This window comes from Epinephelus lanceolatus, chromosome 18, assembly GCF_041903045.1.
Source record: "Epinephelus lanceolatus isolate andai-2023 chromosome 18, ASM4190304v1, whole genome shotgun sequence".
NCBI lineage: Eukaryota > Metazoa > Chordata > Actinopteri > Perciformes > Serranidae > Epinephelus > Epinephelus lanceolatus.
In genome coordinates this window covers 20,296,483-20,356,440 of record NC_135751.1, presented here as the reverse complement: position 1 = coordinate 20,356,440, position 59,958 = coordinate 20,296,483, and the positions used below count along the sequence as shown (strand labels likewise).

Genomic DNA, 59,958 nt, shown 5'->3' with positions numbered 1-59,958 from the left:
CTGAAGCTGCTGGTTGACAATATTTTGCACAATGTCCAGTACCCTTAAATATAACCACAGTAATTATATCTTGTTATTTCGGAGAACTTTATTCTGGTCAGGGTGAAAAGCCTCTGAGGCAGTATTTTACTCAAGTAATCTACTTACTGTTTAAATTGTCCTGGAACCTGGCACCCCTTAGCCTTCACAAGTGCATCATTATTAGGTCATCTAGTGGGCCGCATTGGACCCTTTGTTGGACCGGTTCTGGCCCACAGGCCGTATGTTTGACACCCCTGATACATACAGTCTATGAGCTGACATCACAATAGAACAGAATTTAAACTATTGTTCCCATTTAAGAAATGTGGTTCACAAAAACACTGGACCAAAATCCAAAATTTTGTCTTATATGTAAAGTATAGACCATCATTATTCATTTAATTCCCATAAATTCATTGATTTATTATTCATCTTGTTAGTGACGCAGGTTGTGGTAAGAACATTTGATTTAAAGGTCCAGTGTGTAGGATTTAGGGGGATATACTAAATGGAATATAATATAGTATATATATATTTTTTTAGTGTATAATCACATGAAAATAAGAATTGTTGTGTTTTCGTAACGTTAGAATGAGCCATTTATATCTACATAGGAAGCAGGTCCTTCTATGGAGATCTCCATGTTGCACCGCCATGTCTCTACAATAGCCTAGAACAGACAAACTAAACCAGCTCTAGATAGGGCTATTTTCATTCTTATGTGTTTGCATTTTCACGATTTTACATAGTTTTAGTATTTTTGCATCAGCCACAGTATTTAGCAGCCTGTCCATGACGAGCAGTGTTGGAACAGCACTGATTTTTTTAGGGTGATACTACTTTATTCAGTGTATTTACTGGTTTTAAACACCTGGTCCATTTATTTGGAGAGAAGGAGACCTCTGTGGGATATCTGGCTCCCAGTAAAAAACTCCTGAACAATGAACACTAAAGGAATCCTTACGGGGAGAAGTTGCTGCTGGTTGCAATCTGCAATCCTGGCTGCTTTATGTCCCTAAATCCCACTAAATCTTGCACACTGTTCCTTTAAGGGCAAAGTTCATTGAGTCCCATTAACTTATTACAAACACAGTTTCATTGGAGAAAATGACTTGTTGAAATCTTGATACTTTTTTATTAAGAAAGACATAAACACAAATAAAAAGATAATTATTTTTCATTAGCAAATCTACATTTAAATGTAGCCTAGTTACTGACTTTGTGCAGTTTAATGACATTACTACATTAGAATATAAGCTGCAGCTTTGAAAATATCTCCAGTTGGTCAGATGTGCTAGTGTTGCTAATATTTAGAGAATGTCAGTGAGCATGCAGCCTTATGAAAATCATGTAACGCAAACCAGCTTGGCCACTTGAACAGCCAGTGATACCTTCAGAGGACCCAATCAGTGAAGTCACTGCAGTCACAGGTGGCAGGCCCTGTTTTACAAGGCGCAGTTCTCGCCTCCACCCTCAGCACAGAAAGTCATGCGCCGAGGGAATTCACACTACATTTCCACAGGAATGGACTGTCTTGTCTAAATCATTTCTCAGCTTTCTTGCGGCGGTGGTGGATTTTCCTTAAATGGCATTTTATAAGCAAGACAGCCAGGAGGACGCACGAGAGTGCCCGGTGTGCTATGAGTGTCTGTCGGGCATAGAGAGAACCCTGAGCTGTGGACATGTATTCTGCCACGACTGTCTGGTCAAAACGCTGGTCAGCATCAACAGCGATGGGAACAGTATCAGAGACACTATTGTTTGCCCCATCTGTCGACATCTTACATTCATCAAGAAGCAAAAGGAATCGCTGGTATCCCTCGCGGCGGACAAGGATTCAGGTGAAGGGCAGACCCTGGAGGTGCCTCTGCCTCCGCCGCCGAGACAGCTCCAGAGCGCACGGCGCGCCTCCACGGACAGTTCGCCGAGAGAAGTTAATTGGGTTGCTCGCTGCTTTAGGGGGATGTCTGAACGAATCCGTCGACAGAGGCTGATCAGCCCCAGCAATAACGCATCTCAGATCTTTATCATAAGCGCTCAGGGGCGACCCATGGCTGAAGACGATGCGCTCAGTGTTGTGATGACTGTGGTTCAACCTCAGCGCAGGCGAAGGCGCAGAATTTGCACGACTGCACGATGCCTGCTCGTTTTGCTGTCAGCATTTACCATACTGGCACTGGTGGCTGCAACTTTACCCTGGATTTTATTGGCATAGACTTGTGTGTGATGTGGATTTCTGGATATGAAGTGCCAAGATGAACTGACATTTATAGGAAACATTTTCTCACCCATAGAATGAAGTGTGTGAAGCAGTGTAGTTGTTTTAATATCTAAATAATCTGATGCATTCCACTAAATAATCAAAATGAAAATGTAATACAGTTACTCAGTATGTTACATTGAAATTTATTTTGCAGCATGGTTTTAAAATGGGATGGAGCATTGTCATTTCCTTCCCTAAACTTAGGGGGAGTTTACAGGCATACCCATGTCCTTTGTGTGCATTACCAAGCAACAGTCAGAGTAAAGTTTAAAGACTTGACAGCGAAGTCTTTTGTTTTGCATTCCCGTCTGTGACCTGTTCTACCTGTTTCATGAGAAGCAAACATGCAGGAAATGTAGCAATTCCAAAGCACACCTAAAAGTTTGTAAAATCCCAACAAGCGTGGACATCTTGAAATTGTATTTTCAACAAATAAGGGGGAATGGAAGCAAAAAAAAAGCAATAAAAACCATTTAACCCTACTTAATCCCACTGTTGTTAACCCAGCTCAAGTCATTGTTGTGTTACCCTGTTGTTGGATACACTGTTTCCAAGCAGCATCAAAAATGTAAACTGCAGAGGTACATCTGTCTCACCTTCAGGATCATTTTGTGTCTGCATATGTGCTAAAAATAACAAAGACGGGGTTACACTTTGAGACGTGAGCTCGGTTTAGTGTGATGATAAAGACCCTTTTGACACAGTCAGGGTGTCACATTAACAGACTTTCTCTCCTTCTTACATCACAAGGAAAGATGTCAGACATTTTGAAATAAAAAACCTAACAATTTCCATCTTAAATATGAATTTTACATGTGCTGGTTAAGTGGGAAAATGTTTAATATGCAGACTGGAGAAAGTTTAGTGTTTAATTAGATCCCTCAGTAACATTCTTCACAGCATGTGACTGCCTCCTCTTGTAACGTGTATAAAGACGGTGTAAACAGAGACACCTGTAAAACTTTCAGTGAGAAATAATTGATGCGCCCGTGAGTCTGAAGGAGATAGACTTGCAGTTGGGGATGAGCTGTGCCTGGCTGATTGCTGTAAGGAGATACACTGCTGGACTTGCTGGAGTGTGGCGTTGGATTACCACTCTCTCTCTTGAAAGAATCCAGATTGAGATGGAGCAAAGAAACACAGCCTCACTGTGGCAGCCATGAAAACCTGAAAAATAAGATAATATGGGAACTGATTCATAGAGAGAAGACTAATGCTAATTGCTCTTGAACAAAGAATCCACAGCAAATAAAAAGACTTGTTGTTAGAATGAACATTATCAGTATCATCATCATCCAGACAAATGTGTACACTCCTACTTTCCTCCTGTGGTAATCCCTCAGCCATCCTGCTGGGCCAGTCCTACAGGTTACACACTTGGAGAGGCCTCTGTTTTTCAGCCATACCTGGTTTCTCAGAGAGTGGGAGGAGGACAATAATGATTAATTTCTTTGATGAATCAGACTTTCTTAATGATATTCCTGTTGGTGGTTTGTACGTCAGTAAATGGACCCAAATTAAAGAAATACATCACGCCCCTGAATAACTATTTGTGTATCAGTTACTGACCTTGTGTCATTGTGTTCTCTCGCATGCCTCTGGTGAAGTAAGAATCCAAAAATGGAGAAAATTTGCGATGAATCACAGTGATATGCGACTGTGTTTAACAACAGTCAGATCATATCAAACCAGCCAGACACCATTGACAAAAACAGCAATTTTACCTCATTGAATGCAGGAGCAGCTGGTCTAACTCTGCCTCTATCAGTAGTTTGTTTGTGTAATTGTGGGATTTTGGTGAATCTGAACTACACTTTTGAAACACCAAATTCACACAATTAATCAAACTAATTGACTGATCGAAGCTGTGGTAAACCAGCACCTCCTGTGCTATGCAAGGTAATATTACTGTTTTTGTGAGTGAAGTCTGGCTTTGAGGAGAGCATCTAGTGTAAAGCTACAGTTGGTGACCTTTTTTGAAATCAACTTCGTGTCATATTTGCTCAAACTGTCACTTTATTCTAAAGAAGTACAAGAGACGGACAGTCTGTGAAAAAAACCATGCCCTCCTCTAGGCTACTGCATGCCTCCAATGCCTCTAACCAGTCAGAGCCGCTGCCAATCAGGTCAATTGCTCGGTGAACTGCGGTCAAACTGTCATATATCTCTCCCTCATATCCCTCTGCCTACCCTTTTACCTTGTAGCATTTCTTATGGCTTTACTGCGTGTAAACAGAAACAACCAATCAGAGCTGAGGAGTCTCTGACACCTCTGTGAATCACTGCTTGTGAAACGCTGTCAAACTAGGCAGCGCTGGTTAGATATGAATCAAGATTCAGTCACTGCTTTGCTTATTTCTCACTTCAACTGCTTTCAGAAACATATTTTAGTGTACTGTTTAGCTGCAAAATGAGAAAGTTGGTCCAGCTTGTGGGTGGTGCTAGTACTCCATCTAACTGTATCCAAACTTTCTCATTGCACAGCTAAACAGTACTTGATTCATATTTGTTCAGTGCTGACTAGTTTGACTGACAGCTTTGTCTGAGAGTCTTGGCTCTGAGGAAATGTTACAGGGCAGTAGAGTAGGAAGAGGAGTATGATTCTTTCACAGATTGTCTGTTTCATTTAGTGCTGTGTGAATCTAGTGAAAGTTCCCTGTCAGAAGAGCCCAGTCTCTTAATGTTTGGATTCGTCATTCTTCCTGGAGGCATGTGAGAAAAAGTTTTCTTCACAAATTTTAAAGTAAAATTGTGTGAGTAATTGATTTGCAAATGATCATTTTGTGGGTGAAGTATTGCTTTGGTGTAAAAATCATCAATTTCAAGGCAAAGAAATAGGTGAAAATGTACAAATTTTCCCAACTGTCACAGCCCTAAGGGTGAGAAAATTGCTCAAAGAACCAGGTGCTACATTTGCAGGATTTGCAGGATTAACCATTAGATGGTGGTGGAAGAAGTACTCAGATCATTTCCTGAAGAAAAAGTACTCCTTTACAAGTAATAAGTCAGCAATATGTACTTAGCATCAAAGTGAGAGTACTTGTTTGGCCAGAAAATTTCTCTGCAAAAGCACTGATTGCAGTGCTTGAGTAAATTCCACACCACCACTTGATAAATGTAGTGGATTAAAAGTACAATATTCATAGTGAAGAGGAGAAGAACGGGCAGAAGACAGAAATAACCTAAGTATAATAAGTAAAAACACTAAAATAAAACCCACGTGAACCAGGTGAGATTATTAAAAATGTAGAGTTTAATATATATATTTATTTCTGACATTCTGATAAGGATTGCAGGTAGGCTTCACAGTACACACTGTGTTCCACTTGATATGCTAAGCAGAGGAGGGAGGGGTGGGCATGGTGGGCTTGACAAGCGGCAGGTTTTTTTTTTGTTTGTACACTAGTAGTGAAAGCAGAAGGAGGCAGTACATCCACAGGCAACATCCACTCCTCTACCGTATTGCTCAAAACCCCATGAAGGACCATTGTTTGTGATCCACATTCTCTAGAGTCCATCTCTACATTTTACCCCTCTTACAATCCCTAAAAAGACAGTGATTGACACAAAACGTGGATTATCAAAAGACTATCTAAGCGCATGCATGACACTTTTTCAGATTTACCTTTTTTTTTTTCATTTAAAATCCCCCCCACAAAATGTAAACAAATTGAGCTTTGCTTTAGACCGACATACTTGGTGGCGAGGTGACTTAGGAAATGTAGGTCTATCGTAGTTAAAACGCTTGATAAAACTATGTAACAGTGTACCATTTGGTGCAAAAGGTGTTTCCTTTGAATGAATATCCCCTTGAAAATCACTGTGAAGTTACTGGCGTAAAATCAGATATGTGATGAAGTTATGACTTGTGTTTCGGGGGAGGGTACAGATGTTTTTCTTTTCTTTTCAGCAGCATAGTAATCACACCTAGAATGAATATGAATGCATGCTTTTAGGGGGCTGTAAGTTCCACTTATGATGCACGAAAGCATTACAGTAATACTGCCCTGTACTGGTAATAATACATGCCAACAGGCCCTAATTAACCTTCATCCAAACACAAGTGCTTATTTGCCTGTTAGTTATTACAAAATCAGGTAGCCTACCGTTTGGAATCTGAGTGAGTCACATTCAATCTGCACACAGAGAGAGAGAAACCCCTGCCTCCTTGTATAAACGTATGGATCCAGCACAGAAAATAAAACCTCTAGTACACATTAATTATGCCTATAGTTCCAAAAATAACAACCAGTGTGAGGGCACTTGCAATTGTTGTCATATAATCACCACAACTATCAATATAATTATCAACATCACCAAAATCTTCATAAACAGAGTCCATTGAGAACACACACTGAGGCATACCATAGATCACTTTTGGAGAAAGGTTAATCTAGAATTCATTTTGTCAGTAAGTAAACTCACACATAAAACAAACTTAAAAAGAAAGTAATTGCTTAGCAATAAAATTAATGGCTTGTTTTCTGTGGGTTTGGGGAGGGTGACTTTGACCACTGTTTTTGGACTGAGGTGGATCAGTAAACACTGTAATTGCACTTTAATCGACAAAATTATAGTCCTAAGACATTTTATATGGAATTAAAAAAATGGGACACTGCAGCATCTGTTATCTGATGAACTGGAAACACCTCTGATTAATTGTCTGCGGTAAGAATAACAACAAAGGGCACGGTCATTTTCGACTTCAGAGGTGATACAGCAGGTGTGCCAAATTTGACTGCTTTTCTAATTGAATGAGCACATATTTTTTGTTGGCCCAATAATATAGGCTTAGGACTACATTTATCCTCATTATGAATTCATTAAATGGTCCAGGCGGGCTACAAGTAATCTAATCATTTACACAGGAATCTATTAAATAACTGATTTAAAAGGAGAAGAAGAGAAGATAGGGCATCGGTGTGCAACTCATTAGTGCTCGGGCACGTTTGAAGTCAAAGCTCAGGAGACAGAATTAGAAAAACCACAATTGATTTCAAGCAGAAATCTGCGTTTCTGCTGCAGCATCATCGTTAACCTGGTGTTACAGTGAAACATTAAGAATCTACAGTAAACCTGTTCATTGTGTGCAGGGACAAAAATAACGGCAATTTTTTTTTTTAATCATTACATTTTCTACACATGGTAAATATCAGCACATATATTATTATTATATATATTCAAGATATGCATTTTACATATACTTTTCCTCTCAGATTTTATATACATCAATTTATGTACAGTCTTTGTATTTACACTAGGGGTCAAAGGTCACTGAACCTGAAGCACTTGAAACAAGGTTAAGAGAGAGAATCATACGAACCTAAAGGCAGTGTAGTCATCCATCCATTATCATCAAACCGTTAACAGCACACGGGCGGTCTAAATTTACTCTCCAAGGACAACAACAACAACAACAGAAACACTCACACGAAATAAAACACTGCCACTCTGAGGCCCTTGATCCAAAGCAATTCGTTCATATTGGCTTGTCATGCAAACATGTTGTGGTGCTTTCGTCGAGAGAACAAAACAAAATAATTTACAGTAACATTCTTCTCCTACTGTGCTGGTATAAAGTGAGCTTTCCTTTATGAAGGTAAATGCCAGATAAAGAACTACAGTTGTAATATGTGTTAGAAGAGGGGGAAGTAAAGACTGGGTGTGACGATTAAGAAGTAAACTGCATTAAATGGTTCATCCCGCATGCAAAAACCTGTCTCTACAGCTCAGCATGTTTCCTAATGTGCACAAAGCTTGAATACCCTGTGAGTAATACACCAAGACTACTCTCTGTCTCTCAGTTTCACCCTGAGGATGGGCTTTGCTCCTAACCATGTCAGGCTCTGAGTTTCCCTTACCAAAAAAGTTGTACAACTTGTGAATATCATATTGCAATTTGATTGCATGTTCTAATAAGGCAAAAAAAAAAGAAATCGAAAAACTCACAGAAATACAGACCACTGCATCAAACAACAAAGATGAACAAAGCAAAGCAAATAAAAACAAACAATAAAAAATCTTTTAATGCAATACTCATCTATATTCCAGTCTTTCCTCCTAAAGGCAACTGTTCCTTCACTATGGCATTTTGGTGTTTTTTTTTTTTTTCTTCTTTGTATTTTTTTATAGTCACATTTATGTACTAGCGAGCAATTGTAAGAGATGAGTTTCTTTGCAGCCTGTAGCAGATGTGTTCAAGTTCTGGTTTCAGGTGGGCATTGGTGAGGCCAATTGGTGTTTCCGTCAGGCCTTGGTGGCGACAGTTAAGAGTATGTATCAGCCACAGGGGTGCTGGTAAGCTGTGATGCCTTAGGGTCATAGGTCATAGAGTGGTGCTCTGTGGCTCCTCCTCAGGCACAGCATCCCCCTCTGGAGAGTCTGTCACTGCCACGGACCTCCTGCAAGGGGCACCGCTGAACTCATCGATGAGGCTGTCCAGATTGACATTGATGGAGGGGATTTCATAATTGAAGATATCTAATGGTGAGCATGGTGGGAGAGGTGAGTGTGATGAGCAGAATGGCGAAAAATGGTGATGATGAGCAAGAGGAGGAGGAGAAGAGGGCATGTGGTGATGGTAATGAGGTGTAAAAAACGGAAGAGAGCAGAAATAATATTAATCTTTTTGAGTCTGAACTCATGGTAAGTGGCATAATGATGTCTGTCCTGATTGAAGTAATCAGTAGATTACATGTGCTTCACATTCTACACAGGGATGTTTTCCAGTGTGTTATGCTAGTCACACCTGAACAAGTGTGGTATGTTCACAGCGTTTTTTTTTTGTGTCTTTTGAGACAACAACAACAGATATTTTGTCAGGTAAAATACAATAACAGGTCAATATGACTGCACAATGACACATTACTGTACACGTTTACAACAATGGCCGAGTAAACCAACACAGAGGCAACAAGATGTGTGTGGAACTCTGTGGAAAAATGGCACCAAGACACCAAGTGGGCTTGAAGTAACAATGGAAATCTCATGAGGACTGTATACACTATTTTCTCTAAATATATTCTAATGTGCTGCTACATTTACTGAACGCAGCACGTCCAAGCAGAGACTGATGACTACTCCTGTGTAGGAATGAGATGGAGCGTGGCAGTGTAGTAAAAAGGGAGCAGAGGTTATAAAAAGCGATGAACCTGCCAAAGGAGGGATGGGGGTTACCTGTGGCCCCCCGATACCGGTGGCAGGTGCGTTAGAGGGGGATGTCTGCTGGCATAGGGCTGGGAATGGGGAACGAAAGGAAGGGGGCTTTAAGATGGACCTTTGTAAGCAACGGCGTCTGCAATGTGAGCGCAGTGTGGTGCACTCTGGGAAGTCCTTAAGCCATGCATGATCGGTTGAACTACAAAACCATGCAGCGAGTCAATAACCTGCTCAGAGGAAGTCGGGAAAATGTTTTGATTGAGAGCTACAGGTAGATATGTTTGAGGCAGGCTGCAGGAGACCCCAGAGGCAGCCACAGCACGAGGCCAGGCAGTGAGATGGAGCGTATGGGGCGGGGACGGTCTGGCTTACCCTAAAAGTCCCCCTCACACTTAGCCCACACTGAATCCCTGGCCTCACACAGCTGCAAGGTACACAATAGTAGCAGGGGGAACAAGAGAATGATAAATATAGCAAAGTGACAGAATGATTGGTATATAATGACAGAACACCTCATCATCAGAACATCATACTGCAGATATACTGTGGGGTTTGTCTGGCTAGGTTTCCACGCCCTGCTACGCAATAAGAGAGACTGGACTGGTGCGTAAGCCTCTGACCTACCTCTGCCGAGTGAGGGTCTGGGTAACACAGATAAACAGAGAGCACATGATGAATCTAATGGCAACTTCCATACAAGCAGGACGAGCTATGCTTCTCTGATGTTTCCACACATTACCCAGAAACATCATCACATAACACAAGCAATGAATACATAGGTCAAGAGGATTTGCTCACTACAGTAGCACAAAAACGCTATTATTTACATCATTCTCAGGCAGCTGTGTCTAAAAGGCAACTTTTATTCATTCAGACATTCGTTTGGGAACAGTCAATCAAGGGGGAAGGTTTCGTTTATATCTACAGTGACAAGTCCTACAGAGTCCTACACTCGTCCACCGTCTCCGTTGGACAATGCCACAGCGAGTCTGAGAGAGGGCCGCTGCAGCCCCACCTGTGGTGGCGGAGGGGGTGTTGTTGCCAAGGGCTGATGTTTACCTGTAGACATGCTCTCCCCGGGAGACAGTCCATCCAGGAGGCCCTGCTCCAGGGGCTGGGGAACTGGGGCCATGGCCGGGCCAGTGAACCCCGGGGGGGCTGTGGGCGGCTGAGGAGGGGGCAGACTGGGTCTCTGCCTGGGCTTAGGGGCGGGCCGCGACTTGGTGAGCGTTCCGGTCAGGGATGGTGGGGACGAAAGCGAGTGGGGCGCCCCTAATGGGGTCTGCCCAGGGGAGGATGGGGGCACTTGCCCTGGAGGGCAGGCCAGTCCATAAGGGGAAGGGGTGCTAGGAGGTGTGGGTGACAGGCTGACCGGTGACGGCTGACCTGTGGACTGATCGGACATCCCGCAAGACTGGCTGTAAGGAACCTTGGGAGGCACAGGGGCCAGCTTCTTGGAACCTGGAAACACACAACACAGACACATTAGTCTCCTGTCAGAAATGAAAATACATATACACAATGTAAGCTCAGACTGAGAGAAGTGCTAACCTTTGCGCAGGGTGTGTGGACTGTGCTCTGTGGAGTGGGGGGACTGGATACTGCTCTGAGGACTACAGCTGGGGGGGACTGTTGGACCTGCCACCTGGATGGCTTTGTGCCCAATTACAGGGGAGAGCTCTTTACTCTTCAATGAACTGAAAGAGACAGGAAGACATTAGTGTGTGAACAGCATCAGACTCAGTATGTTTGTAAACAGGTTAAGTGTTTGAACTGTCAGCATACCTCATGTACATTACCCCAACAGCCATTACCACCACCACAACCACCACCACCACCACCATCATCATCATCAGCATCACTTATGAGTATTTCACTGTGTTTAAGTACAGTGTTACCGACATTAGTAAGCTCTGCGAGTTAGACAATAATGTCAAGCAAGGCTTCATCAAGGTAAACAACTATCTAGCGACCAGACAGTGTCACATCTTTTTAGACACCTCTTACTTGAGAGTTTTAGACACAAATGGTGCACATAAAGGGGGATTTATACTTGTGCGGCAGACCCTACACATGTGGCCTACAGCATTGTGAGCATTTATACTTCTGCGATGGTATGCCTGCATCACTCTGCATTTACACCCCAAAACACTAGTCGGCGGCGGGAATTCCGTGAAGTGCTGTTAAGTTTAGTTGATTCAAAACACACCCAAAACACACTTTAAATGTGTACACAAGTACACATATTGGCTTCACTATAACTCACAGCATTCACAGACAAACACTTGTCTTTATCTGGACACATTTTCCCCACAAATACAACATGCTAATGTTTTTAACACAAGCCTATGGCATTTTACATTGTATAAATTAGCCTAGCAGCTAGCAGACTTTTCCTCTACTCATATGAAGCCAGGGACAACAGCAACATTTAACAAAGGTTACAAAATTCGGCTCCATTACAACTCACAAGGTTCACCGACAAAAAAATTGTCTTATACTAAACAAGTTTTCCAAACAAATGTAACATGCTAACGTTATTAGCACAAGCCTATGGCATTTTACATTGCATAAATTAGCCTAGCAACAAGCGGAGATTTCCTCTGCTCATATGAAGCCAGGATAAATCCAGAAGTATAATTCCCTGAAGTATAAATTACAAACAAGACTTAAAATGCTATTTTAGTGGAGGCTTTATTGTCTTCACAATTTATTGTTTCTTAACTGTGAAATAAAAGTGAATAAAAGCTTTGTTTCCACTGAGGGAAATGGTTCAGTTTACAAAAATAGACAGGAGGTCTGCGTCGCCGTGATGTGTAATTACATCTCTGGGGAGGTGCACGTCAGGCTATGGCGTAGGGTATGGCGTTGGCTCTACAGCAATGCAGAGCCTATGCCATAGGTACAACGTCGATTCAATGCAGAAGTATAAATCCCACATAAGTCCGTAACTACAACTTCATCAAAGATGATGGAGCATCTGCTGTTTTTGGTTGATGAAAATGCCATTGACCAATCTTTTTTTTTTTTTTTTACTAAAATAAAGACAATCACAAATCTGCTGTCTGACAAACCTGATCAGTATTTCACCACTATTATTATACCCAGATGCATATAATGATAATATGTTAATTTCATCAACAACAATACATTTACATTTTAATAGAATAAAAAGCAGGTTAAAAAAACAACTTGTTTTTCAGACAACCTGTTCTCACAGAAATACATGACATGGACACAAGGTGTTAACAACGCATTACATGGTAGTGGGCACAAAATGTGTGGTAACACAAACAACAACAGTCACTGCAAAGACAATGAGGATTTTTTTGTCCTGGTGGACACACAAATTAGGCATGGGCAGGAAGGGTGGTCCATCGGTCAAACAAATATGGGCTTTCAACCAGGAGACTGCTGTTTGTGTCCCACGTAAAACCAAAAGTCGATGAAAGTCTTTTAAAGCTGCCATCTCTTGAGTTTAACACATCTCGTGCCCACCATCACGTAGCGGCTTGTTAAGAGGTCATGTCCATTTCACCTGTTTCTGTGAGACTATAGTTTCAGAGCACTGTAAATTGGATAGATTTGTCATGTCAGCTGTGTTGTATTCTGGGTTAGAAAAAAAATCTAAAAGAGAAAATGTCTTTCCTCTGTAAATACTACAGCTTATGATCTTAACAAATGATAATGTGAAATTCAACTTCAGCCCGGCTAGGAACTTTTTAATCTCAGGATGGATTTCTGACCAAAAACCCTACTTAGCTCAAATAATTCTTTCCAGCATTAGTGACCAGAAGGTGTACATATTGTATTCAGCATCACATAGAAAGACAGCAGTGAAGATGCACAGGAAACAGAGGAGAGATGCTGCATGTAACAAGATATGACCTACTAATCTAAATCTGCACTGTAAGCATAGATGAAAACAATAGGGCACACTTAATCAAGGATCCAACTTATTAATCTTTGCTCGTCTTCATTTATCAGCGGGTGTACTAGTGGACATGTATATTTGATCATTTGATATAATCCTATTTTGACTCACCATATTCTCCTATCACTGTAAGATGTAGGTATATCTGTAATTAATGTCTGAAATGAGGATGTACTCTGTAATATAGACTAGTATAGTATGAACTCACACCCACAGAGAGCACCAGTACTGCAGTAGAGTGGTCACATTTTGGATTATATGACATCTAATTAACTACAATCTCCTGCAGTCCCTTTGAGCTGTCTTTTCCCAATAATAATCCATCTGAATGGGAAGCTACTAGATCACAAGATGGAGCGTTATCAAGCGAGCCTGTTCTTATCGCTGACAAAGATTTGCTGTAATGATTCACACTGTCCTGTATGGTTGTAACACCACAGACATATGAGTCAGGAAACTGCCACAGCCACTCTATACAAACTCAGCACTTTGGGTCTAGCTGGGTGAAGAAATTCTATACTGCAGCTTATAGTACCAGGACATAATTGCAAATGCTACATTACTAATCTTAAAAATCTTTACTTCCTTCCAAACTTTATGCTTTCCTTCAGCTGGTTAGTAAACGAATGCTGCAAACTGTAGAATAAATACATTCATATGCTATTTGATAGCCATATGCAGCATTGTCCATGTATTTATCATCTACTCAATACCAGCATGAAACCGAGCGCTATATAAGCCAGTAACATCCTTTGTTGCTAGGCAACCCCCATGAGAGGCATCCCTGGACAACCTGAATGTTACAGAATCTGAGGTATGTAATTTGGAGGGGGAGGAAAAAAAAAAGCAAAAAGAAAATATGAGCCAGCGAGCTAGAGGAGAGGAGATATACAGATGCCACTCTGTGATGCATCTATAGTGGCCATGGGTGTGTTGTATTTACCTAGTCAGCCTGGGGGGTCCTCTCTCTCGGGCACATGGACAGGCAGCCCACGGCGGGGGTGGGGGCGCGGACGAAGGGAGGCTAGGGGGGTTGCCAAGGGACTGGTCGTGGCGGGTTAGTACCAAGGGGGTTTTGATGTAGAGTGGTGAGGCGTTAGTGTCTGGTGGGGGGGCATGTGACATGTCACCAGGCGGGCTGTGCTTGGGGAAATGCAGACAGCTGGGTTTGGGGTTCGAATTGATGTCAAGTGACGAGGAGGAGGAGGAGGAAGAGGAGGAAGGGGGCGGGGCTGGGGGTGTGAAACCAGACCAGCGCAGTGGGGGCGGGGGAGAGGCGGGGGGCTGGGACTCTGGACCCGGTGCCACGGGGCGAGCGCAGGGTGGGGGTTTGGGGTAGAAGTGGTGGGGGGCAGTGTGGCACGAGGAGATGGGGTAAGGGGGGGGTGGCCGGTCCTCCCCTGGGGGTGGGTGGGCATGAGAGGTGTCCGGCCGATTTGGCAACACGTTGTCTGAGCTGTAGATATTAAGAGAATAGACAGCACAAAAGAAACAGCTCTAGTGATTGAACAGGGAGACGCATTGGAGCGATATAGGATAAGCTGTTTTGATGATTGGGGTGTTAGTGTGTTAGTTGGTCCGTAGCCAAAAACAGAAGAAAAAAATAAAGAAAAAATTTGCATTTTAGGGTTGGCGGTGGGCACCAAGCTCAGCACACAGTCAGCTTAGTGCAAATACAAAGACAAGCACAAAGAAACAGCAAAGGAAAAGAACGTTTTATTGCCAAAGGAAAAGAATACAGTGTCTGTGATCACCTTGTGTCTGCACACTGCATGGAGCTGTGAGGATCTGTCTCTGGAGCCAAAGTGCTGGTCTGCAGCTTACAATATTATCAAGCTGAGCTGATGACTGAATATCTCCTCTCTGCTGCATATATGGAAACCCTATCTACCCTCATCCTACATTATATGACTTGTTTGCATTGCAGGTCCTGCAGTCAGCCCAGGGCAGTGTGAAACAGACACAAAACCCTTTCATTGGCTGAAAGAGCCACAGGAGAGGAGGGGAAAGCCAGCCAAGCCAGAAGCCATATTATCTCTTGTCTGCCACACAGGCAGAGCCAGCGACCATGAGGTGAGTATTCATGTGTTTAACTATGATAATCATACCAAAAGATGGTGAAATCAGTCTGAGTGTCAACAGAAAAGGAAATAAGTCACGAAAGCTGAGGAAGCCAAGCCACAACAATGGGAAATTGGAAATATTAGCATGCTCGCAAAGGACTTGCAGATTGAAGCTTAGTGCCATGTACAGAAACAAAACTTCCAAACAGTATTTGGACTAAAACCCTTCAGAGTTAGAGTCAAAAATGTCATTATCCTTTGGAAATTTTACCCACAATGACATCAACCTGACAAACCACGGGGAGAACTGAGGAAATGTGAAACTGAGAAACCATAATTAACAGGATGTGACATGAACGTGTTCGGACAGATACAAAAGAACATGGAGGAGTTGCAAATGAACGGGAGTATGATCAGAACAGCCAAGGATCTTAATCACACAGAGCTGAGAAAGTTGATGATGGTGATGATGATGGCGATGACAATAAAAATGAACAGGAGTGTACGCATGAAGAAGAGAGGGGGACAGCGTCTCCACTGTGACTTACCAGACCCGCTCTCCAGGCGGCGGTGTCGCGGACGGGGAGGTGACGAGCTCTCCGGGCTGCTCGGGGATGAGAGTGTCAGCGGGAGAACCGGGGCCTTGCATGCCTGGAGGGGTGGAGGAGGCCTTGCGCGCCAGTGTGGCTGAACCCTTACGAGACACCCAGGAGGTATCCATAACTCGGACTCCCATACTGGAGACAAACACATATCCAGAGTCATGTATGATGATGAAGAAAGAGGCGAGAGGGGGTGGTAAGGAAAGAAGTGGGGAAAAAGGCATGATACGGTACCTTTGTATCTTCCTAATGCTGCGTTAGTAAGGGAAAGAGAGGCAAAAGGGATATGTGGTCAGAAGTAATGAAGACATGGTTCACAACACCAGACTAAAACCAGTCAGTATATAATGGGGAGATGAAATCTACAGTGGCAGGGAGGAGTGGAAGTGATGTTGTAGAGGTGAGAGGATGTCAGGCCACATAACCAGCCTGCACTTATCCACTGAGCGCCATTTAAAGGGTTGTTTTTGTCTGATTAAACCTGTTTGGTCTTAGAAACAAACAAACACACAGGCAGAGCTTTACCCTAAGCTACTCATTACTCTAAATAGATAAAAGCTGTTCTCTATCCCCCCCTCTTATTGATAGTTGCTGATTATAGGACACAGGAGCTCTAGATCCATGCCTATAATATTACAGCCTTAATTTGATGGGGGTATTTTGGTGAATGCATTGGTTCTAATTCTGCCAGTGATTTTCCACCAGCTGGATGAATGACTCAGGCCAGGTGACGTGCTAGCCAGACTGTGAAGGAGGAGCTGGGTGTGGGAGGATGGTAAGATAGCACTGGAGAAATATTTCCTGAGAAAAAAGAGGTAACAAACAGCCCTCCATCAGAGACCCGTTGCCATAGAGACAATGCCACTCAAGGCAATACAGCCCTACGTATTCAAATGAGACTAGTTTTTCTCTTCTCCTGATGAATCCTGACAATAGGGGATGTGGCTGTATATGCCCCTATGGCGGCTCTAGAGCAAAAACTTTAGATAACAGGATTCATAAATACTCCCCACTGAGGTAACAGATTTGAAATGTGCGTGTGCTGCCTGCCTCAAATATAAGAATTAAATATCAGATGCCTGAGAGGAGGCGTGGGTGGAAGGAGAGAGAAAAGAGAGGGAGTGAGATGTGGGCAGCAGAAGGATGCACTTGGCATCATACCCATCCTTCTTGTAAAACTCCAGCATCATGTTGTCCGTGGCGACGCTCAGTGGGCGTCGACTCTGGTCGTGCTGCTGCTTGCGATCGGATTGGTCCATGTCTGGTGAGGGCATGGAGCTGTAGTTGGAGTTGTGGTTGGTGTGGATCGGGCTGCCGTAGCTGCCTGTCAGGTTGAATTCAATCTCTGAGAGAGGAGTAAACACACAATAAGCATACAGTATAGTGATGTTACAGTAGTAGTTACACTGGCTTGAGGGAATATTAGAGTACCTAGATCAAATAAAATCCTGATATAAAACCATATTCCTACAGACCAAACACATTATGGTCTTGATAACTTTTATAAAAATAGCTGAAACTGTCACTACATCCACACAGTATACATGAGACAAATAGTCTGTGGTAAAAAAACATGTTCCTTCTCCTCCTACAGCTTCTAATGGCATTTGCCAGAGTACACCACGTCTGAAGAAAAACAACTAATCAGAGCCAAGGAGTCAATAGGCTGTCAATCATGTCCATCACTGCTTGTGAACTGTGGTCAGACTGTCAAACTAGGCAGCGCTGACCAAATATGAATCAAGATTCTGTTACTGCATTGAATATTTCTTACTTCAGATGTTTTCAGAAACATATTTTAGTGCACTGGCTGTAAAATGAGACTGTTTGTTTTGGCTGGAGGGCAGATTACAGATTATCTGTCTCTGTAGTGACAGTTTTAGCAAACATGACAAAGTTATTTTTATAAACGTTACCAACTACAGCTTTAATGTTTATTTTAGAGACAAACATTCTGCTTTGTTGCATGATTTTACTCCACTGAGCAACAAAATATGATGAATAAAATAAAATCGAGAACATTACCAGAAAAACAAATTGCTAGTGTACATCTTAACTCCATGGTATCTATATGAGACTTGTGCAAACAGAAGTGATCCACAAGGTCAACTGCTGCCCAAAGTTGTGTGTTACATGATGCTAAAGCTTCAAACACATTGTGTTTGGATATTATGATGTATATAATACTCATGAACACTTTAATGTGCCTCAGGTATGTTTTTGGTGTGTTACAGCTGGGTTTTTGTGGCTTTATGATGTATTTTGTTGTAGGTGTTGCTGATTTTTTGTTTAATCATTAACATTTATGCAGTCTTGGAACCCAATGGCTATCTGTCTGACGGGGTGATCCAGTGAAGACAGATATTCGAGCCAAGACTCCTTCTACTGTGCATCGGCCATTTTGGCTAATTTATAGAAACAGATATCTATGAATGCAGATAATTTTAAAAAACCCAATATAAGGCTTACTCATCGACAGACATAACTGATGGGCTTTGAGTTTAAATTTCGACCAATTCAACCCTATTGTGCACACTGACTGTTTACCTGCCGTTCAAATAGTAGATTGGTCAACACTACTCGGACTACAAAGGAAGAGTCTGTTTATACAGATTCATATTTATTTGAACGGTCAATCATGAGGGACAATGATAGGTATCATTGTATTCATATGGGGCTGAGCAAAAGGAAATAATAATAAGTATATTATTACTTCAAGTAATTAATATATAAAATTAGTCTCACTAAATTCTCTGACTTCACAGCTGCTTTGATAAATTAATTTGAACAAAACTGGCTCATTAAAATCTCATTATACAATTATGATGTTGGAAGATCAATAAAAATTGACATGTTGCCCAGCCTGTCTACAATATTACATACATAGTATGTGATCCCCACCTCCAGGGAAGAACCAGTCAGCATGCTGGATGATGGGCTCAATGATGCCAACGATCTGTAGGGACAAGGTGGTCATCATCTCTGTCATGTTTCTGGAAAGAATGGAAAGAATTAACGACAGTATAATGCTCATGTGATAAGGTAAGAATCAAACCGTGCAAAAAGAATTTCATACATGAGAAATAGTTGAATTAAAAGTACATACGGTTCAGTGTGTGTCCAAAGCAAGTTAGGGCCGAGAACAATCGCCATGTTACCGGGAGTCATCTTGTTTGCGTCCTGGTAGTCACTTAGCTTGGCTAAAAATTTGATTAGATATCTGTGGGGTTTAAATAAAAGAGTGCACCTTTCAAATTAATCTATAATTCATTTATATTCCTTTTTGTCAGACATATTATTAGGGGGTAGTTTGGGTTTTTTGAAGTGGAGATCTAAGAGATCACCAAAGAAATGCAAAGATGATCAGACAGAGCAACATCAACAGCCATAACAAATAATGACTTAAGACCCCTTGTGATAAATAAATCTCTGGTACAGCCCCGGTTGTGGGTGGGCCCGGAGACATGTTGAGTACAAAGGTGACTTCATAGGAAGTCATTAAGTTCTTTGGCATTGTCCTCATTTAGGTTGTTGATATGAATGTTAAAAACTCTTGAATACTTGGCAGTCTGTATATAATCAGCAAGGAATGTAAGATCTAATTAATGACTACTAATCAGGTCATTGATTTGGACAGACTTATTTGATAGTGATCTTACATTAAGCAGTGCAGCATGGTTTAAGTAACAGGGTGCAGAGACATGATAGGCTGTTGGGGAACAGCTATGGGGCTTGATAGGTTTACAGAATAACAAAGGTTACAATATTGTAACCCTAGTTCTATTAGTACAAGTTAAACCCTCAACTGGACTCTGTTGGAAATACTTTCCAATCCTATCCAATCCAATCATGAGCAGGCATTCACCCTCTGAAATTTATATATAAACATAACCGACCAATCACCATGTGTCTACACAAACATCCGTGGACCACACAGTATATAAGGAAGTGCTATGATGCTGTCTGTCAGCTTACACCTTCTTTGGCGAGTGGCACAGGAGCAACAGCCACCTTACGTAGAGCGCTATGCCCTTTCTGATAGAACTAGGGTTACAATACTGTAACCTTTGCTCTATCTCACATAGGCTCCACCCTCTACTGGACTCTTTGGCTACAGTGGGTGAAGCCCAACGGATGCCCTGTCAAGACATAACACTGACCCCAGCCCATTCTCATTCCAAAACCATCAAATACCACTGCTTTGTCAGTGATGTTGGCATCAGACACCAACGCAAAAAAGCACCTTTTGCAGTGACATGATACACCCCCTGACAACCTCAGTTTGTAACGCCACCGGCAACAATGTCATATAAGGAGCTGGAAAGTCCCTACAGGACAGGCCAGATTTGGGTCAAACAAACCCCGGACTTTCACCCGGGAGCCTGTTGTTTGCTCCCTGTATAAATGTTGAGCCAGAACCTAACCATGTGCTTTTGTTGCACAAGGAAATAAACATAAAAAGGAGGTGTTTTACCTATGGTGTAAGGGCATTTTGAAAAAGACTGTAAGCATCTATCGAACAAGACCTGTGCATTCCTGTGAAAATGTAAGTGTATTTTTGAAAAGACACAATGCTTGTTATGTAAGCATAAATTAACACGCCATCCTTGAACATCACCAACAGACGCAGGAGGTTACCTAATTTCATATTTCAATGCAGCGGTGTTTGGTGAGTTAGAATGAGAATGCGTTGCATCAACCTAGCCATGCTGATCTTGACCGGCTTAAGGTTATTTGTCGCAGCCCACCTACTTCTTTATAACTTAGTCCGCTGTACTGGAGAAGGAGAGGGCCCCAGCCAACCCAGGTGGTATGCAACCAAACTGGGTGCAGCCATGGCCATACTCTGCAGGGGTCGAAAGATGACAAAGCTGCCGTATATATCTTGTTGACACTCATACTGCAAAGCATGGCAGCAGACACTGCTATACTGCGTGTAGAGTATGTGTGGACCACAGTGAGAAAGTAATCAGTGAGCAAATCACCATCACTAAAGAGAACAGGATGACCAACAGTGTTGGAGTACTCCCTTATATACTGTGGGGTCTGCATGAATTGGGGAAACGCATGTCCTGATAGGCCGGATACGTTTATGCAAATTTTAGTGGGAAATGCGTACTCATGACTGGAGGAGAGTATTGGCCACAGAGTCGAGTAGGGGGTGGAGCCTGTGTAAGATAGAACATTTGTTTAGTCTAGCAGCAATCAGAACAGAAATGTTATTATTGGAGTTGCTGCTATGGCATTTTACAATGCTTTCCCATCTTGGCCACATGGGAACATCTACAAATGATAAGACAGAAAATGAAGGGAAGCGTCTGACCTGAAATTGTTCAAGTTGTCTGTGGGGAGTTTTTCACACGCTGCCATTAATGCCTGTAGTCTCTTGTCCATATCTTGAATGCTGAGGAAATAAAATAAAAAATCATTATGGTTTACTGTTGCTCCACTTCCTAATAAATGTCACCATTTTTCATTTTGGCAGTTAAGACTCCCTTTATAAAGACTTTGGACTATTTTCTGTTTTCCATTGAGGCCAGTGGCATAATTGAAGAAAATGCATTTAATAAGCAAACAGCAACTCACTTGGAGGCCTGAATCCATTCATCATAAAGTTCAGTGGTCATCAGTGGCTCAGGGAGCTCACGGAGGTATGATTTCAGAGCCCCTTTGGGTGAGAAACACAGGGAGAGAGTAAAAACTGGTTTGCGTCTTTAGAGGAGGGGAGGGTTGTTTTCTCTCTTCAGAGTACTGGCGAGGCCATGCCCCATATCTCCACTCCCCTCCAGCAGGCCCTTGCAGCTAGTGCAGCTGCCAGATTCAGATTGCTCAACACAGATTTCATGCTAATGTGTGAAATGCACAGCAATATCAGAACAGAAAGCCTTCAGGATAAAAAAACACTGAGGGAAGAGCTGATGAAGACTCCTTGGTAAACTGTTGTGTTGCACGACGAAGTACATTTTCCGCCAACTAGCTCCAAAATCAATTTGAAAACTTTTGTACAGTAACAATGACCTTTCCAAGTTATAAACAAAAACAGATGTTGAGTAAAAAAATTGCCTTTAACGTAGATATATTCCACAGTTTTTTTCCTGACTTACAATGACAGTGTAGGGGTTGTTGTTATGGAAATGGGCTTTGAACAAGGCATTCGTGTGGGTGTAGTTCACCTGCGATGGCGTGTGGGTCGGAGGAGTACTCCTGCACATCCAGAACTCCACAGTCCAGGGATGCTTTCAGCTTCTTCAGCTTGGAGGCTGATGGAGCCACTCTGAAGAGGCCCTGCAGCCCACACACAGGAAACACATAATCATCCACAATTATCAAATCTAACATAATGCTGTAGAAAAGTAATAGCCTCCACCACTGTGCACTTGAAATTGGTAATAACACAGAAACATACTGGTGGTTTTACCTGTTCTGGTCCAGTAGCTACAAAACATTTATGCTGTACTTACATACTTATGTATATGACTGATGAATTCCAAAACACAACAGCTTTAATCACCACCAACAAATAAAAATATTGCAGAGATGATTAGTAACCCCAGCCTCACAGTCATGTTTCCTGTTGCAGAGCCATTCATACTTGCCCTTTCTGTCTTTCCTCAATTTAATTTTAATTGAAAGGTCAAGCAGATAAAAGCCAATTTTGAGAATGAGCCTTTCCTGTCTGACAAGGCACAAAAAAGTCAAGTTTAAACTATTTACTGAATAATGGAAGTGACAGCAGCTCTGTTCTTTCAGATAGTCTTAAAGGGGCTCTGTATGACATTCAGAGTACTGATACAGCAGCAAACAACTATTTGCTATGTAAATATTTAGTGGGGTAATGGTGTCCAGAGCAAATCATTAAGTAACACTCCCTCTGTGTGTGGTAATCCAAGCTTCCCTGTTCTTTGTTGTGGTAGATAGCCCGGCAGCATGTGCATATTAATGCATGTGAGACCAGGGCTTGACGCTAACTTTTTTCCCAAGGAGCACATGTGCTCCTAAGTTGAAAAAGTAAGGAGCGCACAAAGAACTTTAGGGGCACAATGTAAATTGATCAAATAATGTGTATCCGTAATAAATGTGATGCAAATAGACATTTACAAGCAAAATTATTTAATGAATTTGTATACAAAATGTACAGAAAGGTAAAATCATCAAGTTTTGCAATTTAATTTTGTCTTTAATGTTATCTTATATACATTATCTTTGAAATATGATTATCTTATATAATGTTATTACTATTCTAAAACATTCTCCAGGTCCTCTGAAACTCTGCAGGACTTAAGCCTTTTTCACACAGAGCTTTCGTGGCGCCCACCGAAGGGTAGGGCGCAGAGGACAGGATTTGGGGGGGTACAGGCTCGTTCAGGAGCTACAGCTCCATGGTGACCGCTTCCGGGTCTACTTCAGGCTCTTCTCTGCTATTGGACGCGTGGCGCCGAGGTGTCGTCACAACGTGCAGACGCTGTGACATGCGCCCTCTTGCGCGCCGCTCAGCTCGGCGGCAGAGCGGTGCGCACTTGCACCAAGGTAGCACATACACTATGAATGGGTTCGTCGGCGGAGGTCTGTGCTTTGCGCGCTCTGTGTGAAAAGGGCTTTATTTCCACCCTGCCCAGCAGCGGTACCGTGGCGAACGGTCCCTAAAGGCCTCTACACATGATCAGCGGGACAGCATGATCGTGGAAGCATAACGCCCACCCTCTGGTTCCCCCCAACATTAACACCATTGTTGCACTGTTGCCGTTGTTAACACAGTTCATGCTGTTAGCACAGTGCACGCTATTAGCTGCCAGCACCATTAGCTGCTCAGCCACCTCCAACTAACTTGGTAAAAAACTTTTTAGTAATACTTGCTGAAACTGTCACTATATCCACACAGTAGTCCATGACACAGATAATCTGTGGCATTTGCAAGAATAATAAATGAGTGATAATTTCTTAATAAGAAAGTTTGAGGCCCAGCTGGCATGTTGAAAACAACAGAGTCGGAACTAAGCACCGTCCAGCAGCGAGAACAACCTTTCTCATTTTACAGCTAAACAGTACACTAAAATATGTCTCTAAACTGTCTGAGGAAAAAAACGGCAATGTAGTTAAAGAACCTTAATTGCCTAGTTTAACTGTTTGTGATCTCAGCATGCCCACGGACAGTGACTGACATGATTGACAGCAGCGACTCCTCGACTCTGATTGGTTGTTTTTCGCCAGCCACTCTGGATTTAAGCAAATGCTATTAGAAGCACTACAAGGTGGAGGAGCAACATGATGCAAATTCCACAGATTATCTTTCATGTACTACAGTATAGATGTAATGAAAGTTTCAGCAAATATGACACAAAGTTATTTTTATAAAAGTTCATCTGTGGTTTGAAGGTATACTATGCAGGGCTGTCAGATACTGGTTGTAAACACGGTTGCCAGTAAAAGTGAAAGTTAAGGTAAAGTAAAACTAAAAGCTAACACCAGATTCATTCTCATTTGGCATTTGGCCTACTTACGGCCTGGGACCTGACCACTACCTTTCTATAACGCCCCAACCTTGCCTGAGCTCTTTAGGGGTACACGCCCTTAAACATCTTGAACAAAGAAAATAAGAAAATGACAAAAGAAGGCAGAGGGCAGAGTCTCGGCAGAAAAATATACTGCCACACACTTCTGATAGGTTGTAAGTGACAATTGAGAGGGATTGCATCAGTCTATGCATTGCTTTTTAGCAAAACCCTGCATAGTATACCTTAAAAGAAAAAGAATGTGCCATATTTAAAAAATTATATTGGAGCATTTATGGCATTCATTGTCATTTGTGTGTGTATGTGCACACATGTGATCACATGTAATGATAAGGATTAAGTTTAAGCACCAGATGTGTCTTTCGTGGCAAGACTCAAGTGTGAATAAAGATGCAAAAATATGCATATTAGCTGACACCCAAAATTCCTACTCTAGGTGTGTGTGTGTGTGTGTGTGCCCTATACCTCCTCTTGCATGCCACATTCTAACAGCATGGTGACACAAGCTTCGATGGGGAAGGCAATCTCTCTCCCACTAATATTCAGGTGTTCCTCCAGAGACTTGCCAAATGACGGCTTCTCCACCCACGCCTCTGCAACAAAAAAACACAGCAGCTTGAATCACACACAGACACAAACAAACCTACGCACCTTAGCTGCATCCTCCTCCCGAACAACATAAAACCAGCGACTGCATATAAAGTTCAGAGGCAACATTCATTAATTAAATCCTAACTGCAATTTACTGTGACTTTCAAGGTTCTGTGTTTCTCTGGTGCTGCGCCTCTGTTTCTCTTATTTGAAAAAGATGTGATGTTTGAGACCTCTGTTTGGTTTAACACTTGCAGCCTAGCCGATAGTATACTCTAAGTATAAAGGTGGGTAATTATAGCCTAATGAGATTGTTACGTGGCATGTCAGGGCTATTAACTCCATTACTTCCCATCTTGATATTGCCTGAGGTGCAGAATTGGAGCACATCTCTCTCTCTCTACACACACACACACACACACACACACACACACACACACACACACAAAAGTGAAAGACTCACCTTGGTGAGCTTTAATCTGGGGCAGGATACTGTGAAGAATCTCTAATGACTTCCTGTGATATTCTGCCTGTGTTTCTATTAGCTATAGAAGGAGAACAGATTAGAACAAACATTTCCTAACAAATCTGCATCATAGAATTTTATTAGATCATCTACAGAGTTACTGTAGCCTATGCTAATGTGGGAAATATTGCTTTATTTGCAGAAAAGAAAGACCATTTTTCCCACTGGCATTACAGGTTTAATAACAAACGCTACTTACCGTCTGAAAGTAATTTGCATAGTCTATTTCTTTGGCCACAAAACTGTACATATCTGCTGACAACTGGTCCTGAAACAGAAAGCAGAGAGCAAGCATCCCATAAGAAATGATCTCACTGAAGTCCTACATAGAACTGTAACACCATCCTGGCATTGTGGTCCATTTGTGTCTTATACATGCAGAAAGGCTATAAATCAAACGGAGAGAAAAGAAGCTGGAGGAGGGAAGACTGTGGCTTTGATTGGTGACTCACCCTACAAATCTCCATCCGATTGGCTGCCTCCTCCATCTCCTCTCTGAGGGACTCGGACTTGGCGCCGGGCTGCAGTGTGCTCGGGTGACTGGACGACTTGGACGACTGCTGATATCTATAAGCATGAGATAAAAAAAAAGGCCACTGCATTGGATATGTCATGCCTCCTGCACAGACGCTTTAACCTGAGCCTTTATTTAAAAAAAAAAAAAAAATGAACATGAGCAGGCTGCAGCCGGGCTTTTTAATGTGGACGTCACCTTGTCCGAGCGGAGTCCATGTCCAAGACAAGTTTAGCTAAGTGCTTCCTCTGTTTCTGGATGTTGGGTATGTCCACCTACAAATGAAAATTAAGTGGGGGATTAAAAGTCAGCTCAGGGAATAAAAGTGCAGCACTATTATGTAAATGAGGACCATGTTCTGCTTCTAATTTTCAGTTAATAACATCGGAAATATAAAAAAAATGAGAGAGCGTGACTCTGTAATTCAGACATATCAAAGGTGTTATGTCTTAATTGGTGCTCACCTCAGCAAGCACATAGAGAGGCTCCACGACATCTCTCTCGATCTGGAACTCAAACTGGATGAGCTCCTGGGCCAACTTCTCTTCTGTCTCCCCGCACATCTTCAGCATCTTCCTGTATGGTGATAGCCGAAAGTCACAGGCAATCAAATGCAATTAAAATGCAGACAAGGGTAATGGGGACAGAGAAGAATTCAATAGCCAAATCAATAATTAAAGATGACTGTGTGTGTATGTGTGTGTGAGTAAAGGCCTGCTAACGACAGTGACTTACCCCAGAAGAGAGTCATCCCCCAACACTGCCGCCCCTTCCACCATACATTGTGCCAGGATCGTAAGCGGGAGTTTTTTCTAACAGCAGAGAGAAATAACATTACTAGAGCTTATGTGGGAATCATACAAAACTGAATAATGTTGCATCATCACACATTAGGGCTGGGCGATATTGAAATTCCCCTGCTGATGATAAACAACAATATGATATTTTGTCCAAAAAAAAAAAACAACCCAAAAAACAAAAGTGGCCCCATTGCATAGGCAATAAATTCTATTTTGCACTAGGGCATGCTGAGATCAATTAATCAGATCAATTACGTCGATCAACATTGACCTATGAAATGAGGATAACACAGATTAGGCCTATATTTTGTGGTATAGACAAACCAACTGACCAACAAATCAGCAGACCAACAGCAAGTCACAACTCTACTCGTTATGTTTGCTGTAACGACCAAACGAATAGCACCTTTCATACAAGAAATGCAGCACAGATTGTTTCAGCATTATAAGTGCTTCACATGAAAATAGACATAAAATAGAACTGATTCATAAAATCATAGAATTGTTAAACTAAAAATCATAAAATCAAGTAAGATTTTAAAAGAGTTGCAGCAGCGTGAAGCATAAATACAAAGTAAAAGCGTAAAAAGAAAGAGTTTCAAATCTGTATCAGAAAAGTCAGAGCTAGTTAAAGGCTATAGTGAACAGATATGTTTTAAGCTTTCTTTTAAAAAATAGTTAGTGAGCTAGCCTCGCTGATGTCTAATGGTAGTGCGTTCCATAGCTTTAGGGCATAACTGACAAAGGCTGCATCCCTGATGGCCTTCCAGCTATTGTTGGGAACCTCCAATAAACCAGCAGCAGATGATCGCAGTGTTCTTGGAGGTGAATAGGAGTTAGCAATGTAGCTTGGTCCCAGCCCAATTAGGGCTTTGTATACAAGGAGAACGACCTTAAAATTAATTCTAAATGGAAGCCAGTGCAAGTAAGTAAGCATTATGTTACTACTGAAATATCACCATAACTGTTATTTCCCTGTTTCTTTTGTTGCCATTAATTATATGTTTGCTTCCTCTAAAGCCTCTTAAGTATGAGAGAGAGCTGCTGCTCAGTGGAAAGCTGAAAAGCAGCGACAATGGGGATAAACAACGTTCACATGAGCATGTTTTCAAATTTGAAAACATTTGTAACATTTCTCAACTAAACCAAAGTTGGTGATTGTTGGAACAGTGGACTCACTAACCAGTTGACTAACAAGACTAACTAAGATGGTTGCAGTAATGTGTGTGTCTGAGTTTGGTGAAACATAGAAACTTGGATTGGTGTGCGGCTGTATATTTCTGTTCAATCAGGAAAATAGGTGCAAAAAATAGGCCAAAACAGAGTTCTCAAACGAGTGTGACACACTTTATGGCCCCACTGACATGAGTTGACACCATAACTAACAACAAATGCCATTTTCTTTTGTACTTGTCAAATGACCACTGCAAACAGTTCAATGTCCTCTCCTTGTATTCTCTTTGTATGGGTAAAGAATAGAGAAAGCAAGAGAAAAATAAACTGAATATAGCACAACATTCATAACAGGCGTTATATAATTGAATATCATTGTTATCGTGGACATGTGATGATTACTGTGGCCAAACAATATCCTTTTGAATGATGATCCCGTCACATCGCCCAAGCCTATCACACGTCATATCAGTCTGCATTCAGTATCTGAGACAATGATGGACGCAGGTACTCACAGAAGGTGACTTGACGGATCTCTTCTCCATATCAGTCCCCTGCTGACCCTGCAGGCAGGCAGTCAGCTTCTTGTGAGTGCTGTGTGTCACCTGCTTGACCAGATCCAGACGCTTCTCCACCTGGAAGAACACACACATGTATACATCAGATACCACACATACACCAATGTATTACCACAGACACAGCACTGTACTCTAAAAACAGTCCATTTATCGCTTGTGCAGCATCTCAAATCAGCACCTGCTAGTGTCCATCAGATGTGATGAGTATTTGCCTCTGTGTTAAACATATACTGGATGATGAAAATACTTAGTCGCAGGCCCAGGCTGAGGGCACCCAAAGGTTGTGAGATGATCAAAGCAATAAGAAAGCAGAGCTGCACAATTAATCGAAATATTATTAAAATTGCAACATGGCTAAGTGCAATACCCAAATTGCGGGAGATGCATTTTTTTAATTTTAATTAAAGAAAAATGAGCTTGTAAACTGTGTTAAAACATACCATTATAAATGAAGCATTGTGGTTTTACAGAGATTCCTAGGGCTATATATTATACTCCTGTATAATAGAGCATTTTAGTTTGGTACAGACCCCACCAAAAAAAATCACTTCATCATTATTTTCGTATTGTTTTTCAGTGAAAATGAAATGCAAATAATACCATTTCCACTAAAACTGTGACTCATACTGCAACCGCAGGATCTGTCAAAGTAATTGCAATATAATTTTAATTACTATGTGTTGCATATTTTGCAGAAGAAGCCTGTGTTTTCTAATATCACCTTAATTTTGTTTTATGTGTGAAATCCTGGAGAGAGCCACTTTCTGCATCTGTAATTTGCTCCAATGAAACAACCAACAAAGAAAGAACAATCCCTCTTTAACTGCTTAAAGACATACGGCATGTAAAGCTGTGATGAGACCTTGCTTTGCTCCGTGGCGCCACAAGACGAAAACATCGGCGCCACTGATCTCCATCAGGATCAAACACAGCCATCATAATCACATTAGTTACACCTGTTAATTTAACACAGCGTGAACAATGACAGCACTAACTGCTACGAGACCATCATTACATCAAGCACCTGTTTGCCCTCCCTGCTCACACACACACACACTTACACCACAGCTCACCTGTAGAAGGTCCTCGCTTAACACCTCTGTTTTTTCCGCCCTGTAAAGATAAAAGTGTAAAACGGTTAGGGCATCCAGGGGAGACAACATAAACATTAGCTGATGCTAGCATTTTTAAACAGTGTCTGTGTTCTGCTATATGTATCAGCTGTCAGTGAATGCAGCCTTATGCACTTTAAAGTCAGGAAAAACAAAATATTTCCTTTACAGTGGTTGAACTTGCTCATATATCCTGTTTCAGTTCACTCAACAAGCGACACAGCCTGTGATGGTCACTATTACAGATTAGTTTGTACTCTAACGTGAGAGCAGAAAGCATGTTCCTCCCTATTGACATAAAAAATTATAAGTTTTGTTGTTGTCTAATGACACGCATGGGAGAAAACTGAGATAATCTAACAGGAGAACATGTGAAGGTGTGACATCTCACATCATAAAACCCTTTTTATAAGCTTGTGCTGACATGCTAGTTGAGGTGATTTGAGGCTCACTACAAGTCTCACATGTATCAAAATGTTTTTCACATGCGGTGTGTGTTTGCCAAAATGTTTCAGGGTTGTGAAATAAAGTCCCAGCTGTAGACTCATTCACTGAATTTTTGCACGTCATCAATGTGGCAGCGCTCCAAAATGGGTGGGCCACATCCATGCACCTGTCCCTTCAGAGCATGTGTGGGCGTGCATGCGAGTGCGTGGCTGCCTCTCTCAGTCATGATCTTTGACGATCCATAAGAAGAACACATTAACTATCAGGCAAACTATTCACGCTGGAGTGTTCTGACACCAGCGTGAGTGAAACAAGCAGGACAGCAGCGAGCAAAGGCCACTGATTCAAATATGCCAGTTCCCACTGAGGAGCATCACATCCCACTGTGAATCCAGCAGACTGGGGACTTAGCCAAAGACTGAAGGAAAGGGCAGAGCTGCACTGCCGCTGAAGCAGATAAAACTACTCATCCGGAGTACTGAATGAGCCATAAGCTCAGAAAAGAGCAAACCACTGGATATCATAAATATATGGTGTCAGCTCAGTTCAGACAGCTAATATTTTAAGACTTTAGTCCTTTTTCTGCAAGCAGATTTCCCAACAGAGCTTAATATGCTTTTTATAATCCTTCAAGAAAACATAAAATAGGCAAATTGTCTCATACGAACATACATTATACATTAGTTTTGGTTGTTTTCCAGAATTCCCTCACACAGACTTGGACATGCACAACACAAAACAATGCTCACATCCAAAGCAACAATCCTATCGGGACTACCTTATTAGAGTCGAGGATAACATGTACTTCCTGCTCCAAAGGGCTATAGGTTGACAAGAGAGCCAGAAACCTGGAGACCCCCAGCAGCCACCCAGTGGTGCACACTTTCTCTCGACACTTCCCCTTCCTGTCTGCACAACCTCTTCCTGCTATTGTGCCCCAATCATGCCAATGCCAATTGAAAATAATAGCTTTTTGTGTTATTTATTTAAAAAGTAAATCTGAATTAATCTTGCTGTTGACTGAGAGAATGGAAAAGACCTTGGATTGTGAACCATTATTCATCAGCCAGACAAAAATCAGCAGCGCATGACTGAAATGCTCTTTTCATGTATGATGCCTCGTCACCAAGTCTGTCAGTCACACAGCGTAGCAGCTCTGTGTTGCCCATGGTGTTGAAGGAAATCACAGTCTATAAACGGCAGAAAAGAAACGAACTGAAGCGCGTCTGTTTAATGCTGACATCTAGTCGTGTGTACATGTTCCATACATAGTTGCCAACAACAGAAAGCTGAGCTTTAATGATGTCAGTTATTAGCATCACCACACTCACTGCCAAGATGTGAGCATGGAGCCATGGGAACTGGGTCAAACCATGTACCAATGGATCTAATCACAGCCAGCCTGTTGGAAAACTGCTCTGCTCACTGAGGTAGGAGGAAAAATACAGGAAGTATGTGAGTGTGTTCATGCAGGCCTTAAGAGTGAGAGAGAGGATGATAGCACAGTGAGAAGTTTCTGGCATGATTTGCAAGGAGAAGTGTGATCGCAGATTGCTGATTACATGACAAAGGAGGATAAAAATAACCCGAGCACTAAAGTTTGGCTCAGTTTTGCTGCAACACTCCAACAGCCTCTAAAAATCTCTAAAACTCCATGTTCTGTAAAAGACCTAGCGGACGAGACTGTCACATGTATACCATGCTGAGTGTGTAGCCTGGAGGTCTGCAATGCAGCCGTGAGCTCGTCACTGTCTGTCTGGCCTCACATTGACTGGTCAAGATAACCCTTGGGAGACTCTGAGCGAGCCTAAGGCCAGAGATGTACTTGCTTTTAACTATACATGTGCATGTGCATGGTGGCTGCCTCATGTTGTTCTGCGACCTTTTGGAGCATTGGTTGCACACGTACTTAGAGCACATTTCCACCAAATCCAGCAAAGGTGCTCGGGGATGTGCTGCTTCACTCAAATGGCCACATGATGGGCATATCCACTGAAAAAGTGGGCGGGTCTGATTGTTTCCTGGACCAATTGTGGAATGCACCTGATTAGATAAACATGCTGCTAACTGGGCGGTCCCTTTGCTCTCTGCTCGCCGTTTCAAATAGGAAACAACATGGTCTCACTTAGCACTTAATCATGTAGTTTGACAGCTTGGTCCATTCTGCTTAATTTTGAGTCAGACAAGGAATCGATTGCAAAAAGTTAAATCATTATACTTGCAAATGCAAATACAGACCAGTGAATGCACTGCAACCTCTCCTTCAAACTTGCTGCAACACTCTTGCCGATCACTGCGTGACTGCCCTCCAAATCAAATCAAAAGAAAGCATTGAGACGCCCTCCGTCGCCAGGTCTGGTAGAAATGCATCAACAGATGCTAATGCAACTCGTCTGCAAGATGCAATACATACATGAACGGTGAGGACCTTGTTGGTAGAATGAGAGAAGCCTGCTTCCCATTGTCACCATGTCCTTGACTCATACCATTCATTCCGTAACCCACTTGAGTGTCGCCGTGGTTTTTGTGTACATCATGCAAATACGATCTGAGTTCTCTGGCGTGGAATCCTCCAGTAACATATGCAAGTGAACCCGCCTTTTATGTCTGGAACCTTCCATCTACATCGGGCTTGAGACACGTTCTCGTTGACTTGGCTTGACTTCCGGAATTACTCTCTTATCCTGAAGCCACCTTTAGGAATCTGATCCTGTCTGATTGCAACCGCTTGCAACTGCTGGCGTCGACTCCAGCAGGATTCGAACCCTGGACCTTCGACATGGTTGACAAGTGCTCTAACCACTACACTAGGGAGGTATGCAAGTATACGGACAGTTCCATTCATGATGCACACAAACCCGTGGTTAAAACGCAAGTACATCTCTAGCCTAACAGGGGCACAACAGCGCAGATGGAACAGGAGCTCTGGCAATGACAGGGATGAGGAGAAGCTACACTGTTAGCAATGATAGGTAGAGACAACCTGTGCGGCTCTCCAGCCTGGCTGTCTGGAGCTCTACTGACGAGCTATACCATCAAACTTTCCGAACAATATAACAGCTACATATGCAAGAAAGTTTCAATAGTAGGGTGGGCATCATATTCCTGTCACTCTTTCTGTTTGTCTCCAGTGTGTTTGTGTGGGAGTGTTTCTCCTGAAGGCTTGTGACTGTGGGGAACGTGGACAGTTAATTACATTCACTATTTGGAACCAGTCAATGAGTGTCAGCGGTGTTCTCGCTGACCACAACTGATGTGGCCATTATGACCCAGACTTCAAAGAGATTTGAGCCTATCTTCAAAGACAGCAGACCGTCTTGTTCTTTGAGCTTGTTTGTTTTCAGACAGTGGTATTTCCTCTTCGGAAAGCAGCATCATACATTAACCGGCCTGCAAAGGCACGGAGACAAAATAGCGTGGCATAGGCTGGAATACGGTACAGGGGGTATTGGAGCTGCTGTAAAATCTGATATAAAGAAAGCTCACAGGAGATTTTGGAGGTGAGGAGTGAAATTCCTCTCAGCAAACAGTGTGCAGAATGAGCCCTGGGAGGAAAGTAAACACGTGGGAGAGCTGGCAGCCATGTGGGCGGTGTGCTCATGGAGGGAGAGGAAGACTTTGCCAGGGTTATGCCAACCATCTGCCACTTTGCAGGCATTCCTTTACCTGGAGCTGCTGATGACTCAATACAAACATGCACACACACACACACACACACACATACACATCTATAAATACACAGATTAATTAACCAAAGCCAGAAATCAACCCTGATTTAACCTTTCAGACCAACACATGCAAAGTGATTTCAAAAGCTGACAAAAGTTTGCTTGTGTCTTTGATGCGTCAGTAAAAAACAGAGCCGCAGATCTGTCTAATGCAAACTGCAGAAAACTGGAGGAAGATGAATTAGTCGAGACAATATTCTCACCGAGAAATCAGCTGCTAGACTTTGAATAATTCCCCCTGCACCTCTGGTAACATTACCAAAGTGCTGATAAGAAGGAGGGTCTGAATCTGTTTAAGGACATCTGGGCTTTTGTATTTACAGCTGGCCAAAGAGAAATGTAATTTTATTGTGCATATTTTCCCAGGGACCTTAGACATTCCAAGTCATTGTAATTTCATAAAGTTGGAAGTAAAACGTGTGTACCAAATACCCAGTTGACCATTTATACATCAGCTGCACATTCCATACAAATATGTCTTATATAATAAATATTTCTATCTAGAGATATGCTAATGTTCAAAACCCACATGCTCATCCCCCCAGCACTGTGCATAGTTTATGAGAGCATGAATAATCCATGTCGGCATAATGAAAATAAATAACATTGGTCGTCTTGAACATATTGCCTTGGCAGCGAGCCAACTGTTGGCTGTAACACTTTCCGTCCACAGGTCCTCCTGATCCATCTGAACAAAAAGAAAATGGTCATGCTCTGGTTTACTCGCACTGCTAGCCTGGCTAACAAAAGCGCTTACTCTGGGGCCTGGAAGAGCTGTGCTAGATGCTAGGTCCTGTGCTGCGAGGGGAGGGTAGCGGAGCAGAATGGTGGCCCTGGGCCTCAGCAGGGCACCACACGGCCTGGAGCGCTGGCATGAGATCCACAGTCAGCCACATACACACATAAAACACACACACACAAATACACACAGCAGCGTTCATGCTATATGCTCTCTGAATATTTCTCCATTTACTGCTTTTTTTTTTTTCTTCTCCAGACCTTTGCCGCGCATCCAGAGGCCCACTCGGTTTCCTCCCAAATGACAAGGCGGAGGGCTGATGGGACGCAAGGTTACTAAAACAGAAAAACCCACTTACTGTAGTTGTCCAGCAAACTAGGTCACAGTTCTGTTAAGTATGCAAGAATAACTGTGAGAGGAGTGTATGCACACACGCACACAAGGGCAGAGTCCACGCACACACACACACACACACACACACACACAAAAAACACACATGTCCAGGGAGGGAGTGAATGAGAGAGAGAGACAGAGAGAGAGCCTGCAGCATTCAGCAACGTTTCAGTGGAAACACAAGCAGTGAGTTATCTCTAATAACTTTATTCATGGTGAATAATCTCCACAAGACGCACTCTGTGACTTAACTGTGTTTTTACACTTGACGTCTGCCGGCGCACAAACACATTGCACCTAAATGATTTGACATGTCCAGTAGAGAGCATCAAATAGACAAAAGAACAAAGCAACAAAGATCCGTGTTGTGCTTTATGGCCACCCAGGCTGTAAATGACATCATTGTCAGAAGCCATCATTCTTTGTTAGCTGTAGAAAAATATACTCCGCCATTTTTGAAAATGTAACATGTGGGACCGCAAAGCCAAACAAATGTGATGAGACAGCTAATACCAAATGAGCGTTTCCAGGCAACCAAAGCAAATGTTGTACTAGGCCTATTCAACTGTATAGAAATGAGAGATGGAAAATCATCTTCTGTAATAATTAAACAGAAAGATTTTTTTAAGAAAAATAATAAACTCCAGTGAAGGCAATAAGAAGTAAACAAAACAGGAAATTGTTATTAGTGGATTAGTGCTTCCTGTTGTGAACCTATTGGCATTCCTGAATGGAAGGAAGTGGGCATGTTGATAGGGAGTCGCCCGTCTCCTTTGGAGAACTTAGTTATTTCTAACAACAATGCCACTCTATTGTAGCTACACACAATTACAACTGTGTATTACTCAGAATAAAGCAGTTGCTAAGTGACTTTACAGTAGCTACGGCCTTGGGTTGTACACCACTATAAATTACGACTTATAAGCAGAGCACTGTGTGAGAAAATCAATAAAGCTTTCTGGATATTCTTACAGCACTAACTTTGTATAATGGTCCTTTTGAGATGGATAAAATTGTTTCTCTTCATGAGGAACAAAGATATGGTTACGACACTACAGAGTGAATTACTTCCATAATCCACATTTTATTGCAAAAACAATTCAATCTAGTAAACAGAAATGTAAATTGATGATTAATGAAAATGTTTCTTGAAGTCAGAGGATTGTGCTATTTTGTTACTTTGACTGTACCACTTAAAAAGTTATTTGTCAAAGCAAAACTTACAGCATCTATGTGTAGTGTGTAAGTCCTCTTTAGATCCTGTCTCGCTCCTGAATGCCTCGCAGCTTGAACTACATCCGATTAATTTGCTGCATCTCAGTCAGGCCCCGAGGTCACTTCCTGTTACAGATGAGATCATGAGCAACAGACTGGGCCAACCCTGACACCCCAGACACATAGTGACCGTGATCGAACCCACTTTTAATATGCAGCAGGTCAATAAGGACAAATATAAAATCAAATCTGTTTGTGTGCCATATGTGCCAATATAATACAGTTTGTAGTCGACCACCAGTAAAGGGGGCTCTTTAAGAGGTTAGTCTTTTCATTCAGCTACATAGAAAGGATGAAATGGCGCTTCTGTCCGATATTACATCATCTCTCTTTTGATGGCCAAAATGGCCCTTTGACAAAGGCTCTTTATCACTATCTCTATCGTGTAGTATGCTGTCTCTGAGAGGCACTGCTTGGGTTATGGGTAGGTTATCAACATGGACCTCTGATACTACCACTGAATGGCACTATACAATTACAGCTCTTTTTTTTCCAATAAAGTTACACAACCTAGAACACAAGTAATGACTCATTTCTGATTGCAGATGACTACTGCCTCAAAACTGCACAAAACTCTTGCAGTGAAAGAGCCTTGAGGTAATAAACAATATGCTGAGAGTGTACTTTCCAGTCAAGATTAAACAACGTGATCAGCCAGAAACTATACAAAAGTGAAGCCAGAGGAGCAGTGAATCACCTGCCCCGTGAAGGCCACCCGCTCTGACATCTCCAAAGCATTGTCCTCATCCGCCAGGCAACGAGGTAGCGGAGGAGGAGAGAAAGGAGAGGAGGAGATGCTGCATTGGCATTCAACAGGGTTGCCTCCCACATCTCATGCTACCTGTCAGCTACCATATGCTCGTTTAGAGTCACGCATGCATCCTTGCCAAGGGGTGCACATGTGCAAATGATGCACTGAATGTTAAAACAGGCAAAGACAGCTCTTGTTTACAAGATTAATATGTTCTGGGATACATTAATGAGTCATGCATAATATTCTCTTTTCAGTCCTTCTGTCAGCATTAGAATAAAGGTAGTCTCCCACAGCCGGGCCTTTTTCTAGTGTTGTGTCAGCGCTGTAGAAAGGTCTGGAAGCACTCATTATCATTCTGCTACAGTGGGAAAATGCACTGGCTTGTTTGTATTTATTTTAACCAATCACAACTGTCTTCAGCGGTGCTTAGCCCAGGATGTAGCGATGGTGCCCTTGCAAAATAGTATCATGGGGGACCTTTTTTTGGTGGGACACTGTCATTAAAATGGCTAACTTTGCACAAGGGAAAACACCACAAAAACCAGTAACAGATGTGTCAAAAATGGATCAACATCAGGGCACAGAGCATCCTGTGACGGAGTCCTGTGTGTGTGTGACAGAGTCTGGGCTTTTCCCAGGTGCATTCACAAGTTGTTTTATCTGTTGTAGATCTTAACAACAATTCACGGAAAGAACAAAACAGACATGCCTTATTGCACAATCCAAATCTCCATCAAAGCCCCAAAATACTGAAACCTGTAACACGCATATAGCAAAAAGAGAGGAGAATTCTGGCCTAAATAGCCGGACAGTGGCAAGTTTATACCCACAAGCTGTGTCTCAATTTAGGGGCTGCAGCCTTTGAAGGCTGCATTTGAAGACTGAGTGCGTCACATCAGTGCCACCAAGGCCGTCCCATTTCGAAGGCTCCTTCAAATGAGGCTGAGAAATGCAGCCTTCTTTCCCAGAATTTGGAGGATGCAATGGATGAGTCCTTCGTGGCTTAGCCTATCCCACGATGCAACGCGCACTGGAGATGATTATATATTAAGTTAAGTTAACTAACAGTTGTAGCTACAGGTAAACTGTTGTTAATATTACTATTAACTAATAGCACACGGCTTAAACAAACTTAATTTAATAAGTTTATCTGAAAATGGTCCTTCGTCTGCCTGAAATATATCAAATGGCTGTGTCTCCAGTGGTGAATCAATAAATAAAAACAAAACATATTATAACAATATCTGGGTCCATGATTTAGGGCTATCTTACTAGCTTACTCCTTCTTTTGTCAAGCGCAGCTGGTTGCTAGGTAACAGTAATGTCAACGGCTCAGGGCAAGAACAGTTGGTGATGCAACCAGGAAATCCTCCGCTGACCAGACCGTCCCATTTCAGAGACCGTTTGGTGTGGCTGGTGCGGTCTTTAAAGGGAATGGCCGACGTCGACCGCAAAGGCCGTGTTCCTCAAAGGCTGGAACCCCTGAACTGAGACACAGCTACAGTCAACATCCAGTGAGTCAGTGTAGCGTAAAGGAGTACTGAAAGTGCCTACACATTTACATGCAAGCTTCTCACTCTTGTACACACAAACATTCACACACTAAAAATATCTGCCTTTTGTCCGTCTTCCTTTCCAAGTGTCCAGCATGCAAGCTCATTGCCAACGCATTCACCTACTGCGTCACTTTGTTAGATGAAAGTGAAAGAGAGAAGGAGTGAGACAATGCGGGAGAGAGAAAGCATCTTCAACTCATCCGCCAGCCCACAAATGGCTGCCATTTTCTGGTAATTGCATCGTGGAGTGGTGAGCTAAAGCCTACCCTAAAGGCATGAGCAGGAAGAATGCTATTACCATACACTCATGGTATTGGTGAACATCACACAGGTGAGTGATGCAGAGTGCGAAGATGGGGTGAGAGGCAATCTGTCAGAAGGTTAGGGCTAGAGACAGTGGTGCCCTTTTCAAGTATAAAAAGCTAATTCACGTTGTGTTGTCACCTTTCTTTCATGTGTGAAATTCACTGACAGACTTACAGACTTGTATCATGGAATCTGTTACCAAGCTGTCCTAGACCTAGATAGGGCAGTGAGTTGGGAATAGAGAAATAGGTCAAGAGAAATGGAGGGTGGGAGCTGGCTCGACCAAAGCTATCTTTCCTTGGCTTGTTTGCTATGTGTGAAGGCATCCAAAAAATGCATATTAAAAACAAACCCAAATACCTGCAAATGGATTTTTAATATCATGCAGAGGGTTTGCAAAACAGTGAACACTTCTCTTAAGGGTGAACTCTCAAATCTGATGGCTTACAGTAAGTTAACAAGAACATAATAATGTGAACACAAACACAAATGCGGCTATAATTTCTTGCACTTTACAGAACTGTGACACCCTGTTGTCTCTCCCACTGTGCCATAACACATTTCTTTCAGCTATAGAGTATGCATGGCTGCACATCCTCCAGTAGAAGTCTAGCTCCACGGAGGTGATTGGTCAAGCTGATGATCACATGACATAGATCTCACCCAGGCAAGCAGCAGCAGCAGCCTCAGAGATCCAGAGAGATGCTGACACAGCACACCTGATCGCCAACCCCCCACTGAAAAAGACCTTCAATCTCCATCACATATAAGACACACATAAAAAAGGACTCGTGGTAATACTGCCAGTGCAGAAACACTCGTCATTAATGACATGATAATACATGCCAGAGGGAGGTGAGTGGATTAAAAGTCTAACAGCTTACTTGTTATCTCTTAATGAAGACACACTCCTGCTAACACACACACACACACACACAGATTCTTGCGATCAAAGTCATACAATATCCAATAGTTCCTAGTATATCCAATCCATAGTCGTCTTCTTGTGGTTTTGTGTTGTTTTGAAGGGACTGAGGACTGGTCAGCGGTATTAACGGCTCCACTGAGACTGCCGAGGTTCACGAAGGTCAAACTCTCAAACCAAAAGAGTAACCCCCGCTCCTCTCCGAAGATGGGCGAAGCTTGAGTCAGCAGAATAGTACATCTGAAGCCTCAGTGAGTACAAGATGGAGTGTATCTAGGATCAGTGAAATCATTAATGAACAGACTTTTCCCTGATTTGCTAATTTATTCCTGTCTTTGCAGGGTAACACTTATGCTGGAGGAGCCTTGTTATTCCGCTCAAATGGCAAACCAGCGGAAAGAAAATGAAAAGACAGCGAGAGCTTAAATCCAGAGCATCTCCACTTCAGTCAACATAGCAGGGATGTGTTCAGCAACCATTAAAATTATGATGAAATTCTCCCTATCGCAGAAAAGGAACTCAAGTGTTGTGTAAAGTCAAGACAGGGAGAGAAGTAGAACTGCAGCATGACGGGAGTCTTCGGCGTGTGAATGTTTACATCAGGATGCCTCATTAATTCTCACATACACACATTTGTCTGACCCCCCATCCCCCTTAACACACTAAGGTGTGTGTGCAAGGACACATGGATCCAAGCACACTGTCGCTACATAATATATGCACACTCACACACTTCTGCTCTGCGGGTGGTACTATCCAGGGATGTTATCATCCTTCATAGTTAGGGTGCAAATGTAGGAAAGAGATATTCAAAACGTAGCACAACACCTCTTTAACTCCTTTATCAATAGAGGAGAAGGTGACTAAGACTTGAAATACATGAAAAACAAGATGGCAATAAACAAGAACAGCATGCAGACCTTTAGGGAGCATCCAGATTGTTATTTTCTCTGCAAAACCATAAAAACACTTTTATTGGACAGATTTATTTGGAGCACCTTATGGTACCATGATTGTGTGTAATTTTAGCATTAGTGGACAGACATCAGGACCAAGAAGTGACTTGGGCCCAATCCCATTTCTTATTTTTACTCATACCCCTAATTTTCAAGTACCACCTCGCCCCTCGGAACAGAGTTACAATGGGAACAGCCCATTGGTTCGACCATATTAAACTCATTGTTCCGAAGTCCATTCCGAAATCATCATGATGCCCTGTGGTTAAGGTCTGGTTAGGTTTAGGCACAAAAACCACTTGGTTAGGGTCAGGAAAAGATCATGGTGTGGGTTAAAATGAAAAAGAAAGTGACAAACACATAAGCCGTGAGCCTGCTCCGCCTCAAGCTGGTCGCGGCGCACCATACGCCCGCCGCAAGCCGTTCAGCACCGCGGACAGTCGGACTAATGGGATGTCAAACCAATGGGCTGTTAAACCAATGACATGGACCCGTTACAGTAGGGACAACCCTTCAAGACTCTGAAAGTTCTCGATGCCTACATTTGCGTGAACAGACGCAACGAGCGTTGCTACAGGCAACTCTTTGCTGTTGTCAGGACGCTTGCACTTTGTTCACAACTTAAGTTTTACGCTATCTATCAACCAAGTAAGACATCAAATAAAACAGAACACTGCTTCATGCACAGGTCACTAGCGGTGCTCTGTATGCTAATGTTAGCTGCCCATGCTCCTACTCTGCTGGTCTGCACTAATATTCGAGTGGTGGTAACAAGCGCAGCAGTTGATGGACTTTAGTTAACTTCATATGCGTCATATGCCATCAAAGGGCGGGGGGGATATGGAAACATGTGGGGCTGTCATGCCCAAATCAGCAATGACAACGTAACACTAGCTGGCTGGCTAGTTACCAGGACATCAGCGTAATAGCAATTTCATGCTTGTTAGAAAATTAAACTAAGATAATATGATGGTTATTGTCATTTTTCAATTTTTATTAAGGAAGAAAACACCTTGTGGGTTTCTTTTGTTTCTTGTGCAGCCACCTTGCCGATTTTTCATAACATTTGGTTTGAACTTTGCATCTAAAGAACGTTCATTTGGAGGGCCCTGTAGCCCTAACGCTTTGCCCTACCCCTCTATCCCAACAAGAATCGGGACACCCTACCCCTAGATGTGGACGTCCAAAACAGAGGGATGATGTCTTAATGATAGGGGCGAGGGGTGTGTTGGGATTTGGCCAAAGTAAGTTTTGTATGGTCTTGCTTCATTCACTGACATATAACAACCTAGCTGGCGAGGTCGCTACAGATGGCACAGCTTTTGCTTTCACTTTCTTTCCATTTCTCCCTGTATGACATGATCAGTGTTTGACAGTGCCCAAGGTCATCAGAGGGTCAGACGTGTTACTTCTTGACCTGATCCAAAGCTCAGCTGAGGGCTTGAGAGATGTAGTCCTGGGTATGAACAGTAGGTACCATTAGCAGGGGGGCAGGACTGCTCAGGGAGAATGCTGTTACTCATTATGGCTTTGTGGTAAAGGCAGGCCACCTCAGCAGGTAGCTGTTCCTGCTCTTATTAGACAGACAGCTTTGGAAAACAGCAGTGTGCGAGGAATATAACACTCACAACAGCACCGGCATGCACTACATGTGGGGAGCGCATTCAAATAAGGCTGCGTAAGTGCAAACACACAAACACACAAGAGGAAGCAGCGCCTTCTCTGCTCATATAAAGGCCCACCGCCCACCTGCCCACACACACATCCAGAATCCCATCCACACACGTTAATGAGTCACACAGAAATGATTATAAAAAGCCTGTAGCCTGAAAAAGCAGCCTGAACTAACTGACAATGATAGCACCAACAGAGCCTGCAAGGTGTGTCCCCTCCCTTCTGAGTGCATGCCAGTCACTCACACAGCCTTGTAATAATAATGACCCACACCTCCTGGTCCTAATCCCCACCATACACTGAGCAGAGAACACCCTCTGGCCCGGCACTGCTTCACAAGCTGCTCTGCCTCCCTGTGAGGTGAGCCAACGGTGTGTGTGTGTGTGGGGGGGGGGGGGGGGGGGGGGGGGTGGGGGGGGGGTGATGAACCCATGGGATCTGTGTAAAAAGGTCACAAAGCATCTATTTCTAAAGGTGGGAAGGGATTTCAGAATCACCCAGATGCAGGGCAAGTACAGGACATGGAAGTCTGTGAGGAGAGGGATGGAAAATCCTCCCACATTAACCTCTCATTCAGTTTTTATGAACTACTGTGGCATCATTGAGCATTCTCTTTTCAATGCTGATGCTATTATGACATTATCATGACAAAAAGTGTTGTCAGATAATTGCATAATGCGGAACACGACCTTCAGGAATCCACGGACTTGATAACCCACGCCTAGGAGGTGCTTCCCTCCTCACAGCTGACATTACTGCGTAATGAAAACATTGCGCCTTTTTCCATTTTCCCTCACGTCGCAGCCCACACCGCATCCGTCTGCATCACGTTCACCTATTGACAGGTTCTGTGACAGGAGGTAAATTTAACCACACCATAACTGCACATATGCATGTTCTTCACACTCCAGGGATGATACCTTGCCTCAAAGAGGGGGTCTACTCTGCGTGATAGTCTGTGATGCTGTCTATATTTAATGTATTTCCGTGGGCAGGTTACTGGGGCAATGCGCCTACACGCTGCCTATGCGGTAGCCTCTTCCAATGGACATTACGCATAGGAGCACCAACATGAACACGGGGCATTCTTTTGTTCAGCAGAATAAGTACGACTGCACTGACCATTGTCTAGTCCATATATTTAGCCTGATACCATGTAATGGAAATCATACTTGCATGGATGGGCTACGCATCCTATTGGGGCCATACAGGGGGTTTCTCTTCCCTTTGACTTGGCCCGGCGAGAATAGCGCACGGAAAGGGTTTGCTTACCTTCCCACCGTTTGGTTGGCGAGCTGTCGCATCCGATTGAATTGCTTCTTCATCTTGTATTTTCTGCGTTAACACCTACAGGGGGAAATATTCCGCATTATTTCTCTCAATATAACGGTCCGTGCTCCACAGAGGCGCAACACAAAATCCAGTCTGCCATGTTCTCCGTCCCTCATCGCAAGCTGCCGACGCCGAGAACTTATCCCACGATTACATATTTTCAAATGATATTTTTTTTAACATCTACATTTGCTCCACTGCCTGCGCAGGGATGCTGGAGCAATTCACCGCGGGCACTCACAGGCAGAGAGCGACAGCAGTGACAAGTAGCGGCTGCGCAGCAATGCAGTGTGGGAAATGTAGTAAATCATGGCTGATCCTCAATGTAGAATCCAATCTCGCCGGTTCCCAGAGGGCTTTGAGGCGTGATTAAATAGGCGTTTATGTTTAAATCCCATTTATTATTCTAGATTTCAGATGTTGACTACAACAATGGAATTAGCTGCGGTATAATCTTGCCCAAATCCTAAACCAGCGGCTACAAAGAAATTCAAAAAAAGTCTGCGCATGGGGAAACACAAATACGGCTGAATTTGGAGGGTTGCAATGTTAAAATTACACACATACACACACACACAGAAAAAAAAAAACAGAAAGAAAGAATAAAAAGGCAACATAATTCAGAGAAATTACAACAAATATCTATAAATTTACAAAGACATCATTCGTTTTCTTCTTCCATTTTTTAAAAGTTATTACACTGATGAGATATTATTCACAATTTTATATTATAAAATAGAATAGAGGGGAAATTACCATGTGCACAAAGGTGGTAGCAAGTGTCCACTGAGCCCTTCCTTGCTATGATTCAGCCTGGCTAACATCTCCATCTAGTGTCTAATATGTGCCATTGCAACTAAAGGGTACAGTGATACTAATTCTTTATTTCAAAGTTAACAAACAGATGAAATATACTCTTGCATGCTTTAGTTAAAGTTGCTGCAATTATAATGTGATTGTTGATAATAATAAATACATGTTTGGAATAGTTGGAACGACAGGATGGTTGTAGCAGTACCACTTTCACCATAAGGGACGACCTATGATTCATGTAATGCATTGAATGTGTGACCACTTCCATCCTGATCTTGCATGTGTGTGCAGATTTTATAGCCAAAACACTGATATCAGGTATGAAAGAAGAGGCAAGTTATCACATTTTCTCTATTTTACTCCTTTTTTTCAGCATGCCAGATGAGAAAAACTGATAGGGGTGTGCTTGCACATGAGGTGAGGCAGTGACAGACATTGGGGTCTATCCCCAAATAATAATCTCTCTGCCACTGAGTAGATACTGCAAGACATCACAAAACCCTAGAGAAAGAGGGTGAACACAGCTGCACTGTGTGAGCCATCGCAGCAGTCACAAAATCCTCCATGCCTATTTATTTAACTGAAGCAGAAAACTTGTATTTTGGACTCACTCTACTTAAGGTATTATGTATCTGACAGGTACAGGTTAGCCAGTTAGGCATTAAGGTTCAGTGTTTAAGATTTAAAGGGATTTAGTGGCATCTAGTCATGAGGGTTGCAGAATGCAACAAGCTGAAACTTTTCCCAGTTACAATTTGAATTATCCACAGTGGTGTCTTTCTCTGTGGAAAAATGGACCAGGGGTCGTATTCACAAACATTCTTAGAGGACTCTCACAGAGCTCCTGACTTAGCCTAAAAATATTTTGAGTGACTCTTACTAAGGAAGGGACAGAAACTTTTACCTTAGTGAGGAGGTGTGGTTGACCCTGGATATGATGCATTCTTTTGATAGATGTGATTGGTTGTCACAGACACACCCTTTTGTGAGTCTGCAAGGTGTGGACACCCAGTGGAAATGAAATGAACTGCTGACTGTGAAAATGTTAGTGTGATCACCAAGTCATCACAGCTTCACTGTTACATTTTTTCCAATTTTTGAATTATCTTAGTGTTGTGATCATTTTATTTCTGGTGTTACAGTGTGATTGCATTGGGTGTGAAATGTGTGCGTACCCCTCATGAGATTGATCGTACATATTATCCCTGCATCACAGAAGCAACTAGTGACTAGAAAGCTTTGTGAATATGGCCCCAGGTGATTTCAACCAGTAAAAACACTGAATGAAGCAGTTTCACGTCATAAATCTGTGTTTTTCCGACGCTGTTTGGCATGTCAGAGACGGGCGGCTAGCCTAGCACCTGCTAATGTGTGTTCACCTTTTTTCTCTGATAGGTTAAGATCCAGGGGCCATACTCACAAAGCTTCCTGGTACAAAGATTTTCTAGTGATGAAATTCTAAGAAAATTCTTAAAATTGTTTTCTTAGAATTCCCCCTTAAAGTTAAGACTAGGTCCTTGTAAAGATAAGAGTTATTCAAAGGGTATTCTAGACCTTAAAAAAAGCCCCTAAGGTGGAAAACTTTTAGGAGCAGGGAGGAGGACTTTTAAGAGGCTTAAGAGTTACTTAAGCAGAGGAGGAAATGGTGAAAACACAAAGAGGTCAGAGAAATATTCTCCCAACGCTGGATGACACTGAGTTAATGAAATACTACAGATGAGATCATGCAGGAATAATATGTGTGGTTGAAATCAGTAGGGATACGCACATTTCCCACCTACTTCTATAACACCAGAAATAAAGTGATCACTACAGTAAGATATCTGGGAAACTGGAAAATGCATCAGTGCAGCAGTGATGACTTGGGTCTGTCTCAACCTTCTATCAGCAGAGTGATCACACTAACAATGACAACACTTTCACAGTCAGCAGTTCATTTCATTTCCACTGGGTGTCCACACCTTGCAGACTCACAAAAGGGTGTGTCTGTGAAAACCAATCACATCTGTTTAAAGAATGTGTCATACCTAGCAACAGGGTCAACCACACCTCCTCACTAAGGTAAAAGTTTCTGTCCCTTCCTTGCACAGAGCTGCTCTGAGAACTTTCCTAAATCACTCCTATTAAACAGAATGTTTGTTAATACAGCCCCTGATGTTCAGGAGGTTTTTACCAGGAGCTGAATTATCTGCAGAGGTCTCTTACTCTACAAAACAAACGGATCCGGGTGATATAAACCGGTAAAAACACCAAATAAGGCAATTTCACATTAAAAACGTAGTGTTTTTTCACCTCTGTTCATATTGGAGGGGCTTGAAATGTTTTTGCTAAAAAACACAAACACACGTACACTCAAAAGGCCCTATCTAGAGCCGGTGTTTGATTTATTCATTTTGGGCTACTGTAGAAAAATGGCACTGCAACATGGCGATCTCCATAATAGAAGACCTGCTTCTTATGTAGACATAAACAGGTCAATCTAAGGTAACGAATACACTAAGATTCATATTTTTAAGTAATTATATACTAAAGAAAACATACCTATTGCACTAAGATAAGAGATAAGATAAGACAAGATACATCTTTACTGATCCCACAATTGAGAAATTTCAGTGTTACAGCAGTCAAGGGGAAAGAGTCAGATTAAGAATTTCAAAATTTAAAAACTTAAAAACTTAAAAACTTAAAAACTAGGCATGCAGAAAGCACAAAAATACAAGAAATGGCAATAAATAATAATAATAATAATAATAATAATAATAATAATAATAATAATAATGATCAGTGGATTACTATGTTCCATTTATGCCAATATAGCCCCCTAAATTCTTTGCACTGGACCTTTAAGTAGGAATTGGTTATTAGTGTATGTATCAATCTTTTTTAATATGTATTTTTTGTAATTGTGTAATTTTTAATTCTTCTCTGTTATATTTACATCTTGCCCTGTTAGTGGGCCAGGTTTTAACAGTGCAACTCCTTGTATTTGACATCAGTTAATTAATTCTGTGGTACAGTTAGAGAAGTTGGAAACATTAAAATGTGTAGTAGACAAATAAGGAAACTTTGTATCAATATTTTAGAGCTCCAACACAGAGAATCAGAGACAAAACATGTTACCACTATACCAAGTTTCCCCTACATTTCTCTTTCATGTAATAATTTGGGGTCAGTGTTCTGACATCTGATGTTATTACTTTGATTCGGTGCTGGTTTGAAGTGTCCAGTAGGGGGCAGTTTTGTCTTATAAACCACCGTCAGCATGCCAGCATGAAGAACAAGCTTCAGCATCATGACTGGGCTGTTCATGCAGGATATCTGTTGCTGTGTAATATGGTCAAACACAAATGACATGCCACATGAAATGCTTGTCTTGGTGTATGCTTATCTGCTGAGTCCATCAAAGTTATTTCAACAACTATGAAATTAAAGAGCATGTTCATTCTTCACATGGTGAAGGCTTCTATGAAGTAGAATTTTTCAAAGTAGCGTGAGGTGAGGGAATTTATGTATACTAGTACGGAAATGTGCAACTATCTTGTGTCTCTAATGGCAAGAGTAAAAATGAATACAAGGCAATTAGGACACTGTTTGAGGCTTTGAGATGGAGCCATGACAACACAACATGTTCCTGTCTGTGCTTTGAACAGGACAGAGTGGTTACAGCCCTGAGTCAGGACCGATGCCCTCTAGCCTGGTGTCATAAGGCCTCACTAGGCCAACAGGTGGGCACCATAGAGTCCAGGAGCCTCAGGGAGTAAGTGATACAGAAAAATGGCTGTTCTCTGCCCTCATTAATCTCCCAAGTTGGAAATTGAGAGGGGCGGACGATCCTTCTGCCTTGATCTCAACCTTTTGACCTTGTCAGATCATTTGTTTTCATTAGTCCCCACTCAGACGAACTGGCCAGTCCCAGTCCAGACACCCACCCCGTACCCCCCCCCCCCCCCCCCCCCCCCCCAAAAGCCAGGAGCATTTCTGAAAGCATCTCCAGGGGTCTTCTTGACCCCAACCCCCAAAACTTACTGCTCCACAACGTCTCTGGACACTTCTAAATCAGCATGGATGATTCTTCACATCCGCTGGCCTGTTTCAGAAACTCTCTCACCGGTGATCCCTCAACAATGAACAGAGAAAGGGCAAGGGCGGAACATAAAGTCAAACCATAACAGAATTCAGGTGGATTTCAAGCCCCCGAAATCATTAAAGAGTTCCTGGGTTTGTAGCATGAGTCTCATGAGAGCAAAAAAGAAAATCTGAACGACATTTCTTCATGCGGTATCCTGCTGTTTCTCTCAGTGAGTGGGATGACTGAGTACTCCTCCTCTCACTCTAATGCTCCTCTACTGGGCAGCTGGGGACTAATTGGCTCCCAGTTCTCCAAATGAAGCCTCCTCTCAGGTCATAACCTCTCCACCTGATGACCCAGTCCTGCTACTGATATGTGGGCTACACTTTGACAGCAACCTGGTCAGACGGATGCCTTGTGGTTGCTGCACTGAGGCATTGTATCAGAGCAACACTTAGGAGACCTTTGCGTGCAGTCATTAAATGGGTTAGGTCTTGCTGGAAACAAAATGCTGAGGCGTCAAGTGTTAGCTTTGCTCAAAACAAACAAGGGTAGAGCATCAGCAGGAACCTAATGGCACGTTGTGAGCTCAAGTTAAAAGGTGCCCGGTCAACAGAGGGAAAGATAGGTGGGTTTGCCACATACATCATGCTTGTGTTTTATCTTCAGACGCATAGCAGTGCATTACCCAGATCAATCAGTCTGGGTGTGAGGGGTGGGTCGCTACAAGCTTTTGGTCTGTCATTAAAGAAAAGTGTGACATATTCATCAAGGAGGTGTGTGCAAGGCAGCAGGCAGACACCGTCACTCGTTCACCCTCTGGCTGTGACTCACCCCTTTTAATTCGGAGAAATTCACTTTTATGTTAAATCCACACCCAAAATAATCAGGGATCAATCACTGTTATTACAATTTGAGTCAAACAAGTTGCAAAAAGCAGAGAGGCATGCTTCTCTTTGTAGCTGTTACAGCCCTCTTGCAGACTGGGTATGGAGAGACCTAAGCCTGAACGCCGAGGCCAGACTTTGTGGTGCGTCTTTAAAGGGTTATCTAGGGCCATAATGAGCCCCAGCAAGCCCAGCGCCAGGCCTAATGAAAACGCTGTGACATCTGAGGGGAAATATATTACAGGTCTAAACTACAGGGGCTGTTTTAACATGCATCAAATGACAGAAAATGATGGTTATCAGAAACACCTTTCAGATGCTAAATGCAGGTCTGCAGGTGAGTAGGCCTGGAGTTGAGAGACACGAGCTGAGCACTCAGTACTGACAGCATGTTGGACACTCAGCATCTAGACAGAGATGTAAAACAAAACAGGATAAGGCTTCTTTCTCTGGACAACAGCAGAGGTTGGGGATGGCTTTATCATTTTAACAAGATTGCCCATGAATTCTATTTATAAGGTGTCAATTTTAAATTGAGAAGATGGTGTTTTATATCAGCTAACAAGGTGTCACCTCTCACAGCACACCTTTCATCAACTGGATCTTGGATGCAAATATATAATACCAATTCTGTTACCGTTTGCCGAGATGTGTTGATCTCCAGCTGCGGTGTACTGTGTACATATTTGTTCTCAGAGACAGAACTTGTATATGCATGCATGCACGCTCATATGATAAAGGATAGGTTTTGCTTGAAAGAGAACGCGAATAGATGAGATGATATGTCGACAATATGCCGATCTCCTTATCTAAAGAGATTAAAATGGATCACTGAAAACTCAACAGTCATGTAGTCATGATCGCCCAGGGCCAGTGTTATTGTATCACTGTTTGTGTGTTGTGCTGTTCTGTACATACTCTCTTATTGAGTTTTCTATATTTCTAAGGCCCATCCAAGTGTGGAAAATCTTCCCACTATTCCAGTTTGCATTGATGCAGGCTGAGTGTTAACTGTGGTAAAATGAAGGGATCAGGGAACACAGATAGATGCTCCAATCAAGCACTTCTTTATTGAGCAGGCCTGAGACAGCATTCTGGCATACACACAGCAGTACAGAAGAGTCTCTCACTAACAAGGGAGTGCTTGCGAGAAGACAGTCACCATGAGGACACTACACACACACTAATACAAATGATTATTTAAAAATAGGACGGCTGTTAAATCAGAGCATACTTCTTGTTTTTATCTTACAGTTCTTGTTTTCTCAAGTACACTTCTCATTTTCTTACAAAGCAAACATCTTACATTGTCAGCAGCAGGTGCCTTTAACTGCTTAGTCATTCAGACTATGATCTCCTTCATCATTGACTGCTCTTCATCAACATTTTCTACACAGGGAAGGGCATTGCAAGCTTAGGCTATAAATGATGTAATTAGTTAAGGCTATAGCCTACATTTTATTAAAACTATAACATATCTCTGTTGGTGTTGGACCTTTCTGTGTTACTGTATTGATCACAGGTGCTCAAAGTTTTGATCACTGAGTAGCACCAGCTACTGGTTGACAGAGCAGTCACAGAGACTCATAGACTAGGCAGACCAACCTGAACCTGAGCACTGCCCGGACTGACTACAAGAAAGCCTACGACCTAATGCCCCACACATGTATACTGGAGTGCCTTGTACTGTACAAAACTAACAGTACACTGATAACATGTGGAACCTGTGGAAGACAACACTGGAAGCCAACTCCAAGGCCATTGCACAAGCCCCCCATTAACCCTATGAAACCTGGAGTGATATCACTTTTCTTGTGATGCTTTCAGGCACTTTTCGCAAGTATTTAAGCATTTGTGATTTCTTTAAAAAACAAGGGGGAAATGGCAGTGAGCAACTTGGTAAGAAATGTTCCATAAACTGTAAAAAAAAAAAAAAAAAAAGTTATTAAAAATTAATAAATAAAAAAAAGAAACTTTGTTTATAATAATTATTATTATTATTACATTTTAAAATTATGTTACAGAATTATAATTTTAGGCACTCTTTCCAGGTCATTTCTTTCTTTGTGTTTTTTTGGGTTTTTTTTTTTTTTTTTTTACTAATTTTCTTGTTTTTAATTGTCACCTTTTACTAATTTCTCTCTATTTTTTGAGGTCATTTCTTCTTTTGTTGCTCATTGCCTTCTTCACTTGTTTTCAAAAGAAATCAAGCCAGTTTGCCCAAGTTTCAAAGGGTTATGTGTGGCATATATCAAGGTGATGCACTGTCCCCACTTTCGGGACTGATGCATTAATGTGTACATCCATTGTTGAAGTTGCTAAAGGTGGAACTAATTATAACTGTATAGCATACTTTTATCTTGACCCCCAGGGATTGCTAAGGTTTTATCCTAACCTATAATAATGCATTATAATTCATGATTTATTAATAATTTAGATGAGTAAAGAGTACAACAGTTAACTTCAAGTAGTGCACTAGAAGTGTAAAAGAGCAAAATATGGAAATGCTCAAGTAAAGTTGGTACCTCAGTATTGTGTAAGTACAGTCCTTGAGTAAAGGCCGGCATTAAAAACTGACTTTTGTAAAAGTACAGAAGTATTATCAACAAAATAATAACATATGTCATATGACACACAAGCATGCATATGTATGGTGGCCCCTTAGAGCTCAGCACACAAACATACAAACAGACAAAACACAAGCAAATAAAGAAAACAAAACAACAAAATATAAATAGATAAAACACAGTTAAACAGCACAGATATGGATATGCACTATAAGCCCTACCCAAGAAAACAGAAGTAATGTAATTGAAGGCTAATGCTAAGTTAGCTGGTATTTTACATCACTGGTTCTCAACTAGTGGGTCGCAGTCCAAAAATGGGTCACAGGTCCATTCTGAATGGGCCGCAAGTGACTTGCAAATGTGTCAAGTTTGTAAAAAACAGTCTGTATTTTTTAGGTAGAGTGGATTTATGACACAGAGCTGCGTTTTTTAAGTGTTGTTTCTTTCTGTAAAGTGAGTGACTAACGGATAGCTACTTGACAGAGACAGCAAACTAGCTCGAGGACATGGCCAAATGTGAGTATGACACTAAATGTAACCTGCATGGACCTTGATCTAATGGCTAGGGAGACATCTGAACCAGTGGGGAACCACTGTTTAACATAATATCTGAATCATGCAGCCAGAGCATGGAAACTAAAATATGATTTTCTGTTTATCTGTTGTTTTCTGTACTTCTTGCAGCATTGTATTTGTAGCACATCTGTGAATGCACTTCTTCTGTTACTTGCAGTGTGTTGAGCTCTCGCGGCTCCTGTACTATACACACACACACACACACACACACACACACACAAAAAAAAAGCAGCACATTTGATATGAGACCAACACTTGTGGAAACCAAGGCCTTGAGGTAGCCTTGGCATTTCATGGATCTGAAAGACAGATTGAGCTCAGATGGTCCGGGATTTATGACGTGAGGCGAGCAACCTGAGGGACAAGCCAACTCCTCCCTGGGCTGGCAGCCACTGGTGATAGAGAGATTTACAGGCTGGATATTACAGCTGATTGCTCATAGACCATGGGAAAAGTAAAATGTACACAGTGCGCACAAAGCTGAATTACAGAGCTGGATCCCACAGCACTTGTTCAAACCTAAAGCTTTAGAGACTCAGGTCAAGAATGGCTCTGCCAAAGTGAACGCTGAAGGGTCCATAAATCAAATGTTCAGAGAGCTCTGACTCCTTGAGTTAAGACCTGTGCTGTGTATATTTGGCAAAAAAATCTGGATTATGAACTCAGTGAAGAATGTATACCAAAGTTGGTTTATGTGGTGTATGGTATTTGCCCACCCTTACTGCTGTAGCATGTACTGTAAATCTTGAATTTTCAATGGTCTGTCACAACCCTTATGAAATATGCATACACTAAACATGTTTCAAGCGCAGCAGTGTGTTTATCTAATGCTAATGAGCGTGGTTAGCTCTGCAGGGAGACTTTATAATCGTCAGCACGCTGTTTCTGTTGGCTTCATACGGCGCCTTTATGCTTTGTTACTGTGGAATCGGTATATTATCATTAAAAGCAGCATTCTTTGTAGACTAAAAGTACAATAAAGTTTGCATGTTTGTCAGGATTCATGTTTAAAAGGTTAAACTTAATGTAATAATTGGCCTCTTTTTCCTGTTGACATTGGTGCTCAGGAATGTAGGAAGCATCAACGTCAGCGTAGGAGCTTCGATGACTGACTGACCTTACTTCCCTCAACCCTGCGCTGAACTCCATTAAGGGCTGCCTGCAGTCTGTAATTTTACCAACAGCCTCTTATCATGTTTGTCTTGTCTCTTCCTCAGGGGGATGACTACTTGCCCACAGACCAGCTTTATTTCATTTCCACAGAGAATAAAGTCAGTGGATATGACAACTGCGTGACTGATTGAAAATACAACTAGAAGAGTGAAAAATGACTGTACGTTTCTAATGAGTGCAGTTCAGAGACAAACAGCATGTGTTTTTGAGCTATTTCTAATTTATTGAAGCGGCCTGCCTGGAAATTTCTTGACTTTTCAATCAGAGCAGTGATTGCATTCTTACTAAACTTTAAACTTTTGCAACACTGAGGCGCCAACGATCATTTACTGCTCACAAGGAATAACAAACCATATACACTACATGCATGTCTGCAGTTTACTACATGTTATTTATGGTATCATGCACACAGAATTTCCCAGTCCACATGGACTTTATAAGAGACCAAAAATACTGTTGCAGTGGTGTCAGTCATGAACATAATATAACTGAAAGAACTTATACAAATAAAATCTGCCACATAAAAAGGTTCCCCTCAAAAAACACAGCATCATGTTTTTTTATAACCATCAATCCAGAAAATGATGGACATTTTATTACAAAGCGTAGTCCTTAAATCATCATATAATGAACAATAAAACATGAAATGGACCACATCAACTTAAATGTTAACCTAAATCACAGAACAAACAAAGTTGTTTCTCCTCAGGGAGACCTGTAAACCTGTCTGTTTCTATAGCTCATGGTAATGTACCTAAATTTAACAGTGCACGCAGAGATTTTTCTCTTTTAGTTAAAGATCCCCTCTCCCTAAAAAATGTATTCATGTTCCCTAAAATGTCCGACATTGACATTGATATACTGCCTTGTATCTGTGCAAAGTTTTTCACTAAAGAGCAACTTCAAAACGCAACTGCCAGCAAAGAAACCTCAGCCAAACAGGATATATTTTTCTACAAACTTTGATTAGAACTCTGCCATATATTTACATGCTAGCCATTCTAAATCATCTGCTAGTTGCCAATTTTGGAGCACAACAGACTCCCCATCTGAGTCTGGGTCTGACGGAGACTCAAACATGTATGACTTAATCTCTCCAATATTTCCTCTAATGCCAACACTGCCCTTTTACCCGTCCTACTGCAAGCAGCAGTATTAGTAGATGGAGGCCAGATCCAGAATTTCTCAGTGAGCAAGAAATGAATAAGATGATGTGCTATCAGACCCCTTTAAGTGTGATTTTTGTCACTTTTTACATGGGAAAACAATGTTGGACAAAATGTTAATTCAGTGAGGAACACTTTAGCCCATTGCAGTATTATATTTGGCAGTATGACTCTGTTCTGGGGCCTCTCTGCCCTTCCTCAGTCTTACGCAGAAAGCCTCATGCATGCGCCTACAATGACATCCTAAGGCTGAGAGAGCACACCTGTCTGCCCTTCCACCTGCAAATAAGGTTAAAGCCTGAGGCAGAGAGAGCAAACCTTCCTGCCCTTCCATGTGCCTACATGGAAAGCCTGAGGCAGAGAGAGCAGCAGCAAAGATCCCTTGGAACAGAACAGAGCAGCATCAATGACAGACAGAGATGACATTGATAAGTCAGACATGGCATGAAAAGGAGGAGCTGGGGTGGAGGCGGGTTGCGAAGCGGCTTGCAGAGGAAGCAGCAACAGTAGGCAGGCCAGAGCAGTTTAAACAGGGCTCCCTGAATGAGATTCGCCAAATGGTTGCATAGAAAGGAATCATGTGATCTATCAGCTGACTCCCTTCCATCAATCAGCTGCGTTTTTCCGCATTTTCCGGCCGACCGGAAGTCATCAGGCATATTAAAATTAAAATGTTATGTTTACAGAAGATGTAGCTTACATGTTGTTTTACAGTCACATTGTCTGGTTTGAGAGCTACAATATTCACTCAGGATTTTTTGCAACATTATTGGAGCCCATGTTTTGAAACTAATTAAATAAAACTAAAGAGGAGAACTATAAAACACATTTGTAGCTATTTTTGTAATATTCAGTATGATTATTATAGCAAGTGATTACATGACCTAGTTTTTTGGAGGTAGTAATTTAAAAAAAAAAACTTTTTTTTCTCCTTTTGTCATTTCCCAGTTGTCAGTTATGTATGGGGTCAGTGTGTCAAATGTCCAAGTGCTCATGAATGTACATCTCTTTTCCACTCACCTATTCACTGTTATTGTCAAGTATCGCTCATAATGCCTGCTACAATGAGTGAATGAGGATCAGTTAAATCGGACTCAAGTTGAGTCCACTAGCCAAGGCCAATGGGGCATTCCTTTGCTCCTCAGACCATCATTCTTCCGACTTCGGTGTGTTCATGAGCTTTAAGTTCTGATGTGGAAACAAATATGTTACAAAAAGAGCAAAGGAAACAGATCTAGGTTGTCACAAAATATGATCAGGAGCTCTTTTTTTTTTTTTTTTTAGATTTTTCTAACATCACATGAATGTAGCACAAGTCATGGGATAAGTGAAACATCTGTTACTTGCCCTTTAAAATATGACAAATCACTGGTAAGCAAAATTGTATTGAGCTTGCATAGCCTACCTACATAGAAATGTAATGCTGGATCATGACTGGTAATGCACTGAGGAGAAGTTCTGTGGAGTTGGCAGCACTGGCAGTCAAATGTGCATGTACTATAACAAGCGCCACTGAGACAATGACACCATATTTTGTTTAAAGTATCAAAATTTGAAAGGTTCACAAGTTTTGAGCATTTAACATGTATCAACTCGAATGAAAACAATACTGTAAAAAGAATCGGTCCGCCCATCACTAGCCCTAAGTAGTCTTTAGCTGTGTTCTCTCCACCCAGTTATGCAGGTAGATTGGAGGTCATGTGTCTGTTCCCTCTGCCCTCCCCTGGCTGACCTTGTCATATTCTGTGTGTGGTGACAGAGGAGGCCTGGGGCGCTGGGACCACACAGCCTTGTCATCTCAGCCCAGATCAAAGGGACCCTGCTCTGGTCTGACAGGAGCCGTGGCCTCTGGATGAAGGCTATCGTGAAAATGGAGTGAGAAAGAAGAGGATCCGTATCCTTGGGTGAAGAAACTTTGTCTGAACCCGCTTCTTCTGTAACTTTTCTTAAGAGATGCTCAAGATATCTGAGTAGGGAAGCAAAATTTGTAAGTACCTGATGAGTGAAATGAAAGGGAAGTGAGAGAAGAAGCACGTCAGGAATGTTGAAACAAAAGCACAGGGAAGGAGAGGTGGTGGAAACATGGAGCTTAACATGTCTTTAGAGGACCTCCACCCGGACGGAGCTTCAGTGAGACATTTTTCTTGGCCACAGATATGCTTTCTTGTGACCTCGGAGTTTTTGCTGACATGCTTAATGTCTCGACTGAACAATAAATACTGGCTGAGAGCGAAGATCAAATAATTAGACACCAATCTGTAAAGTGTTTGTGAATCACGCTGCAGCATGTTCAGCTCTCTTTGTTTTGTGCTTCTAAGTATGAGCTCCATCAGCATTAAAGTGTTATTTATTTATGTCATCTTGATTAGAGGTTAAAATATAAAATAATTGCAGCATTTTATGTGTCATCTAGTGATACATAATAATTAAAATAATGAATGCAATTCATCATACATGGCAGATTCAAAATAACTTCAGGACTAACTTTCATGTGCGTGTCCAATTAACCTGCTGCATGCTGGTTAGGGAAATTCTATTGCGTTACTGCTTCATGTAGAAGAAGCCTTCTGTGTTTTTCATCTTTATTCTATAAATGGCTTCTCTAGCTTGACTCACAACGTGGCATCTGATCTGCTTTGCTTTCAAAAGGCCACATCGTAAATTCCTGGACCTTGATATTTTCCCTTATTTCCCACAGGAGCGCAATGATGCAGCGTTCTTTGTTGAAAGCACCTGTTCTCAGCTCGAATAATGGGCTACATTTTCATCCAGGATATACCCCCTGAGGGACACCCAGCCTCCAAGCCTTCGACTTGGTGGTATCTAGTTGCCGCTGTTGCCAGCGAATGTTTTCGCTGCAACCTTTTGAACACAGGCAACATGTGTTCTTTGACTGGTAGGATCTGTTTTTGGAAATGGTCAAATGGCAAGGCTGTGCTGTCTTTTGAAGTTATTATTTGTATTTATGATAATAAAGCAGCAGTTGGTGGTTAAAAAAGACACACCAGCTGTGTGTGAATAATTTTGTTTCTGAGTAAGCCTGTAAAGAAAGACAAAGACGGGATGAATAAAATCATTATATTCCTCTACATAATAAAAGTCCACCAGATATCAAAGACATTTCATATCTAAACACATAGTTTTCCATTGATAATTAGACCTTATAAGCTACCTTGACAGTGATTATGGTAACTGTCTTTCAAGTAAACTAACACCTGAAGCAGGAGCAGTATGATTTGCTTCCCTGTCTGGGTGGCACCTGCAATCTTCTGGCATTTAAATATGTATCACATCTCTAATTATACTGTAGAAACTTGATCAAATGATCACTATAACCCAAATGATGGTACAAGACAGAACAGCTAAAAAGCATATAATACCAGGGCACATTTGAAAATAAAAATCATTGAAGGTGACTGAAATGTCTTCCTATGATATGAAGTTACTGTTATTCCCATATTTTTCGGGGTACATAGACATAGATTTTGGGTCGTCAATATTTAGAACAGTGGTTCCCAAGTGGTGGATCATGGTCCAAAAGAAGGTCGTGGATCCATTCTGAATAGACCGCAAGTGACTCTCAAATGTGTCACACTCTTTATTTTGAGGAGCAGCAAATCCCTGGCACAAAGCTTTTATTTTGTACTGCCTTTTCCTGCTGTAGAGTGAATGGCTAACCGATAACTACTTGACAGAGACAGTAAACTAGCTTGAGGACACGTATGACGCTAAATATTAAATTGTGTGGACCTTGAGCTAATGACTAAGGAAAAATCTGGACCCCTTGGCTGGACCAGTTGGGAACCACCGATTTAGAACAGGCGCATTTGTCCCCCCAAGTTTAAAGGAGAAGTCTGGTATTTTGCACTTTGAGCCCAATTTCTGGGTTGTTTATGATGAAATAGAGTGGCTAAGACCAAAATAGTGACGACTGCTCATTTTCCGAGAATATGGCTTTCCCCTGCCTGGCTTAACACTGCTGCCTATGGCCATGTGTGAACCTGTCCTAAAACCACCCTAAACGTTCATTTTCAAAGCCAGTGGTCGTTGATGTTCTGACATAAAAATCGTAGCAAACTGTTTCCGTCATATTTTCTCTATTCATCTTGATTGTGGAACTATTTTTTCAGCGGCCTCACACCCGTGTGTAAACTTCCGTTTGATCGTTCGTTTGACCCTGAAGCATTATTCACTCCAGCCCACTTGATGGCGATAATGCTCCTTTACGTGGGTGTCGCCAACCAGCAGGAAACCATTGCAATGTAATGGGACACAGAAAAGAAGTAGAGGAGGACGGTTGGCGTTGTGTTCAAAAGCATTGTACTGCAAAGGTTGTTTACAAGTGAGTAATCCACTGTGCAGTTTTTAAACTTATTACAAAACCTTTTCGTTTGTTCTCGTTCTTTCTTCAGGAGCGCACACAGCACTGTCAAGCCGGCACTTTCGCTGAGCTAAAAGACTACAATGACTACAACCTTGTCGTAAACAACCCCCTTTCTTTTTCTGGTGGTGGATTACTACCAACAGACAATGAGGCTTCCTATGGAAAAACAATGGACTACACAAAATGTCAAATAAATCATCACAGAAACCACAGTTTGCAACGATTTTTATGTCAGAACATCAATGAACACCACTGACCACACGGTGAGTTTCATGGCTTTGAAAACGAACGTTTAGGGTGGTTTTAGGTAGGTTCACACATGGCCATAGGCAGCAGTGTATTTTGGTCTTAGCCGCTCTATGTCATCATAAACAACCCAGAAATCGGGCTCAA

The 59,958-nt window shown here is 42.1% G+C and overlaps 2 protein-coding genes across 8 annotated transcripts; one reads left to right on the top strand and one right to left on the bottom strand.

Annotated features, from left to right (window-relative positions):
• Nucleotides 1-1,339: 1,339 nt before the first annotated feature.
• On the top strand, nt 1,340-3,533 carry LOC117268145 (RING finger protein 222). Its single transcript, XM_033644345.2, has one exon. The coding sequence runs from the start codon at nt 1,607-1,609 to the stop codon at nt 2,234-2,236; it is 630 nt and encodes a 209-aa protein (XP_033500236.2). The 5' UTR covers nt 1,340-1,606; the 3' UTR covers nt 2,237-3,533.
• Nucleotides 3,534-7,395: 3,862 nt separating this feature from the next.
• On the bottom strand, nt 7,396-44,169 carry arhgap44a (Rho GTPase activating protein 44a). 7 transcript variants are annotated; one of them, XM_033644828.2, is made up of 23 exons: nt 43,871-44,169; nt 29,807-29,846; nt 28,671-28,790; nt 26,918-26,994; nt 26,647-26,758; nt 26,381-26,457; nt 26,121-26,235; nt 25,868-25,936; nt 25,606-25,687; nt 25,017-25,144; nt 22,215-22,326; nt 21,628-21,709; nt 21,365-21,445; nt 19,148-19,261; nt 18,943-19,034; nt 17,203-17,386; nt 16,276-16,293; nt 15,988-16,176; nt 14,320-14,832; nt 10,994-11,139; nt 10,502-10,903; nt 9,815-9,866; nt 7,396-8,764 (listed from the first exon to the last, which is right to left on the bottom strand). In XM_033644828.2, the coding sequence occupies exons 1-22, from the start codon at nt 43,921-43,923 to the stop codon at nt 9,859-9,861; spliced, it is 2,814 nt and encodes a 937-aa protein (XP_033500719.1). In that variant the 5' UTR covers nt 43,924-44,169; the 3' UTR covers nt 7,396-8,764; nt 9,815-9,858. The 7 variants fall into 7 exon arrangements, with proteins under 7 accessions (XP_033500719.1, XP_078017168.1, XP_033500717.1 ...); XM_078161042.1 differs by lacking the exon at nt 14,320-14,832; XM_033644826.2 differs by lacking the exon at nt 9,815-9,866 and having other exon boundaries at nt 8,374-8,764.
• Nucleotides 44,170-59,958: the final 15,789 nt, after the last annotated feature.

Bases quoted from the DNA above. Each gene is read 5' to 3' on its own strand.
- LOC117268145 (XM_033644345.2), top strand. From the start codon at position 1,607: ATGGCATTTTATAAGCAAGACAGCCAGGAGGACGCACGAGAGTGCCCG.
- arhgap44a (XM_033644826.2), bottom strand. From the start codon at position 43,923: ATGAAGAAGCAATTCAATCGGATGCGACAGCTCGCCAACCAAACGGTG. The intron at 26,995-28,670 runs GTGAGTACCTGC...CTCTGCTGTTAG, and splicing joins GATCCGTCAAGTCACCTTCT to AAAAAACTCCCGCTTACGAT. The intron at 21,446-21,627 runs GTGAGTTGCTGT...TTATTTCCTCAG, and splicing joins GAATGGATTCAGGCCTCCAA to CATTCAAGATATGGACAAGA.